The sequence below is a fragment of the Carcharodon carcharias genome, chromosome 5, assembly GCF_017639515.1.
Source record: "Carcharodon carcharias isolate sCarCar2 chromosome 5, sCarCar2.pri, whole genome shotgun sequence".
Taxonomy (NCBI): Eukaryota; Metazoa; Chordata; class Chondrichthyes; order Lamniformes; family Lamnidae; genus Carcharodon; species Carcharodon carcharias.
Genome location: NC_054471.1, coordinates 65,540,993 through 65,613,081, shown reverse-complemented (window position 1 = coordinate 65,613,081; position 72,089 = coordinate 65,540,993). Strand labels below are relative to the sequence as shown.

Sequence of the window (72,089 nt, the reverse complement as noted above, 5' to 3'; positions counted from 1 at the left end):
GTTTCCCAATGAGGCAGGAATCCCACCAGGAGTCACCATCCAAATTATTGAAATCACATTAACCCAGAAAACTGGCCTAGAGATTGGAGTGAACAGAACACCTGTATCATCTACATATTGGAAATATGCAGATGTTTGTTATATTTGAATCTGCAGCTGTAGAATCCTGACAAATCCCGCAAATTCACCTTTGCAATGGAACAGTCTAACAAACTCCCTTTCCGCAACATGCTAGTTGAGAAATCTGCTAACGGGTTCTCCATTACTGTCTATCTCAAGCCTACCTTCACGGGTCAATATACACCTTAGGATTCTTACAGCTACACACGCTATAAGATTGCCAGTAAGGCCAAACTCATAAATGGGGCCCAAGCCATTTGCTCACAGTGCAAGCTTGATGCCAAAATAGGGTACATCAAAGCTATCTTGCAGGACAATGGTTCCCCCAATCAGATCATTGCTTGCTGTGTATCATGCATATCATGAATGGGCCAAATGCCACCACTTTTGGACCTAAAAAGTGCTCAATCTACCTCAAATTACCCTGGAAGGGTATGGTCTCAAAAATTTGAGCAACAGATGAAGCTAGCCATTTCACATTGCTACGAGTGGTGCTTTCCACTAACTGGATGCTGCTGTCAAGCCAAAAAGATGTTCTGCCTACATTACAAATATGTAATGTGGTATATGAAATTCAGTGCTGTTGCAATGCCAGATATGTAGGCTGTATAAGAACATAAGAACTAGGAGCAGGAGCAGGCAATTCAGCCCTTTGAACCTGCCCTGCCATTCATTACAATCATGGCTGATCTCATTTTGGCCTCAACTCCAATTTCCTGCCCTCTCCCCATAACCTTTCAACCCGTTACTAATTAAAAATCCATCTATCTCCTCAAGTTTTTTCAGTGTCCCGGCATCCACTGCACTCTGAGGTAGTGAATTCCACAGATTCATGACCCTTTGAGAAAAGTAATTCCTCCTTATCTCTGATTTAAATCTACCACCCCTTAGCCTAAAACTATGGCCTCTCGTTCTAGAATGCCCCACAAGGGGAAACATTTACTCCACGTCTACTTTGTCTATCCCCTTTAGCACCTTATATACCTCAATTAGATCTCCTCTCATCCTTCTAAACTCTATAGGCTTAAACTGTTCAATCTCTCCTCATAAGACAAACCCCACATCTCTGGAGTCAGTCTAGTGAACCTCCTCTGAACCGCCTCCAATGCAACTACATCCTTCCTCAACTAAGGGGTCCAAAGTTGTGCACAGTACTCCAGATGTGGTCTCACCAATGCCTTGTACAGTTGCAACAACACTTCCCTGTTTTTATACTCTATTCCTTTAGCAATAAATGCCAAAATTCCATTTGCATGTTCCAATAACTGATGGATCAAACAGCACGTCCCTTCGGCTGTTCACAACAGGCAGAGTACTGAATGCACTCAACCAACCTGTGCTTGCAAAACTCAGGGCATAATAGCCAACATTAGGTGTGATTCCACAAATAGACAGCACTTGCTGAACAATCCCAAGTGTGCCAAGAATTGCACTAACAGCCAATTTAAGATCATCAGTTGGGCTTGCAATGTAGCTCACTTATACTTGCTAGAAGCTGCATATATTCATATGCAGGGACCTGTCCTCTGCAGGACAAAGGAATATGTACAGACATTGCACCATTTTTGAATAAACAACAGCATGGGGGACAATAGCTCCCTTGGGCATTTGCCATGGCAATGCTTCGACCAATTAAAGCCAACTTGTCAACCAATCAGCACCCTTTTCTCATGCAATATAAATCATTGTTCCCTTTGAAATTTGGCATTCTTGCATCTGACCTAGAAGTGCAAGACAAAAAGCTTTGACAGCATATCTTTTATTCCAGCAATGTTAGAATTCCATGTACAAGGCCATTCATTGTTTGTTTATAGCCTTATTTATTTGCAGTGCCATCTTTAAAGAATTGTGTCTGTGCACCATCTATTCCATTGCGCTATTTAAAACCTTTCCATTTAAGGCTGTTTTCTTTTCCTCTATGTAATTTTTATATTTTTCGACACTGAATTACATCTATACCTAGCCTACAGTCTTGCACATTTAATGCTTTGCTCTTCCAAAATGGTCATTGGGTATCTCTCTGCAGAGTTACACCTTGGCATTAATCGTCATAAGGTCCCGCAGCTATAGCTAAAAATTTTTCTTCCTGGTCTATCAGCTTTCTTTGTGTCCTGGTGTGGGATATTAAAAAAGGCAAGGAAGAGTGACAGGCAAAAGTTGCCTTTCCAAAAAGATACAAAATCCTGAAAGCAAAAAACATCTTAGGCCATTTAAATCACTGAAACTTATTCTATGAATGCAATGGTTTTCCATTTATTCAGCACACCGAGACCATTTAATGTCTATAGTTCTCAGGTTCCTGATTTTATCATTTGTATTAAAACAATTAGACATATATGCCCACTGTATTATGAATATGATGGTACTCACATACAACAAACCAGACCCAGTGGGTATATCCAAAGAAAAAGCCCTTCTCCATCACTTGGACACCGTCACTCACATAAACTCCAATTGCAGTTACCACAATGCCAGAGATATACATCTGTATGTTCCGCACCCACAGAGAGGTGTCAGAACTTTTCAAAACCTTCTCAAAGTAAACGCCTACAATTGAGAAAAATGAAACAGATTGTACTTTTTTTCCATATTGTTCAGTCAATGTTAGACTCTCACTGAGATAATAATACACCAGATCAGTTAGCAGCTAAAATTCTAACCACTCTTAACTCAGGATTACACTTTTGCACTTATATTATAGAGTGACATGGAACTCATCTTGAGCTCCAGCCTAAGATCAGCAGTTCTGCCATATCCTGGAAGGTAATAGGCTTAGAGCTGCAACCTGCTCTCTGTGCACTTTATGCCCTGTTGTCAAACCAATTGAATGTCGTTCAGAACTTTTAGCAGTTCCTCATAATGATAAATCACTAACTCTTTTGAAACATTTTCGGGTCCTGTGCCAGAGCCATTTTCAATTTCCATTGTTATAACGTCTTTTAAAAGACTATTGTGCTTTGCACTGCCTAAATGCACAAGTCTCCAGATGAAGATTGATCCATTTAGTCTCAACTAGTTATTAATATTCAATCTACACAGCTCTCTGATGGAAGGTCATCAACCTGAATCTCTATCTTTGGAGAGAGAAACAGAGGTGCTGCTTGACCTACTGAGCATTTCCAGCATTTGCAGTATTTTGCTATTGTACATAGCCGCTCTTGCTCTTTTGTTTGTACTTATGAGAAATTTCATGCAAGGAGCCCTCCACTCTTTCACGTGTTTGCAAAACATTCCCCAGAAACATTTACCACTATTTTATTATGCTTCTTGTTTGTATTGTGAAAGTCATTGTTGACAATTAATTTCTGTCAAAGTTAGTTGCGTTGAGGCTACCTTGGCCAGGTTTGGGGTCAACTAAAAAATAGCCCTTGGTGAACATTTGAATTGTTATGCAATAACACAGTCCATTTAAATATTTTCATAACTATGAGCACACACTCAGCTATCCAATCTGCAACATTTTGGCATTATTTCAGCCAAGGTAATCTTCCAGTATTCTCATAGTGAGGATCCAATTTACATTTGGAGAAGGAACTAATAAAATTGAGTGCAAAGTACTGGCCTGGTTAGGAGATTGGTTGAGTAACAGTACGGATTGGGGGCAGGTACACTAATTAGCAGATGTGACTACTGACATCGCACAAATCTGTGGTGCAGCCTTGACTTTTCACTGTATTTAATAATGATTTGGATGACAGGATAGAGAACTACATGCCAAAGTTGTCCCATGATGCAAAGATGGGCAATGTAGATGAAAACAAAATTACATAAATAGACAAAACTCTGGAAAATGTGTTTCAATATAGGCAAGGATGAGGACCTAAAAAAGGAGCAAGTCAAGTACTTTCTAAATGGCAAAAATCTAGAAAGTGGTGGTCAGATGAGACTTAGGAGCTCATGTACATAGATCATTAAAATGTCATGGCCAAGTACAGAAAATAATTGAAAACACTAATGTATTGCTGGCTTTTATATCTACAGGGTTAGAAGTCTTGCTACAAGTATATAAAGCCCTAGTTCGATCGCATCTGGAATACTATGTTCAGTTCTAAGCACCACGCCTTAAGGAGGGTTTACTGGTGTTTCAGGGCGTGCAGTGTAGATTTACTAGAATGATACCTGGACTCAGTTAAATTAAAAGGAACAATTACCTTAAATGAGATTGTATTCTTGGGAATTTAGAAGATTAGGAAGTGACCTGATCTCTAATCAAGAGTTAACAATGCAAAATACACAATCGAGGAACTTCTATTTTTGGTATGGGATTATCTTACTCAAATGGGAAGGAGATGGTGTTGTGTTAAATATCAGGTTATATCTACTTACCTGCAAATCCAGAACATAATACTGCAATGGCAATGGCAACAAATCCCAAAAGTGGATTCTGTTCAACCTGCAACATGAGCAAGTATGCAACATGAGCAAGATTGACCTCCTTATTGTACATGAATAATACGCTGCTTTATGAATCAGATCAGCTGAGTACATTTGCAAAATTAGTTTGACTTTTGCAGCAAAAAACAAACATCCAAAAGAAACTTCACAATTATCTTTGGTCCCTTTCTTTTGCTTATTTGTTCATAACTTGTCTTCCATCAATGAAGGTGAAAGTGCAGAACAACAGTTTACAATTGGACTCACTCAATTCAAATCAATACAACTTAACCATTGCATAGTAATACAAAATAAATCCTTACTCTATCCTTGCCCACATCAGAGAGTTAACTTACTTGACTTAAACATAATTACTTCTAACTGCTCTTCAGCATTTCTAATTTCTGCAGTTTCGACAACAGATTGCCTTGCAGCATTTCCTTTCAAAATCCCGATTAACTGCCTTTGTCTGGATTTTATGTCTCTCTCTTCCCAGTTGGAAGGGAAGGTTTTCAGGAATACATTGCTGAGCACCTGACACCAACAACTTCCAAAATAGTGGGCACGAGGAGTTTATTGATTACTGAGACAAAAGAACACCAAAATTAGTTCAGTTAACATCTAAATTATCTATCAGCCCTTTTGGAGCATTTTTCTTTCTTTTCCACGAATACACTATGCTTTAAAACACAACATCCCAAAATGTCTCGGTGGAAAAAATGGGTGCTAGAGAGTGTCAAAATGCAGCACCATTCCTTTCCTGAGAGCAGTGACTTGTACTAAAGTAGGTTCCCAAAAGTATTAGCATGTTTTTCAGTATCTTGCCCAATTGGTTATTTATCATGTGAACTACAAGCACACTCAAGTTTTGCCCTTACCCAATATCCATGTACTTGCAGCAATGGTCATTGGATATTAGTCCACTCATGATGACGAAAGCAGATCTTAAGCATCATAAGTACATAAAGTGAACCAATGCTGTTGTGGCACAGTTGGCTGGCTTGTAATAAACAAGTGGAGCTCTTATATTTGCAAAACAAGTGCCTTTTGTGAAAATGTCACATTTCTTCTAATGGAGCTGAAAACTTTAATTCTGCCAAGAGGCTAAATAACAGAAAAGAGCAAGAAGCAGGCCATTCTGGCAAGCAGTCCATTTCGACATTTATGCTCCACACAAGCCATCTCCAAAACTTAATTAATTACTTACTTGCACCTTTGTAGTTTCTACAGGCTTCCATTGAACTAACATTACCCCGGCACACAGCATAAACACCGAGGCCCACTGCAGCTTGCTGAGTGAACGGTTTAGCATAAGGACTGTGCACAGTGCTGTGCTGGGGATCTTTAGTTGGTACGTCACCTTAAAAGAAAATACAAATATAATTAAAAACAGAGGCTGTACACTTTTCTTACTAATTAGTCCAGCTGAAAAGCCTATGGTGTGCTAGGTTATTTTGGCGATTAACTTGGCTAACTTTTTTTTAAAGAGACATTCATGGTTGCTTTAACAAGGATTCTTATAAGTTGGCAATATAAGCTCCGTATTATTAGTCGTGAAGGACTCTGATCCAAGATGTACCTGATGGGTTCAATGCATCTTTCATGTAGGCGGCTGGCGGGCACACAGTGGAATTAGAAGCCTGCCCATAAACTGTGCACAAGGCACATTAAGACCATAAAAATAATGAAATTAGGGGCTCTCCACTATTTGATAGAGGGCACCTGAATCCATTCCTAAACTGGCGGTGAAGATGAGGACTAGCAAAGCATGTTTTTGCCCAAGTGGCCCTTATCTTTCCATGGGCTTAGACCTTCTCCTGCACTCTGACCTCATGATGTCAAAGCGTACCACTGCCATCGTCCTGCCCTCCTCGCCAGAAATCAAATGCTGTCATTCCACAAGCAGTGCCCAAAACTTTGGCCCCAACACCAACCCGCATCCCACCCCGGCTCTTCCAGTGTGGTATTTACTATTCACCAGGAAAAATACTTCGACAAGACGACTTCACTATATCGTCCAAGGACTTGACACCTCACTCGTGCATGATTACAGAGGCACCAGTCAACGCTCTGGGCAGGCAGCATAATAGCCAAGCCAAGGTATGGTCCTTAACTCACATCCCCACACGTTATATTTCAAGCAGGGTTGCCAGACAGGAAACAGGTGCAACTGCCCAAGCTGATTTTTCCCGGGAGCCGAAGCCAACTGCAGCACCCTTGCTGAGGTCAGCTTGCAGCTGTTCCATTAAAGTCCCCTTTATCAGAGGTTCTGGTGCTGTCAGCGCACTGTCCCTTTAATTCAACCAAGTCTCAGGTCTCTGCTGTTCCCTTGCACAGGACTGTGCACAGACACTTCTCTGCAGGGTGGAACAAAAGACGGAGAGATCAAGCCATTTCTCAGGCTATTATGCATCTCTGAATAGCCACCTCAAGATTCAAATTCAGACCACCTACTCAACCAGTGACAATGATCATGGACGCTTTTGACACAAAATGAGGCCATAGGGTCCAATGCACCTATGTCATCACTCTGTAAGAGCTATCCACTCAGCCCCATTTTTCTGTCCGTTCCCTGTAACCGTTTGTTTTTCATCGAAAACTAAAAAGTGCTGGAAAAACTCAGCCAGTCTAACAGCATTTGTGGAGAGAGAAACAGAGTTAACGTTTTGGGTCCGTATGACTCTTCTTCGGACTCTTCAGTTCTGAAGAGTCATATTGAACTCAAAAAGTTAACTCGGTTTCTCTCGCTGCAGATGCTGCCCAACCGGCTGAGTTTTTCCAGCACTTTGTTTTTATTTCAGATCTCCAGCGTCTGCAGTATTTTGCTTTTATTAAATAGGAAGTTGTTCAAAAAACATAATACACACATCACAGGGATAAGAAAAATTGTCTGATAAAGACTTCATGATCAGTGTATCCAGATATTCCTTACCTGATACACCGCTGCATCCAAATTGCTAAGTGCCACAAAAGCCATATTGTTCTGCACAGCGTACACTATAGACGGGACACTGAGCTTCAGCAATTCTTTGGGACTCCTTATTACATGCTCATGCAATGTTGACAGCAGTCTACTCAAACTCCCCGTGTCCCTTAGGAAGAAAAAAATGGAAGTAACGCAGCATGTTAAATCATCACAAATAACGATAAAGATACTGGCCTCTTCTCTGACCCTACCCCTCACATCTGGGGAAAATGGGACAAAAAATTGACTTGATAAGTTCTCTGCTAAACCCCATCTCCCTTTTTCGGAGGTCAGTCCCAAAGCCATGAAATGCACACACCCTTATATGAGTGAACACCTGCATGTCACAGGACACTGAAAGAAACGCTCCATATTTGCTCAGTTTGAATGGCAAATACTAGGGGCCCATTGTTTGGGGCCCCAGGGCCCATCATTTAAAAGTTTGCAGAGAAGGTTACAACGAAATGGAGAAGGCTCAGAGAGCGGTCACCCACAGGCCCCATCAGTAAAAGTAGACATTTGCCAACAAAGACATTTTCCTTCAAGCAGCCCAGCGACAGCCTCTTCTTCCTACTGCACAAACAACCCTCCAGACCTCCTCCCCATTCTGGTGCAACTTCCAGTGGAAGCCAATTCCAACTTACATTCAGGGAGGATGGAAATCCCAGGCTGCTAGAGTTACCCACCCAAATTTAAAGTGCTGGCCACTGTGTTTCATGTATATGTTGGCCAAGCAGATTATAAATAAAGCCAGGAAGTGACACAGATTGCACCTGCCTGATGCTCCGCTTGCTGCAATCACCAATACTTTCAGCATTTTGTCCCATGACTGGAAACAACAATAAAATCAGCCAAAAACCTCAAGAACTTCTAAGAATTAGTAGCTAGAATTTCACCTGGTCAACAATTAATCCCCACATTACCTTGATTCTTTAAATCAGTTCTTGTGGTCTTGAATTACAGATTCGCAAATGCAATGTTGAGATATGGACTGCAGCAAAATGTATGCTGAAAATAAAAGGCCTTCAAATCAATAGGCCTCCAGCCACCTAGCGCACCACAGACCATGCTCTGCAGAAAAAAGTAGTGACCACATGGCACACGATGTTAATACAGCAGTCGGCACAGCTCGTTTCACCCTGGCCAAGTCCTAAAGGTTTTAGAGTTCAAATCCCACTCTGGGTCTTCAATGTATAAACTAGGCTGACCTTCCAGTGCAATAAAGGAGGAATGTTGCATTGTGTACAGTGTTAAATATGCTTGCCAGCTCGAATGGCTCATGAGGATGTGAAAGATCCCATGGCACTACTCAAACAGCAAGGTTCTCCGAATATCCTGGCCAACATTCTTCCCTTAACCACGTCCAAAAAACAGATCAACAAATCAATTCAGTATGTAAAATCTTCCTGTAAGTAATAACCTGCAATATTTGCTTACATCACAGCATGTCAAAGTAATTTATTGAATATGAAGTGTTGAGATTCTTTCTAGAGTGATGAGTACATCATGAATGGGAGTCTGTTTCTTATCATTGCACAACCACCACCTTCTCAAGGAAATTTAGGAATGGGCAACAAGTGCTGCCAGTAATGCCCAGAAAAGAATTTTTAAAAAATTACAACACACAGCACTTAATCTAGTATAATGACTGAAAAATATTCTACACAAGTGATATGCAAAAGCAATACTGATTTGCCTACTCAATAGATCAGTATTAAACTACAACACATGCTTTTCAAATCTGAGCTAATATGTTAGATTTCACACATACCTTGTTAACATACCTAAACTCAGAATTAGTTTGATGACTTCAGTGATGCAAACAGCAGTGGTTGCAAAATACATCTCCGTTAAGACTGTCCTCGTGTACCGCAATGCCACAGTATAAGTGGCAGCCACTAGCGTCATTACTGTCAAGCAGTATAGTTTAAATAGTAGGCTGACATTCTCTGAAAGATAAAGGAAAACATATCTCAAAAGGAACAGAAAAAACCTGCAGGACTACAAAAGTAGATATGACGCAGGAAACCATTCAACCAAAACCAGCTCATTCATTGTAACACCTACAGCATCCCCATGTTTCCAAATAATTGGTTTTACTTCCTCTTCTGCCCTACCCATTCCACGCAGTAATCATTCTTTTCCCAAGTTCACTTTTTTCATTTGTATCTCCAGGAGATCCCATCTGGAACACACACTTTTGAGGCTGAATCGCCCAAGTTTTTTTTTGCCTATAGTCCTTTCTCAAAATTCACTGCCTTAACGTACGAAATCAGTTCTTCTCCACATTGCCTACAAGGCATGAATGTTTCAATAGCTAAAAGTCATCTTAGCACTTGAGATGTGGTCTGGCCTAAACACTCAACAGTTTTCACCAACTTGCACTTTTGGCTACATAGTTTCCATTTCAGTTGCTTTATTCCAAGTGCCTTGAGATGTTTCACCTTGTTAAAGGCACCAGATAAATGAAAGTTCTGGCTGTTGTTGCTGCTCCGCAGAGACTGAACATATTGAGCATTAATGAAGGGTAGCATCATTGTTGTTGCTGGACGTAGTAATCCAGAAATGCAGGCTCAAATCCCACCACAGCAGTTTGAGAATGTGATTTTGAAAAACAAAACATGGAAATAAAGAAATTATTAAAGCATTATTGAAAGTGAGCATGAAACTGCTGGATGGTTGTAAAAACCCAACTAAGGAAATCTGCCATCCTTACCCAGTCTGGTCTATATGTGACTTCAGACCCATTAAGGGACTGCTATATAAATATTTCTTGTCCCACACCAACGTGCAGCTGGACGAACAATAAGTACAAACCTTGCCAATATCCCAAGAATAAATCTTTAAAATCTCAGCTCCTTTGGCAATATTTAAACCTCTGCCGCTTAGCCATTGATCAATGCATAGGAACACCCTAATCATGCCTATTTAGCTCTCCCAAGAGAGGATATTTCTCCTCATCCGTATTCAGCTCCTTCCCCAAAGCAGCCTGAATATCAATTTGGGAAATCGGGTGGGGAAATTTGAGCCAGCTTTCCGACAATAAGTGGCATCATACATCGGCATTGAGGCATACGGTGCCTCAATCGTCAGTCTTTCGGTAATAATCTGTACAAAAATAAACATATCTACATGTAACATTGCTACATGGCACAAGAATAACCGTAAACTGGTATCAACAAGATCACACTGGTTTTGTTTTAGGATGTGGTTTGAAGGTGTCGCATCAAAATACCTCAATTAACACGAATGTCATTACACCTAAAAGCAAAAATGCACGAAGGCTGACATGTCCGCTTACCGGTAGCCATCTTTCTAACAAGAATCGTGTGTGTGTTGAGCAGATTCAGCGCCGGATTTGTGGACCCTCGCCTCCGCTCCTCGCAGCTCACCAAAAGCCCCGCTGCTGCGCTGCGATCAAACGAGGCCCACACCGAAAGACAATTTAAAAGAACCCACACGCTCCAGGCCACATTCCAAAGAAGAACGCACACCAAAACTCCGCCCCCAACCCGCTGGTCACAGGGTGGAGGCGGGACCGGGAGGCAACTCCGAAAGATCAGCTAACATATTTGTTATTAGTGGCCAGTTTGGGGGATACGGCACAAAACAAAAACAAAAATACCTGGAAAAACTCAGCAGGTCTGGCAGCATCAGCGGAGAGGAACACAGTTAACGTTTCGAGTCCGCATGACTCTTCAACAGAACTAAGTAAAAATAGAAGAGAGGTGAAATATAAGCTGGTTTAAGGGGGGTGGGACAAGAAGTGCTGGATAGCGGGCCAGTGATAGGTGGAGACAACCAAAAGATGTCATAGACAAAAGGACAAAGAGGTGTTGAAGGTGGTGATATTATCTAAAGGAATGTGATAATTAAGGGTAGAAAGCAGGACGAGCAAGGTACAGATAGCCCTAGTGTGGGTGGGGTGGGGTGAAGGAATCGAAAAAGGCTAAAAGTTAGGGATAAAACAATGGATGGAAATACATTTAAAAATAATGGAAATAGGTGGGAAAAGAAAAATCTATATAAATTATTGGAAAAACAAAAAGGAGGGGGAAAATCAGAAAGGGGGTGGGAATGGAGGAGAGAGTTCATGATCTAAAATTGTTGAACTCAATATTCAGTCTGGAAGGCTGTAAAGTGCCTAGTTGGAAGATGAGGTGCTGTTCCTCCTGTTTGCATTGAGCTTCACTGGAACAATGCAGCAAGCCAAGGACGGACATATGGGCATGAGAGCAAGGTGGAGTGTTGAAATGGCACGCGACAGGGAGGTCTGGGTAATGCTTGCGGACAGACTGAAGACGTTCTGCAAAGCGGTCACCCAGTCTGCGTTTGGTCTCTCCAATGTAGAGGAAACTGCATTGGGAGCAACAAATGCAGTAGACTAAGTTGAGGGAAGTGCAAGTGAAATGCTGCTTCACTTGAAATGAGTGTTTGGGCCCTTGGACAGTGAGGAGAGGGGAAGTGAAGGGGCAGGTGTTGCATCTTCTGCGGTTGCATGGGAAGGTGCCATGGGAGGGGGTTGAGGTGTAGGAGGTGATGGAGGAGTGGATCAGGGTGTCCCTGAGGGAACGATCCCTGCGGAATGCTGGCAGGGAGGGTGAAGGGAAGATGTGTCCAAGCAAGTGGCACAGGACAGGGATCAAAAAGCCCAAGTCTTACTGATTTGAACCCCTGAAAGGAGTTGATCCCAAGTTCCTGAGGAACATGCGGTTTGCCAAGAAACACAACAAAAAAAGCGCAGGTAAGGTTGAAAGCAAAAAATAAAATGGCAATCACTAAGAAAAGGACCGAAAGTCTTAACGATTTAACATCTACTGTCCTTGAGGCTGGCAGTCATGTGATATATTACATTCCAAATTGTTTATTTTGAATAGAACCCAAACTTCAATTTCAAAAAAAAAATTCTGGTCTCAGAGCTTGTTTTTTTTTCAGTCCAGAGAAATTAAGTCTTGAGGTTTCTGGGAATGGGTGTGGTTCAGGAATTTCACGGAGCTGGAACGACTCCAGAGCCGTTTAAAAATGGCGGGGGGGGGGCCCGATTGTGGGATTCCTGCCCTCATTCCTGGCATCCCAATTTATGCTGACACAGCGTGGGCTGCACACTGTGCTCCTGGCCTGGCCAGCTCCATTGCAAGGGTAGGTATCTCCCAGCCCCCCACAGTTTTCATAGATTCAGACCAATTACAAGATGACTTGTGGCTTAAGGCCCCCCCAGAGGAGTTGTGAGCCATAGTCTGGATTTGGGAACCTTTTGAAAGGTAAGTTCAACAGGTCCTACTCATGTCCCCATGCTCCTCCATACCAACACATGCCTCCATCAAACCCCATGCCAACCAACTCATATCAGCTTATGCTCCCTACCCACCACCCCCTCATGGTCCCTCATACTGTCCATGCCAACTCATGGTCCTTCCTTGCCCATTCATTCAGTATACCCTATGTACAGAATCAATGAACCATATAGAAATAATGCCATGTGTGGAACTGCTCAGGAAAAAACCTATTCACAAAGCTTTTGGAAGATATTTCCAAGTCAGGATGGTGTGTGACTTGGAGGATGTTATGGCATGGCTGATGGTAAATGTCAAGCTGCCCAAATCCCATAGGGAATCTTGAAATAGCTGCAGTAACAGTTTTTACAATTTGTATAGTATGAGAAGAGGTTCTGAACTTAGGAAATGATGTCCCAAACTACTTGCGATGATTTTATAGTAGAATAAACATTTATTAAAAGAAAATAGAGAAAAAAACGCAATTACACTTAAACACAGGAATGGCTTCATACAGTAAACAGTACTTTAAAACAGTTCCGCAAGATCTTAACTTAACTACCCTCAGAGTTAACCTTCCCCTTTTCTGTTCAGCAATTATCCTTACAGATTTTCAAAATCTATAGAATTCCAATAATCCTTACCACACAATGTCTTTTTCACTTGGGTGTCCTCCGAGGCTGACAGCAACTGGGTCATCAGGCCTAACCTTGTTCACTCTGTCTTCTGGGAGATCTGCCCAGCTACCCTGCTGCCTTCTGGGAGATCTGAGCAGCTAGCCCCACCTAGGTATCAGTTTTTCCTTAAATACATTCCTTCCCTTTGATCTCTCTATTGTCTCAACCAGTCTCTTCAGAAATGCTTTCTTCCCAGAATTGATTAAACTTGTTTTGTTACCCTCACTCTTAGACTTGTAAAAACAAACTTACCCTATCTTTACCTATCTTTTACAATCTGCATATATCCCCCTCTCAACTAAACAACTCAATTCAAAACAATCCTGTTATTGCTTTATGTAAAACTTTGATTGAAGATCCTTTTGGTTCATTAACATATCAAAAGCACTTCTTACTGTTGGTTTTAGACTCGTGCAGTCCCTCTGGCTCTTACTCCAGTTACCCCAACTGCCTGTCTCTAATACATGAGAAAAATGGCAGTGATATTAGCAGATGAAAAATATTACAATTTCTTGTTTTCTTGACAACACCCCCTCCCCTTTTTAGAAAATGAACCACTGCAATTCAAAAAGACAGTTTCATTTTCTCAACCTTGTCGTATTAATTACTACTTATCTCTATACACTATACTATTACATTAAAAGATGCATGCATTAACATGATAATATTCCAAAGGTTTCAGTGAAAATAGAGTCCATTTCAGTCCTTTTTTCCACGTTTCACATGTCCAATCTTCCTTACACCTTAAACCCTTAATAGTGCATCTGCAATTAGGTTTTCCCGACATGCATAATTTTCAAGTTAAATGGTTGTAACTATAGACTCCATTTAAACAGACGAGCATTCTGGTTTGAAAATTTTTTCAAAAATCTTGGTAGGTTATGGTCGGTGTAAACAACTGTTTCTGATGAGTTGTTGGCAACATAAATTTCAAAATTTTGCAATACCAGTACCAAACACAATGGGCAGAATTTTGCCCTTGATGGGCAGGCGGATCCCACCAGCTCAGCGGTGGGCAGGCAACCAATCGCCACCGCCGAAACAGTCCCCATGGCCATTTTGAGTGGGCAAGCCAATTAAGGCCCACCCAGCGGGCCGCCCGATGGAAACCGCTATGCGCTCCCTGTGCGGGGGGGGGTGGGGGAGGGATTCCCCAACTGTCAAAGTGAGCTTTTCGGCGCATGTGCGCGAAAGAGCGCACATCTCCCTGAGACTAAGTGCTGCCTCAGGGAGAGCGCTGACAGCTTTATAAACTTCAAAAATGGAATAATTAAAAAATTATTAACATGTCCCCCTCATGTGACAATGTCACACGTGATGGGACATGTTAATAAATATGACATAAAGTTTATTAAAGTTTTTTAAAACAGACATGAAACCTCATCCCGCCGGTGGATGAGGTTTCATGTTTTATCAGAAGCCCGCTGGGGCTCCTGGCCTGCCCACCAACCTTAAGGTTGGATAGGCAGGGCCTTTAATTGGCTTAATTATCCTGTCAATGGCTTCAATTGGCCATTGACAGGTCGGCGTGTGGACAGCTGATTATTGCTGGACTGAATGCTGATTTCGCTGTCCCCCCACCTTCCTGAATATTTAAATGGGGCGGGATGACATCGGGGGTTCCTCCCAATGTCATCCCACGTCACTTTCATGTTGGCGAGCTGGCCCCACCCCCGGCTCACCGATGGAAAAATTCTGGCCAGTGTTTCCTTCTCAACAGTGGAGTATTTTTGTTGATGAATATTTAACTTATTTGAAAAATATCCCACAGGCTGTTCAATACTTGAGTCGTCTTCCTGCAAAAATACAGCACCAATACCCACATCACTTGCATCAATAGCCAAGTTAAATTGCTTGGTATAATTCAGTGTCACCAAAACTGGTGCTATTGTCAACACAGTTTTCATTTATTTTGATGCATTTTGGCACTGTGATGTCCAGCTGAACTTCTTGTTCTTTTCTAAGAGTTCAGTCAATGGAGCAACCGTGCTGCTTAAATTTGGCATGAACCTCCTGTAAAAATCACTCATGCCCAGAAATCATAAAACTTCCCTGTTCATTGAAGGCACTGGGAACTCGTCAATTGTCTTTATTCTTACATCTCGTTGGGCCATCTTGCCATGTCCAACAGTATGGCCTAAATATGTGACCTGTGATTTTACAAATTCACTCTTAGCCAAGTTCACCACCAAATTAGCTTCTTGTAGACAATCAAGTAGTTCTCTCAGATGCTATAAGTGCTACTCCCATGTTTGACTGGATACTACCAAATCATCAATGAACACAGCACAGTTACTCAGTCCAGCAATAGCCTTATTCGTTAGTCCCTGGAAGGTTGCTGGTGCATTTTTCATACCAAACAGCAAGACTTTGAACTAATAGAGCCCATCTTGAGTTACGAAAGCCGAAACCTCTTTCTCCCTTTCCGATAGAGGTACTGGCCAATATCCTTTCAGCAAGTCAATCTTTGTAATGCACTTTGGTTGTCACACTTTCTCAAAAGAGCCTTCCAAACATGGAATAGGGTATGAATCCGCTTTCGTCACTGCATTCACTTTTTGATAAACCACACACAGTCTATATGTTCCATCCAGCTTTGGTACCATCACAATAGGTGAACTCCAGTTGCTGCAACTCAACTCAATAATGTCATTCTTGAGCATAAATTCAATTTCTTTCTGCACTTCTGATAATTTTACTGGATTCAACCTATAAGGATGTTGCTTGATTGGAATAGAACTTCCCACATCTACATCATGTACAGCTACCTTTGTTTTTCCTAATTTATCCCCACAGATATTTCTATGTGATTGCAATAGCTCTCTCAAGTCACCTTAATTCTTATCTGAAAGGTAACTCAGTATTTTGTTCAAATTCTTAAGCACTTCCTCATTGTCCAATTGAATTTGAGGAAAGTCAATTTCAGAATCTTCAATCCCTACTTCATTTTCCTGATTCATCATGACTAATACTTCTTCTTTTTCACTATCCTCCCTACTGAAGTACATTTGGAGCATATTTGTATGACATAGCCTCTGGATTTTTCTTCTATCTGGAGTCTTACCAAATAACTCACTTCACTTACTTTGTTTTAATCTGGTAAGGCCCACTAAGCCTGACTTTTAATGGTTCATCTGATACTGGCAACAAAACTAACACCTTTTCCCCAGCTACAAAGCTACAAGTTTTTGCCTTCCTATCTGTCTTCATCACCTGCTGTGATATTTTAAAATGCTCTTTAGCTAATTCACATGCTCTGTTCAGTCTTTCCCTGAACTTTGATACATAATCCAAGAGTGTAGTTTCTGAATTCCTACTTACTATCTTCTCTTGAATTAGTTTGAGTGGTCCTCTCACTTCATGACCATATGCTAATTCAAAAGGACTAAATTTTGTTGAGTCATTAGGTGCATCTTCAATAGCGAATAGTAAGGACAGAATTCCTCTAAGTCAGTCTTGTGGATAATCCTGACTATATGTCCTGTCTTTAGAGTTTGATGCCATCTCTTTAATGCCCCTTGTGACTCAGGGTGATAAGCTAATGATTTAAACTGCTTTATTCGTAGGCTGTTCATGACTTCCCTAAACAACTGTGACATGAAATTTGAACCCTGGTCTGACTGTATTTCTTTTGGCAAACCATATCTGGTAACGAATTTGGTCAATTCTTCTACAATCCTTTTTGCTGTCATACTTCTTAATGGTATCGCTTCCAGAATCTAGTGGCTACATCCATGATTGTCAGCAGATATTGATTTCCACTTTTTGTCTTGGAAGGGGGACCCTACACAATCAATTAGGACCCTAGTAAAAGGTTTCTCAAATGTTGGAATAGGAATTAAAGGTGCAGGTTTTACTACTGCTTGAGATTTTCCTACCACCTGACCTGTGTGACATGTTCAACAGAACCTGATACATCTTTATGCAGTCCAGGCCAATAAAACTGTTTCTGTATTTTAGCCTGGGTCTTCTTTACTACTGGAACTTCATGAGCTACTCTCAGAATTTCCTCCCTGTATCTAGACGGTATTATTACCTGGTGTATTTGTGCCCACTTCTCATCCACCGGAACATGAGAAGGCCTCCGCTTCCTCATTAATGTATTATACTTAAGATAATAACTTTCTGGAATACACTTTGCCTCTGTTTCTGAGTAAGCTGTTTGGTAAAACTGCTTTATTTTTGGATCTTTTCGCTGTAACTCTATCAATTTCCTTGAGCTAAACACTTCAGCTTCATTCTCCTCCATTCTCTCTTCCAAAACAATCTTATCAAAGATAGTGTCAGCTAATTGCATTTCAGTCTCTTTGCCCTGTCTTCTAGACTCGTCCTCCTGTCTCAACTAATGAATCTGTGATCGTGTTACCACACAGTTTGGAAACAAACCAGGATGTTCTTCCGGCAACACTTCTGTAGATTGCTTTTCCACAGGCTGTTCAACTACTGTAGGCATCACAAACACCTGTGACCCAGCTACATAATTTCCTAAGATAAATTGAACCCCTGAAATAAGCAATTTCTCCATTACTGCTACAATTGTTTCACCTGTTTTCAAGCTACTTTTCATATTCATCTTACGCAATAGAACACTTTTTGTTTCTCCATGAATTCCCTTTATTAATACCTATTCCTGCAAAATTCTCTCTGGACAACAAATATCACTATCTCATATCATTAAGGATTGACTGGCTCCTGTATCCCTTAAAATTTGTATATCTTTGCCAACTCCATCTTGTACACATAAAAAGACTTTTCCCTCTCAGATGAAATCTTTAAACAGGTGTGCAACTCCCCTTTCAACAATCCTTTGAATAGGTTGTGACCCCATTTGCACACCTTCAGCTGATATTTGTTCTTGCTTTTCTACTTGAACAAATCCTACCGGCTTGTTCTGTTCTAAAGCCAATGCCTTTACAGACCTTTCATAGTTCCTACTAATCCACAAGGTCTCCCATGTAACCCCCAGCATATTGACTTTGTATGGCCAGTTTTATTATGATGAAAACATTTAAACTTTCTTACATCCCTTCTATTCTCAGCACCCTCCTTCCTAGCCTGAGGTGAAATCTCCTTAGAATCTCCAGCTGTTCCTTCTCTTCCTTGTCTACCTATCTTCCTCTCACCTTCCCGTTTTCTATCCCCAGATGTAAAAGGGTGTTGAGAAAAAGGTTTTGATTTATGGACTAGCTCATAATCATCTGCTACCTCTGCTGCCTGCCTAGCAGTTTTAACCCTTTGTTCCTCCACATGGGTTCTTACTACTAAAGGAAATGAATATGAAGGAAATTAGTCAAAATTACTTTGTTTGACTCTTTCAAACTCAATATAAGTCTGTTCAGACTGTTTTCTCACATTTTGAAATTGCTGTCTATATGCCTGTGGAACCAACTCATGGGCCAGAATCTTTGGGTTGGTGTGCGGGGATGGGCTATGTACACCGACACGTAAAATGACCCATGGTGATGTCGGGCATGCGTCCCGATGTCACTGCGCGTCATTCAGATCTTCAGTTCGGTGGGCGCGGACCGGAGTCAGCTGCCGCCTGCCAAACAGTCAAAGGTCTATTAAGGCCACTTAAGTATCAATTAAAAGAATTAACAGAGCTGCCCGTCCAACCTTAAGGTTGGCGGGCAGGCGAAGAGCCCAGATGGCCTTCGCATTTATCATGCAACCTCATCACAGGTGGGATGAGATTTCATGAAGGTTTTTAAACTTTAATAAAAATTTTTAATAAAATTCATAGACATGCCCCAGCTCATGTGACACTATCACATGAGGGGACATGTCCGAATAATTTTTAAAGATCTTTTATTGACTTTTTGACAATGAAATTAATCCCACTGAGGCAGCTCCGTACCTCAGGGAGGTTTCTGTGCTCATTTGTGCATGCACATGCGCGAAAGAGCACAGGCCTCAACTCAGCCTCCTCCCTCCCCCCACCCACACAGGGAGTGCTCAGCGCCTCCGAGTGCGCGTCACGCTGGGCGGGCCTTAATTGGCCTGCCCATGTAAAATGGTGGCAAGCAGCCGATTGCAGGTGGTGATTGGCTGCGTGCCTGCCTGCACCCGCTCCCACTCAGCCCCACCGACGGGAAGAAAATTCTCCCCAAAGGCACTCAGAATAGCCTTCTTCACTCTACCATGTTCCCCAGATATTTCTTCTGATAGCAATGCATATACCTCTACCCACCAACCTAGACTGTAATAGCAATGTCCAAATTTCTTCTGGCCATTTCATCTGTTCAGCTATCTTCTCAAATGAGATAAAGAATGCTTTGACATCGCTTCCTGCAAACTTTGGAAGAGCTTGTACAAATTTAAACATCTCCCCACTGAGTTCTGGTCCGGAAATAAATCTTTTCTCATCTTCTGGTGTCTCGTTTTTAACTGCCAGCTTTTTAAGCTGGAATTCTCTGCCCCTCTCCTTTTCATCTTTCCTCCTTTGCTAATTTCTTCAGTTCCAATTCCCTTTCCTGTTTTCTTTCTCCCTCCTGTCTTTCTGCCTGTTCCCTTTGAATTGTTTGTCCAATTTCCTTTTCCTCCAATTCAATCCTTTTCATTTGGAACTGGATTTGACAGGAGAACTCGGTCTCTTGGGTATCACTTCCAATTTCAAATGCTGTGCTATACCTTCAATTATGCCTGATTCCCTTACCCTTGCAGGTAATATTAATTGTAATTTATCTGCCAATTCCATTAACTTGGCTTTAGTTACCTTTTAGTAAACCAACCAAGGTTATAACCAACTCCCAGACAAGTCTTAGCAACCTAGCCTCAGAATTAAATAAACTCGTTTAGTTACCCTAGCTCTTAGATTTGTAAAAATAAATTTACCCTATCTTTACCTTACTTACACCTTTTACAACCTGCGTATATCCCGCTTTCAACTAAAACAACTCAATTCAAAAACAGACCTGTTATTATGCTTTATGTAAAAGTCTGACTGAAGTTCCTCTTGGTTCATTAACATATCAAAACCACTTCTTACTGTTGGTTTTAGACTCGTGCAGTCACTCTGGCTCTTAATCCAATTACCCCAACCAATTGTCTTCCTGTGCATAAGAAAAATGAGAGTGAAATTAGCAGATGAAAAGTATTACAATTTCTTGTTTTCCTGACAAGGGAAAGTTCCAGGTGGCAGTGTTCCCATGCACCTGTTGCCCTTGTCCTTCTAGATGGTAGTGGTCGTGAGTTTGGAAGGTGCTGTCTAAGGATCCTTGGTGAGTTCCTGCAATGCATCTTGTAGATGGTACACACTGCTGCTACTGTGCATCGGTGGTGGAGGGAGTGAATGTTTGTGGATGGGGTGCCAATCAAGCAGGCTACTTTGTCCTGGATGGTGTCGAGCTTAAAGCTACTTAAAACATAATTTATAGTTTATATTAAATATAATTTCCCTGTTAATCCATGCTAAATTTATTTTGGTTTGATTATTAGAGTAAAAGTTATAAAAAGTGAAATCATGTCCATCGGTTTCTTTCACTGGGGCCGTTTGGTAAGATTGGTTTTTCTAGTTTATTGGTTGCTCTCCATGGGTATGGACGGAGGGGGTCATAACAATGGAGGGTGCTAAATAAATTTGGTGAGCTACAGATGCAGGTGGGCACAGGGGACTATGATGTTGTGGCCCATATGGAGATCTGGCTCAAAGATGAGCAGGGCTGGGGCCTAAATATTCCCTGATACAAGGCAGATTTTCATCATGAAGGTGGGAATCAGGAGTTGGGAATTTTCCTGACATCACAATCTTGCCATTGTCCTGGCAGTACTTTTGTCTGGTAGAGGCATGGACAGACTTGTGATGTACCTGCAACCTTCCACACCAGCATGGAGCCTTGAAACGGATACAGGGCAATCCCGGCACAGGCCTGATAAAAAGCCTTCTTCTGCCACCATCTTCGTGCTGCAGGAGACCAATGGTTCATAGTGCAACTGATAGGCATCCTTGGAAATGCTGGCTGAACTTTGTACTGTGAGTATTAACTTTCATTATTGATGTCATTGCTGGCCATAGCTTGATGTCCTTGTCCTTGTTGGCTCAATTTTCAGGAACCCCCCAGTGAACTCCCAGCCCATTGCAGGCTCCCCTGAGTTCTTGCTCTGCTGCCTCTGACACCGAGTTCTGAAGGATGGTGTCCTAACCTGTCTCTGCTCTTCCCTGCAAGTGGCTGCACACTGTCATGTGCAGCTGCAGCAGGTCCCAGCACAGTGCTGCAATGTAGCACAGCAGCCCAGCTCAGGGGCTGCCACCCACAGTCAGCCCACAATTTTATTGCCCCTCACAGTACCTCATCCTTAAAATCTCAGTAGAGTAGGGGAACCACTGACCAATCCCCTGGCTACTCCTAGCCTCCATCATCCCAATGCAAGTGTGCCCCTCAAGGGGCTCCTGCCTCCCAGAACATTGCCATACAGTATCAACCCATGTCACGCTGGTATTCACACACCAGTGGTGAGGCCGCCAAACCTACACATGGTGAACCCATCGCTAGTATTCATCTCACAAGTCACCAATCCCTCATTATAATGCCTAGCTCATGGTGCATTTCAGAAAAGGCAAGCACACATTCTAACCCATGTACTTCATCTACTCTAATGTCAGGATGTTGCAGTAATCCAGTAGTCAGGACAACCCTGTCTTGTCAGCTCCATGATTCAGTGGCCATCTGCTTGTGTAGGCAGTCAATGACAGGACGGACGATCCTGTACCTGGAGGGCCACAAGCTGTCGCCAACCCTAAACAAGAGGGCATAGGTGCAAATTGCAGAAGTGGGGAATGCCTTGGGGGAGGACCGCCAAATATGGGTGCAGTGCTGGGAGAGGTTTCATGTCCTGTTGCATTCTGGAAAGCTGAATGTGGCCTCCAGCTATTCAATGCTTCCCTTTGACTCACAGCCTGTAACACGCACAGCAGCAGCGGGGATACAGGGCGCATGCTGCCCATCAATCTGGCAGGAGGGTGTGCTTAGGATACTGACACAACGCTCTGTGCTTATGGGTTCGGCTGCTGGTGAATAAATGCTGTCTCAATCCACGTGGAGGAGCTGCCCTTCTCCATACAGCATACAGCCTTATCTCCCTCTCGTCCTTATCCTTGCAGAAGAAACCAGTTGCACAACACCCAAGAGATGGCATAGATTGGGGGTGGGATGCCACTGCTGAGTGCAGCATGGGCTATGGAGGAGATGGCTTTGGGCTTTGCCATGTCCACTTACAAGAGCGTGTTGTTGGTAGTGAATTTGAGGTGCACATGACCATGAACAGGCTTACATCAGCATGGTGTGGTTGCAGGGGTTTTAGTGGTAGTGTTTGGGGGAATGTCTTGGTAGCAGTGGCGGGGTGGGGTGAGTAGAGAAATTGGGTGGGTGGCACTGGCTGTGTGCTGCACCTAGTCTGACAATATGCTGAGGATTGGGTAGTGTGGGGAACTCCATCTTTCAGGATCTCCCTGTTTACCTCTCATGAGCTTCTCCTGTGTTTCACACAGGTCCCAGGAGTGTGTGCCCACGTCCGCAACCCAAGGAATCCTTTGGACATCAGGAGTTCGCAGGATGCAGGGTCACGTAAGACTGGAGCACCAGGCACCAGCGCAGAGAAGTGCACCTCACTGAGTCTATGCACACTTCTAATCACTGGTGCTGGGTGAGGAACACAGCACTAGGGTGCAGGAGGAAGTGGCAGAGGCATCTGTGGACAGCCCTCCTCAGAGATGAGGGGGGGCGACAATTAGTGATGCTCCATCTACCAATGTGGAAAAGCCTCTGGAGTCATGTTGGGGCTCAGTACTTGCAGCGGCAGCAGATATGAGGCCATCTGTTGAAGCTCCTTGAGGCTGTGCAGGCTCCTGGACTGCAAATGGGGAAGTCCATGCAGCAGATGAACTCGACCATGTCTCGGGGCCTCTCATGGAGAGCCACATTCGGCAGTACCTTAGTGCCTTAGCGCAGGCAAAAGCAGCATGATGTCCGAATTTGCACCCTGGCCGCCAGTTTTTTTCTCCACCTGCCTCAATTTAGTCCCATACAGGATGATGAAAATCCAACCCAAGGTGTTCAGGAAAGATAGGGAAGGAAAGAAAAGAAGGAGCGGTGGCAATATTGAGGAGAATATTACAGTGCTAGAGCGAGAGATTCTCCTAGAAAAGTCAAGTACAGAATCTAGTTGGTTAGAGTAAGAAACAATAGAGGTACCTTTACACTACTAGCTGTATCCTATAGGCTGCAAGCTATTTGGAAAGACATAGAATGAATTTACACAGAAATTACAGAAAGGTGCAAAAACTATAGGGTGTCATGCGATATTGGGCATTGTGATTATCCTAATATAGGGCTGAATTTTCACTGAGTTGGGAGGATCCAGGAGCCCTTTAAAAATGGCAGGTAGATCTCGATTCCAGTGTTCCTTACCCCATTCCTGGGCTGTCTGATTTTCCGCAGTGCCTTTAAAGAGTGTGAGCTGGTTCCCATCAAAAGCCCACACCTGGCACTCCAAACCTGGCTGATTCTATTGCAGAGAAAGGTGTGTTGTACTCCTCCACAACTTTCATGGTGTTGGGTCAGGTTTCTAAAAACTCATGGTTCATGGCCCCTCTGAGGAGTTGTGAACCCTAGTCTGCATAAGGAGACCTTTTAAACAGTAAGTTCAAAAGGTCCTCCTCATGCCCCCATGCCAAGGTATGCCTCCCAACAACACCCAATGGCCCTCATACCAAGCTATGCCTACCACCCACCCCATGGCCTCTCACACCTCCTAAGCCAAGCTATGGCACTTCCATGCCCATTGACCTTTGAAACCTCTTAACCTTACATAAACAAACATTGTGAAATTGGCCAGAGCTGTCAATAAAGCAATATTTTCTCTGAGGCCCAGCTGTTTCAACAAGAGTAATGGTTTTTTGGGCTATCAGCCAAACCTCTCATGTATGGCTTGGCCGAAAGCCAGACAACCATTACTCCTGTTGGAATGCCTCCATCTTGGAGAAAACATTGGTTGAATGACAGCTCAGGCTCTTTGATTTCTGCCATCAATTTCAGAATGTTTAATTACACAAGGTTAAGTGGTTTTAAGGGCTTGTGGTTTTTGTGATTGATCCTTTAAGGGGGCTGAAAGATTGACACTTTTATTGCCTTCTAGTGAAGTAACTTTTTTAACACTGGAAAGTTATGAATGAATTGTTTCTAAAAGCATTTTTTAATGCACGTCCTACCATTACTATAGGGTTCATTGGTTCTATACAGTGTATAGTGGGCCAATGGGCATGGAAGCGACATAGTTTGGCATTGAATTATAAGGGGCCATGGGGGGGGGGGGTGGAAGGGCATAGCTTGGCATAGGGGGCATGAGGAGCCATCAGGGATGGGTGGAAGCCATAAAGGATATGAGGGACCATATGACTAGGTGGAGGGGTATAGCTTGGCATAGGAGGCATGAGGTGCCATAAGAGCTGGGCAGGGTCATAAGGTGGCATTGATGGAGCAAGGGGAGTGTGGGGGGTGGGGGGGGGGTGGTGGTGGGAGCTGGAGGGCCTCTGTGTTTTATTTTAGTTGGTACAAGGTCACATAACATCAAGGCAGGCCTTTTAAACAGCCAACCTCGGCACACAGCAGCCCCTGTGGCTGCCTCCAAACTTTTCCCAAGGTCAGCTGGCTCGACTCCAGCTTGCACCCACCCCACCCCTTGCAATGAAGACCTCGCTTTTGCGGGCAATTATTCCCAAGATGGGCGGGCTGAGTGGGAATTTTTCCGACTCCCACTACTCACCTCAAGGATGAAAATTCAGGCCATAGACTGGGATAGTAATAGGAGAAAGGGCAGAGAAAAGGATGAGTTTCTTAAGTATGTTCAGGAGAATTTTCAGGGGTGTGATGGAATACTCTCCAACATGCCTGAATGGGCGCAAATGCAATAACACTCATGAAGTTTGACACCGTCCAGATAAAACCAGTGGTCTTGATCAGCACCCCATTCACCACCAATGCACTGTGGCTACAGTGTATTCTAACTGCAAGATGCACTGCAGTAACTCATTAAGGCTTCTTCGACAACTCCTTCCAAGCTCACGGCCTCCATCACCTAGAAGGACAAGGGCAGCAGGTGCAAGAGATCACCATTACCTCAAAGTTCCCCTCCAAGTCAAAGACCATCCCAATTTGGGCATATATTTTCCTTCCTTCATTATCACTAGGTCAAAATCCTGCAGCACCCAGGCCTTGAAAGCACCTTCACCATATCATGACCATGGATCATAGCCCTGAATTACTTAAGGCGTATTGAACTTTTAAATAAGACGTGTTTTCTTAATATTAGGACATACAAGCAAAAGTCGGCTGAGACTGTAAAGTAACCGCTTGCTGGAAAATTTCTACATGGATTACACTTGACCAACTAGTCCAGAGAATGGAATGTGGCACCTAAAATGGTGTCAAGGCCTACTTCAGACTGAGACACTTCAAAGGAAAAGATGCAATGCAAAAACTGAACTGTAATCTCCTGTGGTTGCGGAGATATTGAAGGCTGATTCCCATCTCAACAGAAATCATCTCCTGTGAGTTACATCCCATACTATGGACATGATGTGAGTAGAAAGAAAGCAGTTTCTGGGCAAAAGACAGGTTTGATTTTCCCCCTCCAGGAATACACAAGAAGAGGAGCTGAAAGACAACTGCAAACTTGCTCAGTGTGTGCTAGTTTTGGCGTTCTAGGCTGGTGTGTGAGGGTGTACTGTGAAGGTTGCAGCTGAAGAACATCAACTAGGCATCCCTGCACTGTAGGTAAAAGAAAGTCCTCTCTCTCTGATTGCTGGAAGCAATTCATAAGTCAGCAAAGCCACAGTTGATATGGAAACAGATCAACTCCTTTCAGCTAACCTGCAGAACCAAGAATCTCCAAACCAACTGCTCAACTGCCAAATTCAGTTCTATTGGAATCACCCAACTTAACGACTGCAACTTTTCGCCATCTACTATTCATGGGCAAGCCAAAGACTGATTCATATATCTTTTAAAACTGTGTGTACGTGTGTTGCATTTTTATTATTTTTTCTCATGTTTTAGTAACTCATAAATTCACTCCTTCTTTGACTCAAGAAAGCCTGGTTAAATTGGCTCCTTTTGAAACATAAATACATTTGGACTGGGAAAAGGTACCTAAGGGGAAAGGGATCCTTTTTAAATTAACCTTGTTGTGACCAACTGAGGGGGTTAAATAAAGAAGGGGAGCCAATTCATCCCTCCTCACCTGGAAGCATAACAATTTGGGCTACCACGTCTGGCATAACAAATCGGGGGAACCTTGTGCGAGGACTGGTCGTAACAACCACATGGTCCAAAAAGATAGGTCCAACATAGAATTCAGAAGAGTGGTGAGCATGTGGAACTCCATAGCACAGAGAGTGGTTAAAGGGAATAGTGTAGAGGCAATTAAGGGTAAACTAGACAAGCATATGAGGGAGAAGGGAATAGAGGATTACGTTGGTAGACATAGATGAGAAAAATGGGGAGAGGTTCAAGTGGAGCATAAACACTAGCGTGGACTGGTTGGGCTGAATGGCCTGTTTCTGTACCGTATATCCTATTGTAAGATGGTCCAAGGTCAGGAAAGGAAAGCTAAACCTCCCAGCCTCCCGTGATATCATCCAAGCACCAGATACATTATTTGTCTAAGCCACTAAATTTATCAGCAATATAAATCACCCTATAAGGGACCTCACGATGGAACAGGCAGATGACATCCTGGACCAAGAACCATAGACATACCTGTACAACAGTAAGGGTCTTTAGGCAAGCTCAGCTGGAAGAAGCCATGAAGGCAGTTTTGATTTTGAGTGATAATGTAAAACAGACCATCCCGATTGAATCGCTTGTTATACATCTCTTCAGATTTTCAATTCTTTTCACTTCAGGACTGAAAGGAGGGTCCTGCACTCATTTCAGAACCCATTTTCTACATTTGTAGAAACTAGTCAAGAGTTTGTGCCTCACAAGTTCTACCTGTATTTTCGAGTTCTGCGGCGGGTTAATGAGATGGCCAATCTTCAAATTGGCAGGCAAGTTTTTTGTAAAAGAAATTACTTTATGGTGGAAACAGAAGGAGAAAGAGCACTCCTCCTGCCTTCACATTAATACTGCACTCACAGTCCTCCTGTTCGCCGTTCCCCTCCCACATTTTCTTTGGGACTGATGAGTTATATTGGAGCACCTATAGCATTTATTCCAATGAGGCCAAGGGCCAATTTAAAATGGTGCCTGGACCTCTTCCTTTTGGCTTGCAAGTCCAGCGGTGTCAATCATTGTGTTATAAGGCATTATAGAATTACTGGAGCCTTCATTCAGAAGTTCCTCCAGCGGTTTTGCTTGAATTCCTCCACCCAGGCTGTGGCTAACATCTTCAACATCAACTAGTTTAAACAATTTTATTGAGAGCCTCATAAATTTGTGTTTGCTTGTCAGGGTAACAACATGCTGCTAAAATGTCTGCAATACAATAACAAGAATTAACTTAGCATTATAGCTGCTAAATGTATCATCTCCAACCATTTAATACTAAATTTGATAGTTGAAGCCAAAATAAAAATGTAGTTAGATTGATTAATTAAGCCTTTTTTTCAAAAAGGGAGGTTCGGTTTTATGTTTCATCTATTGCTCTTGTTAAGTTGTATTTGATCATATGCGTAGGTTCTGTAGTCTTCCCTCCACGCAAGCCAGCATAGAAGACCTGTGGTTTGGGCACATTGCTGGAATTGTCTCGTTTTGTTTGTGTTGCCTTGTCCTTTGGCAGGTAGACTTGGGAAGTGTTGTCTCTTCTCATGTGGCTGAGGTTTGTCTGTATGTAGCGTGTGACCTTCTGCTGTAGATTTGCCTGGAGAAATTGAAGAATTTAAAATGCCATTATTCTGTGGCCTAAATAAATTTAGTGCCAATCACAATTTTGTTCACAGTATTTTATGTGGAGACAACATTTGGCGATTTCAATTCTTCCTGATTTCAATGATCCTTATCTGTTGAGGTCTGGTAAACATTGGCTCAAATTTTATATTATTTAATCAGCTGTAAGTAATTTAACTATGTCTGGGTGTATTAATCTTCTGCGGTACTGCTCCTGGTAAGCCAGAAGGTAAGTTATGAACATATGAAATAGGAGCAGAAGTAGGCCATTCGGCCCCTTCAGGCCTGCTCTGCTGTTCAATATGATCATGGCTGATCTGTTTATGTTTCAAGTTCCACGTTCCACATTTCTAACAGTTGTGTGGTTACAAAATATGACAGGAAAAGTGTTGTAGGTAGTAAGACGGACATTTACACTAAGGTGCATACTATAGGCAAGACTTTAATATATTGGATATATTTATGGTTGTCCCATGGTGTTGCATGATATGCTATTTTATAAAGACAGGAGTGTTACAGCATATAATGTATAATATATATTCTGGTAAGGTCACAAAATCACATTGTTAGTAGACAAAATAGAGCTAAATCCATCATGAGTTTAACTGTTGTTTGATCAGGGAACTGGCAATGGAAATATGCTTGTCAGTTTATTACATTGCACCTGCAATCAAGTGACATGAGTGCAATGTAGCTAGTCACTTATGCACTGTATGCTTGATAAAGCCTTTTATAAATAAAAGGTATGGATATTGCCAGCTGATAGTAGCTTTGGTTGGTGGGTTATAAGGAAAAGAATTTTGGCAAATTAAATTTAAGAAAAAGCATGCCTACCAATTTAATTGCTTTTCTTCTCAACTCCCACTCATTCCATTCATATGATTTGACAATGTTCGGCTCCAGGATATGAGTGTCAGTTTGCATGCAGCTGTCATATTTTATGATGGGTTTCATGCAGCTGGCTGCCTAGAATTTAGAAAGTAAAGAAAATAAAGGAGTAAAAGACAAGAATCGGACTGCAAAATAATGACAAACTAGAAAAATGATTTATTCTGCAATGCCTGAATTATAAAAAATAGTTTACTTGTCTTAGTCCTCAACAACCCCCGCGCCTCCTACAAAAAGATTAATTTTAAAGAAAATATTATATAAAATCAAGTATATTGAAATTTTCCTCCTGGTCTGAAGAATGATGCCAGCAGCTCTTCACTATCTTGCTTAAATGGCCATGTGGGATCCTGGTTAATGAGTTTCAATAAACTGTTAATCACAACTAAGTCCAATTCTGTCCACACATGCATACCTTCCATCATGGGCTACTAGATAGGAATAAGCAGTGGTAACAAGAGGCGTTTTCTTTTTTCTTTCCTGGTCTGGGGCAATGAGGTCAACTATAGCTTTTGTTAATGTAAAACTTTTTGTTTAAATTTACATTCATTATTTTAGAAGCATAACATTTATATTATTGTAACGATGAGTTTGCTTTGGTGTCGTAGTCCAGTTACTGAAATTTCCTGGACCCACTGGTCTAAAGGTTACAAATATTACATTGGAAATTTATGAAATAGGTGTCTGTTTGTGCTCTGGATTTTGTACCCCATTTCTTCTGGAAGAGAAAGAGCTCCACAAAGTCTTAATTGACTGCAAGAAAGAATTTATTCATGTTTACCACCAAAGATTGTTTATAGTATTAGCAAAGTATAGAACTGACATTTAAAGAAAGTTGTACAGACGTATGTAGACTGCATTGTCAATGATAGTTTCTCTGAATCAGGAGTTAAGAAAGGTTGCCCACTGTCCATGCCTGTAGCCAGCTTTGAGAGAATACCATGTCCCGGCCAGAAGACAGGAAGGAAAATATATATCTATGTCAATCTGGCTACTCTGTAAAATTATTATTTTTTAAAAGGACCAAGGCTTTACCCTGAATAGCCATGATTCATACCAGAGGAATTTCTATCCTTCAGAAACCAGCAGGGACCTTGTTACCTTTAAAGAGGTACTAATGCCCCATGACTGCAGAAAATCAAATTCCAAAGAAATGCACCCTCCCCCTTTACGTTTCTAAGGTAGAGTTGGCCAACGGAGATGGTATGTCTGCAAGGAGAAAAGAAACCCTGACTCCTCTATTTAACACCTCAAGATTCCAGACCTGGGAAAATACATCCTTTGTCCAACACCCAGGAGAAGAAGTGGGAGGTATGTCACATGACCTCACCCAAGCTGCTAGAACCTGTAATATTGCCATGTGGAATTGAAACCAGCCAGTCTACCACTTTACCACCTAATAGCAGCAGAAAAAGCTCTGTCCAGGTAAAGTGATTGGCCCTCATCTATACTGTGGACTACTGGAATATTGGAACTTCTGTATCTGTGCCTTCAAGATTAATTAATCTCTACGTGTCTTCTCCTGTCATGGAAGCCCTTACTTCTGGAAAGATGGATTACCATGCAACAGTTTCAGCCTGCTAACTTCTGGACATTTTGATTCTGGACTCTGGACTCAAGTGAAACCATAACTCGTATTTTTATCATGGTCTTGCCCGGTAACCACTTTCTTTCCCTTACCCCTCTTTTATTGTATGAGTGCAAACAGGGGCGAACATTGCAAAACCCCTTTCCCGCATTTTGTATATGTGTAAAATAAACCAGCCCTCTTATTTTACCTTATCTCGAGTTTCCTGTGGGGTTATTATTGGAGGATTGGATAAATACAAACTGAAGGGTTGGGGAAAACATGACACCACTTATAAAGGGGAAATCAGAAATCAAAAACACCTGTTTATGGACGGGTAGTGAGAGGAGAAATCAAGGCTGCTTAAATTAACCCCCCTCCTGTCTGTAACAACAGGCAGCAACCTCAGTAACTTTATTTTGTCCTGAAATGTACATACAAGTGGAATTAAGTATTTAGTTTGTCTTCGTAATTTAAAAAAGTCTTCGCACTGTTCCGTTTCCTACATTAAACTATGACTACACTGCAGAAATACTTCATTAACTATAAAGAGCTTTGGGACGTAATGAGCCCTTTAAGGCTCTGTATGAATGCAAGTCTTTCTGTAATAATGGAATGTTACAGAGTAAGGACATTTTTAGGTTCCGGGTGAGAAAAATATTCTAATTTATTTCAATTGTTTTAAGACCCTGAATGACATAATTGTTGTTTAAATTTCATGGAATTCCAAATCCAAGGTCACATGACTAGCAAGGGGAGAAAATTGAAGTAACAGAATAATTGTAGTCTTCTCTCTATATTTTACTGTCTCTAGCACATCTCATTTCTTATTCTTGCCTTTTCTTTGCCATCTATACTTCTCTCTATTGCTGTCACTTATTCCTTCTTTTCTGCCTGTAGTACAGCTCAATTATTCCACTTAGCTACTTTGTGCATATGATCATCATCAGTACCTTGTCCCAAAACACTGGATATTCGAAATATTGTTAATAAAGATGCAGAAAAACGTCTGGCCAGAAAACAAAAGTGTTTTAAGGGAAAATTCCCTCTTATCTGAAGATTTTGAAGTGGGAATGGAGTCAAAATATACATTTAACTCCCTCAAAAATCTGCTTATTTTACTGGAATCTCAGTATTTTTGGTGTTTTCATCATTATTCTTGGGCTCAATGCTGCAAATTATGGGTATTTTCTGTTTATTGGACTGAATATTGGAGGTTGGAATCGCAATCCCACTGGAACTGCGTGGAGAAGTGCAAACAACATGGTTTGTAGCCACTTTTCTTTGAGAAGTTTTATCTAAAGTCACTATACCTGTGTATAGGTAGTGATTGTGGAAAACTGCTGATGGAGCTCCAGGAGCTGAATGAGTTCTGCAGAGTGCTTAGCTTGGTCTGCTGCCATAGAAATGTAACAATCAGGCTTTTGAGCGAAAGCACTAGCAGCCTCTTTTGAGGAGAATATGTAATACTTTTCCTGATATTTAAGAATTCCAATATTTGGGTTTCCTGAAAAAAATAGAGAACAGATTATTTTATGACACTCTTGTAAAATATTTTATACCCAATTATTCTGCTACTTATATAACATGACAATATCAGTTTAGATGTGATACTTTCTTTTTAGTCTACAACGACCCTTTGTGTGTTTACCTCTGAAATGACTAAAAGTCCACATTATTTCCTTGAGTGAGTCATGGCAAAAGAGAGTAAATAAAGAGAAACTGTTTCCAACGGTTGACGGGTCGATAAGCACAGGGCACAACTTTAAAGCGATTGACAAAAGAACTAGAAGCAACATGAGGGAAAACTTCATTTTATGCAACAAGTGGTTAGGATTTGGAATATGCTGCCTCATAGGTTGGTGGAAACAACTTCAATAGTAGCTTTAAAATAGGAATTGAATAAATACTTGAAAGAGAAAAAAATAGCAGGTATATGGGGAAAGACTAACTGGATTCTATGGAAATGCTAAATCAAATTAACCACAGTTAATTCAAAAAGGAAAGTATTGAAAGTAGAAGGAAATGGGGATCTCATCCCACAGCTGGTCATTTGGCGTGTTACTTTTTGTTTGTAATCAGCCTAAGACAAGGAATAATGGATATGAAGTACAGATATTTTTCCTTTTTTAACAAATAAGACGGGGAAAATTCTAAACTAAATTTTAATGTTATTCCTGACTAAAGATACAAAATTTATGATGAAGGGTCAAGTTGTTGGTCATATACTATGGCGCAGATTTTCATGAAGGAGACGGGAGGCGTGAATCAGGAAAGTTTTGTTCTGGGGCGGTGGGGACAGCAGGAAGGAGTTGGGTCAGCTGCCACTGGAGGCAGGCCTGAGGCTGGCGGATGTTGAGGCTGGGACCCTTGAAGTCCCGCCTCCATTTACTGAGACTTTGACCCAGTTCTAATCAAGACTGTCAGGCTCTCAAGCCCGTACTCCTCACCCACACCTCATGCCCCATCCATGCCCCCATGCCTTCTCCATGCACCCCCCCATATCTCCCATGTCCATTCACATGCCCCAGGCCCCTTCCATGCCCCCATGCATTCTCTATACTGCTCACCTATAACACTATGCACAGAACCAGTGAGCCATTGGCAAGTCTTTGCTAGACTTGCCAAGTCTTTGAAATAGTCAGAAACAAAGAGGTTTTGATAAACCATTCATAGTAGCAATAACAAAAAGTTTTTATCCACTTAACATCTCTTAATCATGTCTGTTGGTGCCCATCAGTTGTGGCCCTTTAAGAGCTTGCAGATCGAGTGGAAGGACAGAACAACCAAGAAAATTCCAATTCTCCCATGAGGACTGTATGTCTGATAGATAAAAAAAAGAAAATGTTGGCTCTGTAAAGGTAGTCAGCCAATTGCTACCAACACCCAGGATGGCCCAGAGTCCATGTGGACAGCACACACTAGGACCAACTGAAAAATATTGAAATGAAAGGGCACTGCGTTTAGTTTACTGGGATACCAATGCCTGCACCAGGAACATTTTTTTTGTCTAATAGTGCTCTCCCATCACAGAACATGTAACAATAATGACTTAGTTCAAACTACCCTATGTATTGCATTCAACATGTTGCAAGTGCAGAAACCCCGAAACAGGGAGCTGAACCTTTTTCGGATGGTGAGGGGGGAGGAATAGAGATGTACTGCTCATTGCCAAATGTCCCCCCCACCCCCCCACCCCACCACCAACCAGGAAGAAAATTCAGTCACAAACTGACCGACTTTTAAAAAGGCCACCCCACAGCCATAATACATTGCGTGTGGTCTTAACAAGCTGAGGGTCAGACTTCCGCCCCTCAGTTGGAAGAGGAGAGCGCCGGAGGAGGGTCGTGGCTGCTGCTGGGCCTGCAAAGAGGCCCATGAAGAAGTGTCATGGACACTGGACAATGTGACTCCCTTGTTTCTTGGGCAGGGAGGGAACGGGCACCCTAGAAATGGAGGGGTGGGGGGGGGGGGGTGAGTGGGGTAGGTTTTGGAGGCCAGGCGGAGAGGCACAAAATGGGGGGGTACGATCTTGGGGTGAGGGATGTCCCTGATGTGCCTAGGGCACCCCATGCAGGAGGCACCCCCTTCCTTCCTGCCCTTTTGCCAAATTTGGTGAAAAAAACAGCCTTCCCACTCTTGCCCACCTTCCACTGACCAGCAGTGGCAGTGGCTTCCTCTGCAGAGGCAAACTGAGGCTTTTAATTGGGCGGATAAGGCACTCAATAGGTCTAAGGATGGGAGGCTAATGGTTCCCCCTAACCCACCATATTTTGGAGACTGGGTCGGGGTGGGCAGATAGCGGTGGGCTACCCACCCAACCTATTTTACGTGACCCCCCAACACCGAAAATGCGCTTGCTGCAGGAGCTATAATATTCCCCCCGAGGGGTTACCGATAGGTGCATGCTTTCATCTTCCTGATCATTTGGCAAAGTGGAAAGTACTCCCCCTTTTTAAGCTAAATAGATGATTTAATTGTTATTGCTTAGAACAAGCTAATGGGAAAGAGCTATATACTCAGCCAAGTCTTTTGGTTCCTAAGGCCTAGCCATAAAGATCAGTGAAGTTAAAATAAGCTAAAATGGTGACATCTGGTAGCATAGTGATACAATGTACTATAGCACCATGGAGTGGTGGGACCTAAATTTGCATCCAACATTGCAGAGTTCTAATCTCAGGCACCTCATATGGGACAGTACCATATAAAGTTCACGTTTTCCTCAAGAGACTGGCAACCTGGAGAGTTATTTCCCTTTACCCCATCATTGGCAGTTGTGTTTTCAGCACCAAGCCCTTAAACTGTGGACTTCCCTCATCTCTCTCATTTCTCCTATAAGATACACTTTGAAGCTACCTTTTAATCAAGCTTTTGGTCACCTGCCCTAATATCTCATTGATGTCAAATCTTGTCTGATAATACTCCTGTGAAGTGCCCCGGGACGTTTTACTGTGTTAAAGATGCTGTATAAATGTCAGTTGTTGGGGTTACTATTACCGTAGGAGAGCTATTAATAACCAGTTAATGTGCATGACCTAGCAGTCACTTCATAGAACTTGGCAGGGACGAACCACTTGTTGCCTAGTTTCCTTGTCAGAACACGATAGTGTGCAGATCAAGCAAAGGCTTTTCACGAATTAAGAAAATTATTTCAACTAAAAAGTACATGTTGTATACCTCTCAGAAGGAGACCATATCTTGCACCAAATGCATAGGCACAAAATCCTCGATACTGTATAGTCGGTTGACGATACGTTAGAATGTCTTCTGGAAAGATCCACTCCCGATTCTTGAAGTCTGATGGAATAATTCTTTGCTCTGAGCAGAGAAACAATACAAGGTGTTTTTCAGACTAATCCCACATCACTGCTTGTTACGTAATTGCCTTATTTACATTAAGATAACGGGACTGATTTCCCTATTGAGTTCGCATGACTCTTCTTCAGAGCTCTGAATGCGCCTGAAACATACAACATAAGCAAAGAGGCTTTGACAAGCCTACTGTGAAAAAATCTGCTCAGAAAAACTTCATAAAAATGTCAATCAACCACAGCCAATCATAGTAGCAAAACAAAAAGTTTTTATCCACTTAACATCTCTTAATCATGTGTACATCTTGTGACCATGTCCATTGGTGCCCATCGGTGCTGGCCCTTTAAGAGCTTGCAGATTGAGTGGAATGGCAGAACAACCAAGAAAATTCCCATTCTCCCATTTACCCGAAACATTAACTCTGTTTCTCTCTCCACAGATGCTGCCAGACTTGCTGAGTTTTTCCAGCATTTTCTGATTTTAGTCTAGATTTCCAGCAGCTGCTTTTATTTTACTGATTTTTATATTCTTCCTCCTGGACATAGAGGGTTACCTGAGCAAAAAGCATAAAGGAAAATCAGATAGAAAGGATTGTATGCCTTTAAAGGAACCTGCTCAATTTTCCATTCACTAATAGACAGAAAATCAGGAAGATTGGCTTATGGGCATATGATTCTCTCCATATAATTTTCTTTTATGCAAAGTGCCTAGGCAATCTAATGCTCTCAGATGCAGGAACAATAAAACCTAACCTCAATATTTTGGTTATCTACCAAATGACTTCCCCCCATGTTGCTTTTGGATCATCTGGGACATGGACTTAGGAGTGGAGCAGCTGGGCAGGGAATACAACAGTTGAGCATAGTTCTTCTGCTTTAGTTGCGTTGGCATCACAGACTAATATCTATATTCTGCCAACATTTGTATGGGTACTGCCAGCTAAACCAAGCATGACCTGCTGAGACTAGGGGTGGAATTTTCCACGCCCATTGGCGTCGGGCATCATGGCGGGCTTGAGCGGACAATATGGCAGGAAGGCCAAAAATTGGTTTCATGCGGTCGTGTAACCAGTTTGCAATCCTCCGCTCTACCCGTCAATGGTGGGCCGCACTTCCCATCGCCGGACATCAGGAACTTCTTTGTCATTTATCTGCATATCATTATAAGTCCTGTCTGCTGGAATCATCACCTCATGCTGGATCACCCGGGCACATTGGCATGAGGATGTGCACCTGGCGGCTACATTTTGCTCGGGGCTTTGAGGTTTGTTTGCCTACCTTGCTTCGGGCAGCACTCGCAGTCATCAGTGCCTGGCTTCACAGGCAGCACCACATCACTTTTACGGGGGCTCACGGGCAGGTCTCTACCTACCAGACCAGCCTTAAGACGGGGGTAGCTTTTCAACATCTGCAGTGCTGGGCTTATTTGGGGAAGGGGGAGAAGAGGCCTCAGGCAAGGGAAGATGCTGCAGGCTGAGGGCTGTACTGGGGAAGGGTGGTAACCCAGGGTGTGTGTGGGGGCACATGTTGATCTGTGCAAGTGGCCTCAAGACGATGAGGGCTGAGGAAACAGTCTGCAGAGGAGATGAGGCCAGGTGGAGATATGAGGGTGTGTGTGTGAGAGTGAGTGGTGATGTCCCTTGAGCTGGCAGTGAGTGAGATGTCAGTGAATGTGTGATGGCCTTGTGAGTGTGAGAGTTTAGAGTGATGAGATGGTTGCCTTACCCTGGCTGCACAGGTAAGATCATTCATCTTCTTTTTGCACTGGGTGACCATTGGAAGGCCAACCTCTTCTGTGCAGTATTGGCACTGACCACCACTGCAATCGCATCCCAAGCTGGAGTGGTGAGATTGCTGGACCTCTCCGGCCAGATTGGAAGTGGAGGACATCACAGCGGGCCTCCGAAAGGCATTCCAGTGACGGGTCACTGAACTCTTCCTGACTTTCAGGGCCATGTCTTCACTGGAGCAGTCCTAGGCTGAAAGCATTGAGAACTGTGTGCGCGACTACAATTTAGATATGGCGCCCAGAGTGAGGTGACGGCGTGGCAGGCGATTCAGAGGCCGCTCACCAGCGAGACGGTGTGTTTCCTTTGGCTGCATAATTACTGAGGCGGGAAGCAAATGAGATGGCTTGAAAAGCCACCAATTGCTGCCAATGGGTAAAACGTCCTTTTTCCCGCCTACTACTGCAATTAGATCAAATCTGGGACGATTCTGCTGAGAGGATTACAAGCTTCAAATTGAAGTGTGAGTGACATTGAGTTAGTTTCTCAGCTTCTGAGAACATTGAGTGACAAAATCTGGAGCATAAGAAGGCAGAAATCTCCTCAGGCCTGAGAGAGGAAATACAAGCATTTATGTGGTGTAAACATACATAGGTCATTGAAGGTGGTGGGGCATGTTGAGAGAGAAGTTAATAAAGCACATAGTGTCCTAGGTTTTATTAAAAGGGGCCTTGTGTACAAGAGTTAGGAGGTCATGTTAAACTCATGCAGGATAATAGTTAGGCCTCATCTGGAGTACTGTGTCCAATTCTGGGCTCCATACATGAGGAAGGATGTGAAGACATTGGAGAGAGTACAGAGGAGATTCACAAGAATGATTCCAGGGTTGAAGAACTGTAGCTATGAGGATAGATTGGAGAGGTTGGGACTGTTTTTCTTGGAGAAAAAACGGCTGAGATAAGACTTGATGGGGGCATTCAAGATCCTGAGGGTTATAGACAGGGTAAATAATGAGAAACTGTTCCTACTCAAAAGAACATCAAGAACTAGAGGGCACAGATTCAAAATAATGGGCAAAAGGATTAGAAGTGATGTGAGGAAAAATGTTTTCATCCAGATGGTGGTTGGAGTCTGGAACGAACTCCTGAAAGGGTGGTGGAGGCAGGTTTGATCGAGGTATTCAAAAGGGAATTGGATTGCTATTTGAAAACAAAGAATATGCAAGGTTACGGAGATAAGGCAAGGGAATGGGATTAGGTAGAATGTTCCTTCAGAGAGCCAGTGCAGACTCGATGGCCCAAATGGCCTTCCTCTGCATTGTAAAGATTCTGTGATTCTGTGACTGGAGGCACAGCTATTCCCAAGCTTGGGGGTGAGATGGAGAAGTGAAGGAAGCTAAGCTTATAGTGGCTTTTGATTTGCAAACCAATTCTCCACACTAATCAATGAGATATGATTCTAATGATACCTGGTGTTTTCTGATATGTCAGTAGCTTTTCTTCATTTGTGAAGCCAGAGAGTGAGATTTGGCAGCCTAATTGATTGTGGTGGGATTTTCACAACAAACCCTGAACTTATCCTCACCAATATTGACATGCAAACGTTATCCAGAAAATGCTAATGGTCAACAATCAGAAATGGGAAGGATCAAGCTCAATAGCAGCAACCATCTTGCAGTGCCCTGGCTTAGATCAACTAACTCAGCACAGACTGGAACTTAACGCTTGAGAGGAAAGAATAATTTCTATACCAATGCTGATGATGCCTTACATCATCAGGTAAATTTTAAATGATGGTTTGGTCAATTATGGAAGATGACCACAAATTCTGTATTTAATGCCACCTCAACATAATCCTATACATTAACTTCTCAGGAACAATTTGCAAAATTACAAACCCAGTGGGCAGCTTTGCTGAAAATTGTGGCCATGCTCCCCAAGATTTATCCATCCATGACATCCTGATTAAATGTAGTTGCTAACGAGCTCCCTACTGGTAGTGAGCACTTGTACAATATTTACACTAATAATAACTTTATAGGGTGCTTAAAAACATAGCCTCAAACGTCACTCTGACCAAACCTCTGATCATCTTCACTCTGCTCACTGTCCAAGCCCCAACCCCTATCCTCAGCCTTTCAGACTGGTTTAGGATATCTTCCTGTCAGGTATAAGTTGGAAAATTACATGAAAGCAAGGAGTAGAAATACAGTTATGGGTTCTGTCATTTCAGCATTTGAGATAGCACTTTGCTGCCACTGGAAAAGGGAACACAATTGCTTTTTGTGGCATCCACTAAGTCATTGATGAAGGTGGAGTATACAATGTGACCAAGGGCAAATTTTGCTTTTAGTCCCAAAGCAAAATGAATAACATCAATATATTTAACCTTAGATGTATTCCCTTCAGGATACCACAGTCACAGAGTACAATAAGAGAACCATTTAACCGAACCTGCCCAGTGGGAAACCAAAAGGATTGGGTCAGCTGGCTGTGTAACACTCTAGCCAATTGTACTTCTCATCAAAGTCAACAGAGAGAGGAAGGGGATTGAGTGTAAAACAGGCCGCCAATCTGATCCTGTCAGTTGTCCACCAGAAAATAACCTCGAGGGAGTCAATTTTATTTTGTGGGCATGTGGCTAATTTATTATTTTCTTGATGTTGAATGTTGACAAGTGCAGGCTATTGTAATTGAGATGTTGCAATAGGTTCTCATTAGCAATTCCCTGGCAAATCAGCCAGGAAAGGAAAGTTCACTGTCCCACAACCATGAATGAGGAATCCAGCTGTGGGCTTACTGACCCCTGTGCCCAAATTTCAACTATGCCTTCCCGAAAAGCAAAGTACTGTGCTGGGAGGCTCAAATTTAAAACTCACTGGAGTGACGACATTTCTATCCCTGTCTGGCATACCTGATACTTCACTTAACCTCTGCTCATCTGTTTGCACAACCACTCCCTCCAGTAAGGGTCCAATGACACCATCTGGAAATAGTTGTGAGTGAGTTCCCAAATATGGATCTAGGTTGGTTACTAAGTTGCTGAAGACACTGAGCAGCACCATCTCATCCTGGAAAGAGGTCCATAGGTTGGATAGAGCAATAAAATGAGGCTGTATAATAGGTAAACAGAAATCTACATTAGGTTCAATATAAAGTTGAAGAATTCATTATATAATATATAAGACGGTTTGAGAAAGTTACAGCCATTATTAATAACCTAAAAGCATGAAATTGTCTTTGTATGTAAAAACAGTTAAACACCCCCACCATCACTTTCCCAACTGTTGAATGGGTAAATTCACTCCTCATACAAATTTGGAAGCTTCCAGTACCTAGCTGTCAATATTATGAAGAAAAGCATCACCTGCTATCTGATAAACCCCTCTTCTGCTATTTTAGTAGGGGTATTACCCTATTTGTTTTAAGAAGATTTTTAAAGTAGAATGCCACTGGGTTACATAGAGCCAAAAAAAATCAACTGAGACTCTTGGCCCTAATGCCAAAGTGGGTGATCTTTGCAGGAGAGTGTGCTTATGTAAAACATTTCTAACGAAAGTCTTTTTGGTGGGAACTACCCAGATTCCCTCTTCTCTACACTTTTCTTTTGCATGCAATTCATCTTGATATTTCCTAATTTGGCAGAATTGTGAATACTTGACTTTTAAAATTATGAGCGAGGTAATTGTCCTGCTTTTGCCCAGGTTTACCATTTTGCACCTACTGGGCATTCATGTTCTCCTATACCTGTCACCAAACCACATGACCAAGAGTGAGAAATGAGAGCGGTTAATCAAACAATTAAAAAAAAATTCATAGTGATTCTTATTCCTTTGATTAAAATAGAAACACAGCATAATGCAAAACAAGGTGCATTTGTACCAGAGTTCTACAAGTCTTAAAGTGGCAGGAACAAACCTTAAAAAAAGCCAAACTTACATAGACTTGTGCAGTGGGCACTGCTGACTTTGACTTGACTACAGCATTCAGATCCAACATCCGTTTATTTAATTGATTTTGCAACATTTCTATCTGTTTAGCACATGTGACAATTTCAGTCTGTGAAGGAAACAAACACTGCATACAATTAATAAAGGCCTGTCACTAGCCCTAACCAATTGTACTTCTAAATGTACACTGAACCAGCAGCAGGCTAGAATATAGGTGAGTGGGGTTGGGGGGGAGGAGGAAAGTGGTGGGGGAGGATATACTGGGTGCGGGTGGTTAAAATCTTTGTATTTGGCAGAATATCAGGCAGAGGGGCAGAGCCCGACAAGCACCGGAAAGGCTCGGTATGGTGCTCAGGCCATGTTCATAACCCAGCATTAGTTATGTTGATTTAGAAAGCTGATGATAATGCAAAATGTGGGCCCTGTAGACAGTTTGCTAATCCAGAGGGTGGAAAATCCAGTAGGGCAGTTGGTATTGAAGGGCAGGTCACAGGGCTCTAAAAAGGGAGAGGTGGAAGTGTTTCAAGTGAAAGGAAGCATTGGTTTTGAGCAACAAGCAAAATTTTTGCCATATTCGCAGAAGATCAGACATACATAAAATAGCTGACCAATCCTAAACAGCTTTCCACAAGTGTAGCAGAGAATCTCTTTAAAAGATGCTCAAAATGGTAGCCCAATGTGGCTGCTTTGTGAGGGATGGAACTAGATTAGAAGCCTGAAAGAGGGGAAAGCACAGTGTAATTTGGTAATGAGGGCCACAACATAATTACAATGATTTGGACACAGAAAATGGTGGAAAATGTAATCAGGTGGGGTGCTTCAGTAAGAGGCAAGGTGTCACTCACTACTTATGAGCCAGGTTTTGGTCAAAGTCATAATGGCAATGGAATTATACAGAAGAAGACTGAGGATGACAAGAGCCTTGGGCACAAGTGATGGACATTTTGGAAGAAAATGCAGAAATTTTAATCACCTGCTAGCCCGGAGTGGGTGGGGACTTTTGTTAAAAAGAACAAAAGTAAAAGATTCGAGGTTTAAGAATAGTTGTAGGAGAAAGAAAAGAATAAACCTTTCCCTATCCTCGTAATTCTACAGGAAAGAAATGGCCCTTAACAAGAGAATAAGCAAAATCTGCCATTTCTGTTTCTCAGAAGAGAATGGGAAAAATGAAGAAAAGGTAGTGGAAGGCACAACAGAGCAAGGACATAATAGGGCTTGAACTTCCTCAGTGCGGCCATCAGTGTTAGATTGCCACTGCGTTCCCAATTTCTTCCCTTGACATTTTTTGATCCTATCTGGCCCAACCTTCCAAATCAGGCTAGGCGAGATCCAAGCAGTGCAGTGTGTCCCTGGGGTCTAGCTGAAGTGCAGTTCTGTCGAAGAGAAGGAGTCTGCAACTCCTTTTTTATGGTACTAGCTGCCGTAAACCAGGTAAGTTAACAATCCATTGAAGTTTTAAGGTAAGTGTCTCTGGTAAGTAGATAGGATTTGGGTGGTGGTGGTGGTGTTAGGGGGACATCAGAGTGTGGGAAGGGAAATTGGAATTGGCGGGAGGGTTGGAGGTTGGGGGGGTTGGTGGGCGCCAGAGGTCAGGGAGTTGGAAGTGGGGGCTGGAGGGGTCAAAGGTGAGGGGGTCAGAGATCAGGGTGTGGTTGGAGGTCAGGGGGTTGGAGGTTTGGGGGGGGTGGAGTTGGAGGTGGTTGGAGGTTGGGGGGAATCAGAGGGCAGTGGTGGTTGGAGATCAGCGGGGATAGGGCGGTCAAAGGCGGTGGGGGGGGGCGAGGTTGAGCATTGGAGGTCTGGTCGGGCCTCAGTGGTGGGGGTGGGGGGGATGGGTGCGGGTGGGGGTGGGGGTGAGAGTGAGAATCAGGCCTGATGGATGGGGAGGGGTGGGGGATTCCTTGTGGGGGTGGAGGATTCCCATGGGTTGGGAAGTTCCTGTCAGGGGTTGTAATCCCTTGGGGGTGTGGGTAGTCCTGTGGGGGGGAGGGGCATTGATTGTGGGGTAAGGGGAGACTCCTGGGGGGGGGGTGGATGTCAGGAGCTGGGGGGTATCCCGTGAGGGACATTAGCCAGGGGTGAGGGATGAGGGGGGAGTGCCCTGGCTCTATACAATAGTTACCTAGAAGTTAGAAGTGCTTTTAATCTTTCTAACATTTTCTGGGTAACTAACGGTGTAACCCAGTCGGGACCATCCAAAGTTTGCCACTTAAATCACATTTGCTGATAGTTCCGGGCAATTGCCGTGCAAACATTACCTGGAACCTGGGAACTTGTGAAGGGGATTCCCCAGCGCATCTTTGGGGTAACTCCCCCTTCCCCCCTTCCTCGCCCCACTCCTCCGTCTTCCCCCGTCCTCCCTCTTCTCCCCTTCCTCTTTCCCCTCCTCCCTCTTCTCCCCTCCCTCTTCCCCCTCCCCCTTCCTCCCTCTTCCCCATCCCTCTCCCACCTCCCTCTCCCCTTCCCCCTCTTCCACCCCTCTCCACCCTCCCTCTCCCCCTCCGCCTGTCCCCACTTCTCCCTCCCCCTCCCCCCTCCTTCCTCCCTCTCCCCCCACCTCCCTCTCCCACCTCCCTCTCCTCCCACCCTTTCCCCCCACACCCTCCCTCTCCGCCCCTTCCACCTCCCCCCTCCCCCTCCCTCTCCCCACTCCTGAATACAACTCTGGGAAGCTTGGGAGTTATGACCCATAATGTTTCACAATTTATTTTGTTTTTGACTTGAATTTTAGATTATGGATTTCATTTCCTTTAGTCCATCTCAACAGCAGGAATCCCACGGTACTCTGCCCTGACACCAGGCTGTCTTCATGGGTCAAATGTAATTATGCATTCACAACAGTTCTCAGCTGGGAAGGAGAGTCTGCCACAAAAGGTTAAACAGGTTGGGAATATACCCATTGGAGTTTAGAAGAATGAGAGGTGATCTTTTTGAAACGTATTAGATCCAGGCGGGATTTCATAGAGTGGATACCCAGAGGATGTTTCCTCTTGTGGGGGAGATTAAAACTAGAGGATATAGTTTAAAAGTAAGAGGTCTCCCTTTTAAGACAGAGATGAGGAGAATTTTTTTCTTCCTAAGGGTCACCGGTGTGTGGAATTCTCTTCCTCAGAAAATAGGAGAGGCTGGGTCTTTGAATTTATTCAAGGCTGAGTTAGATAGATTTTTGTTAGGCAAGGGAGTCAAGGGTTATGGGGGGCACACAGGAAAGTAGAGCTGAGACCACAATCAGATCAACCATGGCCTTATTTAATGGTGGAGCAGGCTTGAAGGGCCCACTCCCGTTCCTATGTACCCCAGGCCTTTACCAGCCCACACCTCTCTCAGGAGGATCCTGGAAACTTCCCATCACCCCCCAAACCCCAACGAGGCCTTTTCCAGGTTCAAGAAAAGACTTTGCAGCAAGATCTTCAGCTCTAACTGGAACTGAAGGAATGGGGCTTTTCTGGCAAGAAAACTGTTGAAGCCTTTTAAGCATGGAATGAACACAATTCCTGTGGTAGCCAGGAGCACATCTCACATGAACTCAGTCCCTTGAGATGGGGAGGTGGGAGAAGAAATTGTCCTCCCCACTCCCACTGTTAAATGGCAACCAAGAGATGGAGTGGAACAGCAGGCAGATAACAGACTACCAGGCTGTGGCTCAGACCAGAATTTCCAGCCCAGGAGTTTTTCCAAAAGACAAAGCAAAGAAAGGGAGACAGAGAGAAAGACAAAGAGAGAGAGAGGGAGAGAGAAAGAAAAAAAATTGTCCTGCTTTTCACTTAAAACTGAGAAAAGAAAGTATATTTCTTCAATTACAATTGCAATAATGTATAATAATACTAAAGATATGTTCCTACCACAATAATGCGTAGGAAGACCTCATGCTGCCTCACATTGTATAAAGCTTCCTTCAGTTTATCATGCAACCCATCTTCCTCATAGCATTGTTTCCGACTTTTCTCCAGCCTCTCAATAATTGCTGTGTAGTGGTAGATTAGCCGCTGAGTGGCTTGTAGCTCAGACTCAACATTTTGTTTGGTTGCTGGCACAGCTTCATTTAGAATGGCAGGCACTGTGTTTGCAAATATATTCCAATTACATAGAAGCAACGTCAGATAACCGTAGGAAACGTTTAAAATACAGTAACCACTTGGAAGTAAGTTGCAGGCTATCCAAAGTAAACAAGGATGAAGTTAAAACAAATGCAACAGTCTTCATGACTTGCCACTCAACACGTTGAACCATTGCACTTGTAGGCAACCAACAGGTTAGATCAAAGCTTTTCAGTCTGGCCACATCCGGTCGTGAGTGGCACTGGACAATTAAACAACTAACCGGAGGAGGAGGCTCCACAAACATCCCATCCTCAATGATGGGGGAGCCCAGCACGTCTGACTTGTGCCTTGTAAGATGGTGGACAGGTTTTGGGGAGTTGCTTGCTGCAAGATTCCCAGGATCTGACCAATCTTGTAGCCACAGTATTTATGTGAGTGGTCCAGTTCAGTTTCTGGTCAATGGCAAACTACCCCAGGATGTTGATGGGGGGTGATTCAGTGATGATAATGCCATTGAAATGTCAAGGGGAGGTGGCTTGATTCTGTCTTGTTGGAGATGGTTATTGCCTGACACTTGTGTGGCACGAATGTTGTTTGCCAATTATCAGTCCAAGCCTGAATATTGTCAAGTCTCGCTGCATATGGACACAGACAGTTGCAGTTTCTGAATATTGCTGAAAAGAGAGACGTGTTGCTGAAGATTTTCATCTTGGACATCAGGACAAATGCAAGAATGCCAATTTTTAAATGGTCACAACAATTTATTCTACAAGAGAACAGGGCACTGATTGGTTGGCAGGTCAACTCTGATTGACTGAGGCATTAGCATGGGGAAAGCAAATGGGGAACAATAGACTCCCCAAGGTCCTGGACCGATCAGCACCCTTTTCTCTTGTATAAATTGTTGTGATCAGTTGAAATTTGGTTTTCTTTCATTTGTCCTGATAAGTTCATGACAAAAAGCTTTGGCAACATATCTCTCTTTTTAGCAACGTTCAAGTTCTGTACTGCCAAGCAACTGTTAGTATCTGAAGAGTTGCGAATGGTGTTGAACACTGTGTAAACATCAGCGATCATCCCCACTTCTGACGTTATGATGGAGGGAAGGTCATGATGAAGCAGCTGAAGATCGTTGGGCCTAGGACAGTCTCCTGAGTAACTCCTGCAGTGGTGTCCTGGGATTAAGATAATTGGCCTCCAATATCTGCAGCCATCTTCCTTTGTGCTACGTTACAGTAACACACAAATGAATTTCACACAGAAATTGTATGAAGCTTTTATCCATTAATATTCAAAATGTGTAATTTAAAGGATTTTTTTCACTTAAGTCACTAAATAAGGTGCGCAAGGTGTTTTGAAATCTTTTCTGCAATACTTACAGTCATCCACGCCATCACCACCCTTCTTACAGTTCTTGTTGAATAGTCGAATGCCAGTGACAATCATGCTTAATTCATTCAACTGTCGCTCCTTGTCCTTTTTCGTGAGGGCAAGAAAGGTACCCAGTTCTGACTGTGGAAAGACGCTTTGCAGAGCAGCTAAAGGAAAGAGAACAAACAGGGAAAGGCAAAAGGAAAATGCACCATGTCATAGTTAAAAACGTATATGTGATATCTTGCAAATAAGCAGTACCTCTGCCCAGGTAATCTGCAATCTCTTAAATTTAAATATTTATAATTTCACAGCGGAATTTTTTCTCAGGAAAAGAGAAGATATTGTCCAGATATAATATACAGTCAATTATTGAAAAATTCTATTTTTATAATTCTGGAAGAACAAAGCCCAGTAATAGTCCATTTCGTGGGATTTGGACTCGGGTCCTCAGAGCATTACAATTGGTCTCTGGAATTCTAGCCCAGTGACAATACCACTATTCCACCACCTCCCTTAGGCGGAACCCAAACTGGGTGTCAGTGAGCAGGTTATTGCTAAGCAAGTGCCGCTTGATAGCACTGTCGATGATCCCTTCCATTACATTACTGATGATTGAGAGTAGACTGATGGGGTAATTGGCCAGGTTGGATTTGTCCTGCTTTTTGTGTGCAGGACATACCTAGGCAATTTTCCACATAGCTGGGAAGATGCCAGTGTTGTAGCCATACTGGAACAGCTCGGCTAGGGGTGTGGCAAGTTCTGGAGCACAAGTCTTCAGTACTATTGCTGGAATATTGTCAGGGCACATAGCCTTTTCACTGTCCAGTGCCTTCAGCCGTTTCAGCTGTGGAGTGAATTAAATTAGTTGAAGGCTGGTACCTGTGATGCTGGGGACCTCCGGAGGAGGCCAAGATGGATCATCCACTCGGCACTTCTGGCTGAAGATTGTAGCAAATGCTTCAGCCTTATCTTTTGCTCTGCTGTGCTGGGCTCCCCCATCACTGAGGATGGGGATATTTGTGGAACCTTCCACTCCAGTGAGTTGTTTAATTGTCCACCACCATCCATGACTGGGTGTGGCAGGACTGCAGAGCATAGATCTGATCTGTTGGTTGTGGGATCGCTTAGCTTTGTCTATCACTTGCTGCTTATGCTGTTCGGCATGCAAGTATACCTGTGTTGTAGCTTCGCCAAGTTGACACCTCATTTTTAGGTATGCCTAGTGCTCCTTCTGGCATGCCCTCCTGCACTCTTCATTGAACCTTCAAAGCTAATCCCAGCCATCTCCAGGATCACAGGGTCCTACCTATGTAAAGTTGTTCACATCCAATGTTGAATGATCCCAAACCCCAACTCACCCACACTGATGCTGAAATCCCTCCACTGTTATTTCATCGCCTCCAGGTTTGACTACTCTAATATCTTCCTCATCATTCAGCCAAATTTCACAACTGTATGAATAATCAATTTAAAGTTCTTCCTAGCCCACACTAAGTATGAGCATTTTATCATCTGCATCCATTGGCACCCCATCCCTCAGTGCATAAATATCAAATCCTTAGCTTCATCCAAAATGTTGCAAAGGCCTCATCTTCCCTCTCCCGCTGCAACCTCCTCCAGCCCTCTACATCGTGCACAGAATCCATTCTTTTGACCATGGCTTCCCTTCTACCGATCTGTCCTCTGCATTTATCTGTCTTGATCCAGACTTTGCAAAGCTCTCCCTAAACCTTTATGCCTGGCTAATTTTCTCATTTCTTCAAAACGTACTACTTTGATCGTGCTTCCAGTCACTTCTCTCAACACGTGGTTCAGCGTTGGTTTTCACTTCTATGGAATAGGTATATTTTATTACATTAAGGGGTTATTGGAGTGTAAACTTTTAATTTGGATGTTACATGCTAAAGTGTGAAGAGAAACCATACCACCTACCAGTTGCCTCCCTCACTACACTTATTTCAGTGGGGGATCCAAGGCCTGAGTGGAGCAGCATGTAGCTGACGATTTTACGGTAAAGACATTCCAATTCATCTCGTGTCCTCGCACGGCTATCTGTGATTTCTCTGCATGCAGGGGCCAACCTAGATTCCAAGACAGAGCGATGTTCAGTGAGGAATTCCGCTGTATAGTGAGGTAATGGAACCAGCTCAGTGTTAATTCATAATTCCATAAAACATAGAAATTACACATACAATGAGATTTGCAATTTTATTTTATCATTTTCCCAATTCCATTAATTAATGTAAGGAGAAAGTGCAGTCATTAACCCAAAACGCTTGACCGATCATGACAACTTAAGCTGTTTTATGCCCTCAACTGAGGCTTTCCCTCCATCGGGGCAGACAGGGCCCTCGACTGTGTCCATTCTACTTTCCACATTTCTGGTCCCCCCCCCTCCCACCCCACCCACCCACACCCCCCCCAGCTCAGAACCATGACAGGGTTACCTTTGTCCCCACCTTCCATTCAACCAGAATCACAGAATGGTACAGTGCAGTAGGAAGCCATTTGCCCATTGTGTCTGCACCGGCTCTCTGAATGAGCAAATCGCCTGGTGCCATTTCCCCACCTTCTTCCCTTAACCTTGCACATTCTTCCTTTTCAGATAACTATTCCCTTTTGAATGCCTCGATTGAACCTGCCTCCACCACACTCTCAGGCAGTACATTCCAGACCTTAATCACTCTCAGTGAAAGTTTTTCCTCATGTCGCTTTTGCTTTTTTTGCCAATTACTTTAAAGCTGTGCCCTCTCATTCTCAATCCTTTCATGAGTGGGAACAGTTTTTCCCTATCTACGCTGTCCAGACTCCTCATGATTTTGAATACCACTATCAAACCTCCTCTCAGCCATCTCTTCTTCAAGGTGTTAGGGGGGAATAAAGGGGTACAGTAAAAATTTATTGTAAGGGAATGATGCTGTTGGAATCTCCAAGCAGTCAATGCCTGCAAGTACATAAACAGTGAAAAAGCACCAGATGAATCTTATACACTCTCAAACTTTGTACACCCTCAGGGTTTGCAATCGCCAGTAAGGCCCTGGGAGTCAGACTGGAGACTTAGGTTGTAAAAAACAACTAAGATTGAACATGTTTACAGCCGATAGGGAAAGAACAGATGGTCCTAGTTTAGGTAAGAGGGAAGGTCTCTGCCCGGGTGAAAATAGGGACACACGACGCATGTACCTGTTACCAGAGATGTCCGTTTAATGTAAACCTATACGTTGACGAGATCTGAATCTGGAAACTTTTCTTGTATGTGACCAATAATGTCTAAATATGTTGAACACTTGTAATTTAGCAGAGTGCTATCTCAAGCTACAATTGGGATGGTCCTCTCCTTGCAATTGCTCGAATAAACGATCGTGACCTGTACCTGAGACTCCTGTGGTCCGTTTGTCAAAGTGACAAAGGAAAACAGTCCTAACTTCACCAATCTATCTGCATAATTGAAGTTCCTCATCCCTGGGGCCATTCTCATTAACCTTTTCTGCACTCTCTCTAATGCCTTCACATCTTTCTTAAAGTGTGGTGCCCACAACTGATTGTAATACTCTAGTTGAGGCTGAACTAGTGCCTTATACAATTCAACATAACCTCCTTGCTCCTGTACTCCATGTCCCTATTAATAAAGCCTAGGAAACTGTATGTTTTATTAACCACTCTCTCAACCTACCTTGCCACCTTCAGACATACACATAGACACCTAGGTGTCAATGCTCCTGCACCCCCTTTAGTATTGTACCAGTTATTTTATATTGTCTCTCCATGTTCTTCCTACCAAAATGAATCACTTCACATTTCACATTGAACTTCATCTGCCACCTGTCCACCCAATCGACCAACTATCTATATATCCTTTTTGAAGTTCTATACTATTGCTTCAATGTTTTGTATTAACTGCAAATTTTCAAATTGTTCCTTGTACATCAGGGTATAGGTCATTAATATATATCAGGAAGAGTAAGGATTCCAATACTGACCCCTGGGGAACTCCACTACAAATCTTCTTCCAGCCCGAAAAACATCCATCAATCACTACACTCTGCTTCCTGTCACTCAGCCAATTTTGTATCCATGTTGCTACTGTCCCTTTTATTCCATGAGCTATAACTTTGCTCACAAGTCTGTTGTGCGGCACAGTATCAAATGCTTTTTGGAAGTCCAGTACCCCACGTCAATAGCACTGCCCTCATAAAACCTCTCAGTTAGCTCTATAAAAAAACTCCAGCAAGTTAGTTAAGTATAATTTTCCCTTAACAAATACATGCTGGTTTTCCTTAATTGACCTGCATTTGTCCATGTGACTATTAATTTTGTCCTGAATTATTGTTTCTTGAGGTTTTCCTACTATCAAAGTTAAACTGACTGGCCTGTAATTGCTGGCTTATCTTTACACCTTTTTCTGAACAAGGGTTTAACATTTGCAATTCTCCAGTTCTCTGACACGAACCCCTGAGTCTAAGGAAAATTATGGCCTGTGCCTCCTCAATTTCCACTCTCACTTCCCTCAATATCCTTGGATGCATCTCATCCAGTACTGATACCTTGTCAATTTTAAGCATAAACAGCATATCCAATATCTCCTTTCTTATCAATTTTAAATCCTTCTAGTGTATTAACTGCCTCCTCCCACACCAGGGCCCGGATAGCAACTGCATCTGTCTTTACCAAGGAAGAAAAGTATTCATTTAATCCCTCAGCAATTCCCCCTGCCTCCATGTGCAAATTCCCTTTCTGGTCCCTAATCAGACCCACTCCTCCTTTTACACCCTTTTATTGTTCACAGTAATATCTTTGTTATCCAACATACACATGGAATGGGTAGTGCCGGTTAATCAAAAATGCCAGTTAACAGAGAGTACAATTTACCAATGGAATACAGCGCAATACTCAGACTTTATGCTTATGTTCTGCTGACACAGGAAAATTTAGTGTAATTTTAATTTTTTCAGATCACTCCTGCGTCATTTTTAAAACAAGTGATATGGGCAGGTCAGCATGTACACTCGTTACGGATGAGAGAACCCAAGCACACCAACATATAGAAAAAAAGCGCTACAGTCCAAGAGAAAATGGTTCCTATGCTTGTTGATACCCATCGATCATAACAATTTAATACAGATTACCTGAGAAAGGTAATTATGGAAACTGACCTCGACTTGTGTAATTCATGTCAAAGTAAACTTGCATCTTGATTGTGTCAAGAGACGGTCGTTGTGGTTCAAGCAATCTGTCCACACAAATCTAGAAAATAAATGGTGGTGGTCTTGTTAAAAAAAGAACTACAATAAAAATGATACTGAAATAGTGATTTGGGTCAGAAAGTCACAACTGCACTTCTAACTTTTTGTTGCTCCATGTGAACAAGATGCCAGGAACATACAGTGGAAAATTGACGCTTTGAACTGAAAGTTAGTGACACTTATTCCTCCCAATATGACAGAAACTGAGCATTTCTTGACCAGCTAACATATTTAGGCTTGTGAGTTCAGATTTACTGATTAGGTAATGATCTTGATGGGTCGAATGGCAACTTTCTATGCCATCATGATTCTATGTGCATACCAAAAACAAAAAGTTGCATTTTCACAGAATCAGAATCACAAAATCACACAATGCAGATGAGGCCCTTCGGCCCATTGAGTCTGCGTCGACACGTGAGAAACACCTGACCTACCTACCTAATTCCATTTACCAGCACTTGGCCCATAACCTTGAATGTTATGACGTGCCAAGTGCTCATCCAGGTACTTGTTATGTGGGTGAGGCAACCCGCCTCTACCACCCTCCCAGGCAACGCACTCCAGACCGTCACCACCCTCTGAGTAAAAACATTTTTCCTCACATCCACCCTAAACTTCCTGCCCCTCACCTTGAACTTATTTCCCCTCATGACTGATCCTTCAACTAAAGGGAACAGCTGCTCCCTATCTACTCTGTCCATGCCCCTCATAATCTTGTACACCCCGATCAGGTCGCCCCTTAGTCTTCTCTGCTCCAGCGAAAACAACCCAAGTCTATCCAACCTCTCTTCATAACTTAAATGTTTCATCCCAGGCAACAGCCTGGTGAATCTCCTCTGCACCCCCTCCAGTGCAATCACATCCTTCCTATAATGTGGCAACCAGAACTGCACACAGTACTCCAGCTGTGGCCTCACCAAGGTTTCATACAACTACAACATGATCTCCCTACTTTTGTAATCTATGCCCCTCGATTGATACAGGCAAGTGTCCTAAATGCCCTTTTCACCACCCCACTAACATGCCCCTCCACTTTCAGAGATTTATGGACACACACGCCAAGGCTCCTTTGTTCCTGAGAACTTCCTAGTGTATTGCCGTTCATTGAATACTTCCTTGTCAAATTACTCCTTCCAAAGTGTATCACCTCACACTTTTCAGGGTTAAGTTCCATCTGCCACTTATCTGCCCATTTGACCATCCCATCTATGTCTTCCTGTAGCCCAAGCCACTCAACCTCACTGTTAACCACCTGGCCAATCTCTGTGTCGTCCGCAAACTTACTAATCCTCCCCCCACGTAGTCATCTATGTCGTTTATATAAATGATGAATAATAGGGGACCCAGCACAGGTCCCTGTGGTACGCCACTGAACACTGGCTTCCAGTCACTAAAGCATGCTCCTGTCACCACCCTCTGTCTCCCACAACTAAGCCAATTTTGAATCCACCTTATCAAATTACCCTGCATCCCATGTGCATTTGCCTTCTTTATAAGTCTCCCATGTGGGACCTTGTCAAAGGCTTTGTTGAAATCCATATAAACTACATCAACTACACCACCCTCATCTACACATCTGGTCACCTCCTCAAAAAATTCAATCAAATTTGTTAGGCATGACCTCCCTCTGACAAAGCCATGCTGACTATCCCTGATCAAACCTTGCCTCTCCAAGTGGAGATAGATTCTCTCCTTCAGAATTTTTTCCGATAGTTTCCTTACCACTGAATTGAGACTCACTGGCCTGTAGTTCCCTGGCTTATTTCTACAACCCTTCTTAAATAGCAGAACCACATTAGTGGCAACAAAAAGGTGCATTATTATAGCACCTTTAACTTAATTAAAAGTCACAAGACACTTGACAGGAGTGATTAAATTTGACAAGCTCTATTGTGCTGACTCTATCTGAATTTCGAGTTTGGGAAGGGTTTTTCAGATGGTGGGGTTTACCCTAAGAGTTGATGGGCAACATATGTTCGCTAATATCGGCTACCCTGCAGCCAATTAATGCTCAGCAGATTGTTAGTTGGCTCAGGCATGATTTCTGTCCCCAGCTGGGGAGGAAGTTTCACCTTAAGAGAGCTGCCGACCAATCGATTTGCCAGTAACTCGGTAGGCCCAGCAGTGCCAGGTTAGACCGGTGGCCACTGCTGGGACTACAGGCAATCCCCAAAGAAGAGGAGATAACGGAGGCCAGCAGGCCCCAGCGAGGAGGGGTAAGAGGACACCTGTCAAGTGTCTTGTGACTTTTAAATAAGTTAAAGGTACTATAAAAATGCAACTTTTTGTTGCCACTAATGTGGTTCCGCTATTTAAGAGGGTTGTAGAAATAAGCCAGGGAACTACAGGTCAGTGAGTCTCATTTGCTATTCTCCAGTCTTCTGGGACCACCCTGAATCAGAAGAGGATTGGAAGATTATGGCCAGTACCTCCACAATTTCCACCCTTTCTTCCCTTGGTATCCTCAAATCCATCCCATCCAGTTCTGGCGCTTTATCAACTTTAAGTACAGCCAATCTTTCTAATATCACCTCTTTAATAATTTTTTTTAGCACATCCAGTATATCAACTACCTCCTCTTTCATTCTGAGCTTGACAGCATCTTCTTCCTTGGTAAAGACTGTTGCAAAGTACTCATGTAGTACCTTAGCCATGACTATCTCCATGCATAGATCCCCTTTTTGTCCCTAATGGGCACAGACCTCCTCTTACTGCCTTTTACCATTTAGATGCCTATATAAGACTTTTGGGTTTCCTGTTATGTTGGCTATGAGTCTCTTGTCATTCTCTCTCTTTGCCCCTCAATTCTTTTTAACTTGCCATTTGTAATTTCTATATTCATCCTGGTTCCCACTTGTATTATCAACTTGATATCTGTCATAAACAACTTTTATCTGCATCAGTTTTCTCTCCTTCTGTTTTGTTATCTGGCTTTGGTTGCCCTACCTTTCCCTCTCATAGGAATGCACTTCGTACCCGAACCACCTCCTCTTTAAATGCAACCCATTTACTCATTACAGTTTTGCCTGACAATCTTTGAGTACAATTTACCTGGGCCAGATCCACTCTGAGCCCACTGAAATTCACCCTCCTCCAAGTCATTATTTTTATGCTAGATTGCTCCTTGTCTTTTTCCACAGCTAACCTAAACTTTATGAAACTATGAAACTTGACCTATCAACTCACAATGACTTAGTTATTTTCAATGTTTACCATGAATACCCATTGCACAGCGGAACACTGTGTACGAACAACTTTGAAAATTCCTTTAATGACATTCTTAAATTAATCCTTCCATATAATGCAGCTAACTGATGGATATACTTGTAATCACACCCGCATTGGGCTGCTCAATGACATACTGTAATCAGGTGTCATCCTCATAATCTGAATTTCTCACCTCTTGTACTCTGCAAGAGGAGATTTAGGAGGGTCATATGGATCTGGAGGATTAGAAAAGGCTGCTTCCTGACTGGTTCAAAAATACTGTCTTTTTCATTGGTCTAAACAGACAATCAGAGAGCAGTCTGCAGAAACAGGCAGTTTAAACAGCTGAAACAGAAAATCTAGATGGATAATTATAACCTAACCTGCATTATACCCTGCCAGATTTTACTTTCATTGACTTCATTGCAGTTGACCTGCCTGATAGGTTAAGTTAAAATTATCCCCAAGAGGTCAGAAACTGCAAGGGGTTTCACCTTCCAAAGACCTATACATGGCGTGGCACTTGTGCATTTATGACCCCTGGTGTAATAATTAACTTGGACCTCATGGGACTCCTTTATATTTTTCACAATTTCTAAAAAAGGTTGCAGCAATTACATTTCTCAAACACAATCCCACCTATTTAAAGATTCATGTGTTTAAAATATTTTCAACTCTCCCACTGGCTTGGTTGGTGTAATCATGGTGTATACACCAGGCCAGTTCAATTCCAAGTATGCGTTCAGTTAGCTGAACTCAATAAAGGCAATGGTTGAGATGCTAAAATTGGCCTTACTGTAGTCCCAGTTATTGTGACTATCTAGTGACTCTGCTGAATCTGGAACGCATGTCAACAATGGGAAAGCACATATTTGGGATCAGCTGCAATATCTCCTTAGGTTGAACTGACCACCTGCGGTCACTGCTTAAGCTCACATGCAAAATGATCACTTGACTGATTTATGAAGGAGGTGGGAATGTAATACAGCACAAGTTACTACCTTTTGTGGGAGGACAAGAAAAGGAAGAAAACTGAAGTAGGCAAAATAGTGATCCCAGTTTTGTCTTCAGAGAAGCAACGTTAGCAAATGTCAATAGTTACCGTGATGAGCTTGCGAACATCAGTCTTTGTGAGGGTTCTGTCCACATTGAACTCATATCTTGGATCCAGAACAACAGCTTTAACCTGTTTGAAAAAAAACACATGGTATAACTTTAAGGTAGAACCATAGAAAATTTATGGTGCTGAAAGAGACCATTCATCCCATTGTGTCTTTGTTGGCCAAAAAGAGAGAAAAGGAACTAGCCGCTTATTTCAATTCCACTTTCCAGCTCCTGGTCCATAGCCTTGCAGGTTACAGCACTTCAGATGCAGATCCAGGTACCTTTTAAATGAGTTGAATGTTTCAGCCTCAGCCACCAACTTAGTCAGTGAATTCCAGATGCCCACCCGCCTCTGGGTGAAAAGGTTTTTCCTTATGTCCTTTCTAATCCTTCTACCACTCACCTTAAATCTATGCTCCTTAGTAATTGACCCCTCAGCTAGGGGAAACTAGTCTTTTCTGTCTACCCTATCTAGGCCCCTCATAATTTTGTATCCCTCAGTAGACCACCCCTTAGCCTCTTCTGTTCTAAGGAAAACAATCCCAGCCTATCCAATCTTTCTTCATAGCTGCAATTTTCAAGCCCTGGCAACATTCTTGTAAATCTCCTCTGCACTCTCTCCACAGTACTTCCTGTAATGTGGTGACCAGAACTGTACACAAACTTTCAGCTGTGGCCTAACCAGCGCTTTATACAGTTCCAGCATTCCATCCCTGCTTTTGTATTCAAGACCTCGCCCAATAAAGTAAAGCATTCCATATGCTTTCTTGACCACCTTGTCCACCTGCCCTGCCACCTTCAAGGACCTGTGGACATGCACTCCAAGGTCCCTCACTTCCTCAACCTCTTCAATAACTTCCTGTTTATTGAGTATTCCCTTGCTTTATTTGCTCACCCCAAATGCATTACCTCACACTTTTCCAGATTGAATTCCATTTGCCACTTCTTTGCCTACACAACCAAACCATTGACATCATTCTGGAGTGGACAACTATCCCCTTCACTATCAACTGCATGGACAATTTTTGGGTTATCTGCAAATTTCCAAATCATGCCTCCCACATTTAAGTCTAAATCATTAATATATACAGCACACAGCAAGGGCCCCAACACTGAGGCAGGTGGAACACCACTGGAAACCGTTTTCCATTTGCAAAAATATCTATCGACCATTCCCCTTTGTTTCATGTCACTGAAATATTTTGGATCCAACCTGTCTCCTTCCCCCTGTATCCCATGAAATCTCACTTTCCTGACCAGTCTGCCATGTGGGACCTTGTCAAATGCCTTACTGAAGTCCATGTAGGCAACATCCACTGCACTACCCTCATCGATCCTTCTTCTTACTTCCTCAAAAAATTCTGTTAAGTTAGTAAGACATGAACTTCCCCTAACAAAACCATGCTGACTATCCCTGATCAATCCATGCCTTTCTAAGTGACAGTTTATCCTGTCTCAGAATTGTTTCCAATAAATTGCCTACAACTGAAGTCAGACTGACTGGCCTATAATTTTCTGGCCCATCTCTTGCACCCTTTTTTAAATAGTGGCACAACATTGCAGACCTTCAATCCTCTGGGACCTTGCCTGTATCTAGTGAGGATTGGAAAATGATCCACAGAGCATCTGCTATTTCCTCCCTGGTTTCCTTCAACAGCCTGAGATACCATCTGGCCCTGGTGATTTATCCACCTTCAAGGATGCCAGTCCCTCCAGTACATCCTTTCTCACTATGCTTATTGTATCTAATATTTCACAATCTTCCTCTTTAACTAGAACGTCTGCATCTTCCCTCTCCTCAGTGAAGACAGAGACAAAGAACCCTGCCCACATCTTTTGCATCAATCCACAAGTTACCATGTACATCTCTGATAGAAACATAGAAACAGAGAAAATAGGAGCAGGAGAAGGTCATTCGGCATTTCGAGCCTGCTCTGCCATTCAATATGATCATGGCTGATCTTCTATCTCAATGCTGTACCCCTGCGCTCTCCCCATGCTCCTTGACATCTTTAGAGTCCAGAAATCTATCAATTTCTTTCTTAAATTTTAAAAAATTCATTCACGGGATGTAGGCTTCACTGGCTGGGCCAGCATTTATTGCCCATCCCTAATTGCCCTTGGGAAGATGGTGGTGAGCTGCCTTCCTGAACCGCTGCAGTCCATGTGGTGTAGGTACACCCCTCAGTGCTGTTAGGAAGGGAATTCCAGTATTTTGACCCAGTGACAGTGAAGGAACGGCAATATATTTCCAAGTCAGGATGGTGAGTGACTTGGAGGTGAACTTCTAGGTGGTGGTGTTCCCATCTATCTGCTGCCTTTGTCCTTTTAGGTGGTGGTGGTCATGGGTTTGGAAGGTGCTGTCTAACGAGCCTTGGTGAATTACTGCAGTGCATTTTGTAGATGGTACACACTGCTGCTAATGTGCGTCAGTGGTGGAGGGAGTGAATACTTGTGGATGTGGTGCCAATCAAGCGGACTGCTTTGTCCTGGATGGTGTCCAGCTTCTTCAGTGTTGTAGGAGCTGTACTCATCCAGGCAAGTGGGGAGTATTCCATCACACTCCTGACTCGTGCCTTGTAGATGGTGGACAGGCTTTGGGTGTCAGGAGGCGAGTTATTCCTTGCAGGATTCCTAGCTCTGACCTGCTCTTGTAGCCACAGTATTTATATGGCTAGTCCAGTTCAGTTTCTGGTCAATGGTAACCCCCCAGGATATTGATAGTGGGGGATTCAGTGACGGTAATGCCATTGAAAATCAAGGGGCGATGGTTGGATTCTCTCTTGTTGGAGATGGTCATTACCTGACACTTGTGTAGCACGAATATTACTTGCTACTTGTCAGCCCAAGCCTGGATATTGTCCAGGTCTTGTTGCATTTGGACATGGACTGTTTCAGTGTCTGAAGAATTGTGAATGGTGCTGAACATTGTGCAATCATCAGCGAACATCCCCACTTCTGACCTTATGATGGAAGGAAGGTCATTAATGAAGCAGCTGAAGATGGTTGGGCCTAAGGCGCTACCCTGAGGAACTCCTGCAGTGATGTCCTAGACCCGAGATGACTGGCCTCCAACAACCACAACCATCTTCCTTTGTGCTAGGTATGACTCCAACCAGCAGAAAGTTTTCCCCCGAGTCCCATTGACTCCAGTTTTGCTAGGGCTCCTTCATGGCACACTCATCAAATGCTGCCTTGATGTCAAGGGCAGTCACTCTCAACTCAGGAGTTCAGCTCTTTTGTCCATGTTTGAACCAAGGCTGTGATGAGGTCAGGAGCTGAGTGGCCCTGACAGAACCCAAACTGGGCATCAGTGAGCAGGTTATTGCCAAGCAAGTGCCACTTGATAGCACTGTTGATGACCCCTTCCATTACTTTACTGATGATCAAGAGTAGACTGATGAGGTGGTAATTGGCTGGGTTGGATTTGTCCTGCTTTCTGTGCACAGAACATACCTGGGCAATTTTCCACATAGCCGGGTAGATGTCAGTGTTGTAGCTGTACTGGAACAGCTTGGCCAGGGGCATGGCAAGTTCTGGAGCACAAGTCTTCAGTACTATTGCCGGAATGTTGTCAGGGTCCAGAGTCTTTCCCTTCAGTATCCAGTGCCTTCAACTGTTTCTTGATATCACGTGGACTGAATAGAATTGGCTGAAGACTAGCATCTGTGATGCTGGGGACCTTCGGAGGAGGCCGATTTGGATCATCCACTTTGATTGTTGTGAATGCTTCAGCCTGATCTTTTGCTGTGCTGTGCTGGGCTCCTGCATCACTGAGGATGGGGATATTTGTGGAGCCTCCTCCTCCAGTGAGTTGTTTAATTGTCCACCACCATTCACGACTGGATGTGGCAGAACTGCAGAGCTTAGATCTGATTCGTTGGTTGTGGGATCGCTTAGCTCTGTCTATCACTTGCTCACTTGCTGCTTATGCTGTTTGGCACGCAAGTAGTCCTGTGTTGTAGCTTCACCAGGTTGACACCTCATTTTTAGCTATGCCTGGTGCTGCTCCTTGCATGCCCTCCTGCACTCTTCATTGAACCAGGGTTGATACCCTGGCTTGATGGTAATGGTAGAATGGGGGATATGCCGGGCCATGAGGTTACAGATTGTGTTCGAGTATAATTCTGCTGCTGCTGCTGCTGCTGGCCCACAGCGCCTCATGGATACCCAGTCTTGAGTTGCTAGACCTGTTCGAAATCTATCCCTTTTAGCGCAGTGGTAGTGCCACACAACATGATGGGGGGTATCGTCAATGTGAAGGCAGGACTTTGTCTCCACAATGAACGTGCTTTGGTCACTCCTACCGATACTGTTATGGACAGATGTATCTGCGGCAGGCAGGCGGGTGAGGATGAGGTCAAGTATGTATTTCCCTTTTGTTGGTTCCCTCACCACCTGCCACAGACCCATATATTCAGTGACTTGGCCTCCACAGCCCTCTGTAGTAGAGAATTACATAGGTTCACCACCCTCTGAGTGAAGAAGTTTCTCCTCAGCTCAGTCCTAAATGGTCTACCCCATATCCTGAGACTGTGACCCTTTGTTCTAGACCCTCCAGCCAGAGGAAACATTATCCCTGCATCCAGTCTGTCCATCCCTGTCAGAATTTTATAGGTTTCAATGAGATAGGCCCTATCTTTTCTTTTGTTATTCTCTTGCTCTTGAAGCGCTGGTAAAACATCTTAGGATTTTCTTTGATTTTACCTGCCAATATTTTTTGTATCCTCTCTTTGCTTTCCTAATTTCCATTTTTACTTCACCCCTGTACTTTCTATACTCCTCTAGGCTTTCTATAGTATTAAATCTTTTGTGACTGTCATAAGCTTTCTTTTTCTGCTTTATCTTGGTCTGTATATTTCTGGATAACCAGGAGGCCTAGATGTGGCAGTTCCACCCTTTTACTTCATGGGGACATGTCTACACTGTGCCCGTAGAACCTCACCTTTGAATACTTCCCACTGATTTGACACAGTTTTTCCTTCTAATAGCTGTATCCAGTCCCCTCTCGCCAGCTTACCTCTCAGCTTTGTAAAATTTGTCTTCCCCCAATTTAGAACTTTTACTCCTGTGCTATCTTTGTCCTTTTCCATAATGATAATAAATATTATGGTCACTATCTCCAAAATGGTCCCTCACTGCTATTCATCCAGTTGCCCAGCTTCATCTTCTAAGACTAAATCTAGAATTGCTTCCCCTCTCATTGGGCTTGTTGTTGGCTATAAAAGTTCTCTTGTTCAAGAGTTCAAGAAGTTTGCACCCTCTGTGCCCTTCACACTGTTTGTATCCCATTAGGGTAGTTGAAGTCCCCAACGATTATTGCCCTATTGTTTTTGCACTCAGAAATCTGTCTACATATTTGCTCTTCTAACTCCCTTCCACTATAGTGCACTCCTAGCAGTGTGACTGCCCCTTTTTTTATTTCTAAGCTCAACCCATATGGCCTCATTTGATGCTTCATTTAGTATAAGGTGGTTAATAGTAATGCCACCGGACTAGTAATCCAGAGAGCCAGGATAATGCTCTGGGAACATGGGTTTCAATCCCACCATGGCAGCGGGTGGAATTTAAATTCAGTTAATAAATCTGGAAAATGAAGTTAGCCTCAGTGATAGTGACCGTGAAACTATCATCGATTGTCCCAAAAACCCATCTGGCTCACTAATGTTCTGGTCTGGCCTATCTGTGACTCTAGACCCACAGCAATGTAGTTGACTTTTAATTGCCCTCTGAAATGACCTAGCCAGGTCAGTTCAAGGGCAATTAGGGATGGGTAACAAATGTTGGCCTTGCCAGTGACACCCACGTCCCACGAAAGAAAAAAAATCATCCCTCCTCACAGCTGTAATTGATTCATTAACCAATAATGCTACACCCCCACCTTTTATATCCTCCTCCCTATCCTGCCTGAAAACTCATATCCAGGGATGTTGAGCTGCCATTTTTGCCCCTCCTTAAGCTAAGTTTCTAGTATAGTGATGATATCATGCTGTCATGTAACAATTTGTGCCCTCAGCTCATCCGCTTTATTTACTATGCTCCTTGCATTTATATGTATACCTTATAACACTGCCAAATTCCTGCGTTGTACATATTTTAACCTGTGCTGCTTCTGTCTCTCAGAGTCACTCACTACTCTCCATCTCCCGTTCCCTGCTCTGAATTTACCCTCAGGTTCCCATCCCCCTACCAATCTAGTTAAACCCTCCCCAACAAAGCTAGCAAATCTCCCTGCGAGGATATTCATCCCAGTCCTGTTCAGTAGACCGTCAGACTTGTACGGGTCCCACCTTCCCCCCAACCAGTCCCAATGCCTCAGAAATCTGATGCCCTCCCTCCTACACTAGCTTTCCAGCCACGTGTTTATTCACTCAATTCTCCTAGTTCTGTACTCACTTGCACATGGGACCAGGAATAATCCTGAGATTACTGCTTTAGATGTCCTGCTTTTCAATCTCCTTCCTAGCTCCCTAAAGTCTGCTTTCAGGACCTCATCCCCTTTCCTACCTAAGTAATTGGTATGAGCATGGACCATGAACTCCAGCTGATCACCCTCCCCCAAAGAATGTCCTGCAGCTGCTCCGTGACATCCTTGACCATGGCACCAGGGAGGCAACGTACCATCCTGGAATCGCGTTTATGGCCACAGAAATGCCTGTCTGTTCCTCTATTACTACTGCTCTTTCCATCTGCTTTCTCCCCTCCTGTACAGCAGAGCTGTCTGCGGTGCCACAAACTTGTCTCTGACTGCACTCCTTCGACGAGCCAATGCCCTCACCGTTATCCAAAATGAAAAACCGATTGGTGAGCTGGACACCAGGGGACTCCTGCACCACCTGCCTAATTTTCTTGGACTGCCTGGTGGTCACCCATTTCCGTTCTGCCTTGAGGCTCCTAAGCTGCGGTGTGACCACCTCTCTAAACGTGCTGTAAACGTAGCTCTCAGCCTCGCGGATGCGCCACAGGGACTCCAGCCATCACTCGAGCTCTGAAACCTGAAGCTCAAGGTTCTGCAGCTGGTGACACTTCCTGCACATGTGGTCACCTAGGACACTGGTAGCGTCCAAACTTCCCAGATATTACAAGACACGCATTCCACACTGCTGAGCTGTCCTACAATGGCTTCAAATGACTTCCCTTGTGTTAACTTTATTGTACTTTGGTTTACTTATGCAACTTTATTTTACCTGGCCTCGCCTTGACTTTATTTCCCTAATGCTTGTGTTTCTTACTTAAATGTAAGTAGCCCCTTCTTTCGAAAATAATGTGCTTTTCTAATTCTCAGCTATTCGATGACACTCCCTAACACCAGTTTCCTCACCAACCAGTGACCTTACGTTTCTTATGTGATGTTAGATGCTGACTGCCTGTCCCAGGGCCCTCCTCTCACACTTGCTACTTTTCCATTCTGCATCTTATTTACATTATACAAGGTTTTCCTGTGTATTAGTTTTTAAAGAACAGCAGGCTGAGCTTGAGCGTTGGGTAAAATCTTTGATTTATTTTGCGTTTTCAATGATACTTTGTTGAATATTGTACCATGCATTAGTAGTTTTACCCTATGATTTGCCAGTTAGGCATATTTGCTCCCTTTCCTGTCATCAATTTCCTTCATTACTCTTGATTGCTGTTGTCATTTAAAAATCACTCCATGCAGACTGTTTAGCATGATTGCTTTGGGAGTTTTAAACATGCTGCATGATTTCGATGAGAAAGGGGAGAAAATAAAGCACCTATAAATGTAACTACGAAGGGAGCTGAAGCAAGTTGCAAACCTCGGGTGTGTGTGAGGCTTGGGTTAATAGAACCCACTCTGAGGGCGGACCAGTCTCCTCAACCCCACCTCCTCCTCCTCCTCACCACCACCTCCTCCTCACCATCACCTCCTCCTCCTCCTCCTCATCCCATAAGACCATAAGACATAGAAGCAGAAATTAGGCCATTTGGCCCATCAAGTCTGCTCTGCCATTCAATCATGGCTGATAAGTTTCTCAACCCCATTCTCCCGCCTTCTCCCGGTAACCTTTGATCCCCTTACCAATCAAGAACCTATCTATCTCGGTCTTAAATACACTCAATGACCTGGCCTCCACAGCCTTCTGTGGCAATGAATTCCATAGATTCACCACTCTCTGGCTAAAGAAGTTTCTTCTCATCTCTGTTCTAAAAGGTCTTCCCTTTACTCTGAGGCTGTGCCCTCGGGTCCTAGTCTCTCCTACTAATGGAAACATCTTCCCCATGTCCACTCTATCCAGGCCTTTCACTATTCTGTAAGTTTCAAGCAGATCCCCCCCTCATCCTTCTAAACTCCATCGAGTATAGACCCAGAGTCCTCAAACGTTCCTCATATGATAAGCCTTTCATTCCTGGGATCATTCTCGTGAACCTCCTCTGGACCCTCTCCAGGGCCAGAACATCCTTCCTGAGATACGGGGCCCAAAATTGCTCACAATATTCTAAATGTGGTCTGACCAGAGCCTCAGCAGCACATCCCTGCTTTTATATTCTAGTCCTCTCGAAATAAATGCCAACATTGCATTTGCCTTCCTAACTATCACGTCAACCTGCAAGTTAACCTTAAGAGAGTCCTGGACTAGGACTTCCAAGTCTCTTTGCACTCCAGATTTCCGAATTCTCTCCCCATTTAGAAAATAGTCTATGCCTCTATTCTTCCTACCAAAGTACATGACCTCACACTTCCCCAAGTTGTATTCCATCTGCCACTTCTTTGCCCATTCTCCTAACCTGTCCAAATCCTTCTGCAGCCTCCCCACCTCCTCAATACTACCTGTCCCTCCACCTATCTTTGTATCATCTGCAAACTTAGCCAGGATCCCCTTCCTCTCCTCCTCCTCCTGACCGCTCCCTCCTCTTCCTCACCCCCATCTCCTCCTCCTCACATCCACCTCCTCCTCCTCCTCAACCCCACCTCCTCCTCCTCACCCCCACCTCCTCCTCCTCACCCCCACCTCCTCCTCCTCACCCCCACCTCCTCCTCCTCCTCACCCCCACCTCCTCCTCCTCCTCACTCCCACCTCCTCCTCCTCCTCACTCCCACCTCCTCCTCCTCACCCCAACCCCTCACCCTTAGTGTCCTCTTCACTCTTCCTCGTCCTCCTCACCCCCACCTCCTCTTTTGAAAATAATGTGTTTTTCTAATTCTCAGCTATTCGATGACACTCCCTAACACCAGTTTCCTCACCAACCAATGAACTTATGTTTCTTATGTGATGTTAGATGCTGACTGCCTGTCCCAGGGCCCTCCTCTCGCACTTGCTACTTTTCCATTCTGCATCTTATTTACATCATACAAGGTTTTCTTGTGCATTAGTTTTTAAAGAACAGCAGGCTGAGCTTGAGCGTTGGGTAAAATCTTTGATTTATTTTGCATTTTCAATGATACTTTGTTGAATATTGTACCATGGATTAGTAGTTTTACCCGATGATTTGCCAGTTAGGCATATTTGCTCCCTTTCCTGTCATCAATTTCCTTCATTACTCTTGATTGCTGTTGTCATTTAAAAATCACTCCATGCAGACTGTTTAGCATGATTGCTTTGGGAGTTTTAAACATGCTGCATGATTTCGATGAGAAAGGGGAGAAAATAAAGCACCTATAAATGTAACTACGAAGGGAGCTGAAGCAAGCTGCAAACCTCTGGTGTGTGTGAGGCATGGGTTAATAGAACCCTCTCTGAGAGCGGACCAATCTTCACCATATGCAAGCTGACAAGAGTTGTGCCATCTGCTGCAGGATGACTGGCATTCATCCAGAACAGGGCCAGCCATCGCTGTTGAAATAAAGCTTAAAATAACACAAAGTTTCCAAAGAATTGAAGTGTTCCAATTCACTCTGGAGAACATCTGCCACGTCAGGTAGACTCAGTAATGCAAACACGCATCAAACAAGTGACAACCACTCGGAAACAAAAACAGAATTACCTGGAAAAACTCAGCAGGTCTGGCAGCATCGGCGGAGAAGAAAAGAGTTGACGTTTCGAGTCCTCATGACCCTTCAACAGAACTGGGTGAATATTAGGAGAGGGATGAAATCTAAGCTGGTTTAAGGTGTGGGGGGTGGGGGGGGTTTGGGTGGGGGGAGAGAAGTGGAGGGGGGTGGTGTGGTTGTAGGGACAAACAAGCAGTGATAGAAGCAGATCATCAAAAGATGTCACAGACAAAGGAACAAAAGAACACATAGGTGTTAAAGTTGGTGATATTATCTAAACAAATGTGCTAATTAAGAATGGATGGTAGGGCACTCAAGGTATAGCTCTAGTGGGGATGGGGGGAGCATAAAAGATTTAAAAATATTTAAAAATAATGAAAATAGGTGGGAAAAGAGAAATCTCCTCCTGCTCCTCTACCCCGTCTTACATAAGAACTAGGAACAGGAGGAGCAATTCAGCCCCTCGAGCCTGCCCCGGTATTCAATACAATTATGGCTGATTTCATTTTGACCTCAACTCTAATTTCCCACCCTCTCCCCATAACCTTTCAGCCCGTTACTAATTAAAAATATGTTTATCTCCTCCTTAAATTTATTCAGTGTCCCGACATCCACTGCACTCTGAGGTAGTGAATTCCACAGATTCACGAACCTTTGAGAAAAGTAATTCCTCCTCATCTCTGATTTAAATCTACCACCCCTTAGCCTAAAACTATGGCCTCTCGTTCTAGAATGTCCCAGAAGGGGAAACATCCACTCCACGTCTACTTTGTCTATCCCCTTTAGCATCTTATATACCTCAATTAGATCTCCTCTCATCCTTCTAAACTCTAGCGAGTATTGGCCTAAACTGCTCAATCTCTCATAAGACAAGCCCCACATCTCTGGAATCTTCTCCTCCTCCTCACTCCCACCGGCTCCTCCTTCTCCTCATCCCCAACTGCTACTCCTCTGCCCCATCAAACCCCTCCCTCCTCATCACCACTGAGATAGTGTGTATGAATAGGATTAAGTCTGCGCTTGGATCTCATATCTTATCAGTCATTGGTAATGAGCGGGCAGAGAGAGCCACACCCCAACACAAACACGCACAGATGGAGGCAGCACTTTGGGAGCTGGATCTTAAGAGGGAAAGTGCAAGAACGCCACTGACTGCCGCATCTGGATTCAGCAGTAATCAAAAAATCAAATCCGCAATTTTCCATCTAGCTTGAACCTGAGGTAACAAAAACAGAATTACCTGGAAAAACTCAGCAGGTCTGGCAGCATCGGCGGAGAAGAAAAGAGTTGACGTTTCGAGTCCTCATGACCCTTCGACAGAACTTGAGTTCGAGTCCAGGAAAGAGCTGAAATATAAGCTGGTTTAAGGTGTGTGTGTGGGGGGCGGAGAGATAGAGAGACAGAGGGGTGGAGGGGCGGGGTGTGGTTGTAGGGACAAACAAGCAGTGATAGAAGCAGATCATCAAAAGATGTCAACGACAATAGTACAATAGAACACATAGGTGTTAAAGTTAAAGTTGGTGATATTATCTAAACGAATGTGCTAATTAAGAATGGATGGTAGGGCACTCAAGGTATAGCTCTAGTGGGGTTTTTTTAATTTTTTTAAAATGGAAATAGGTGGGAAAAGGAAAATCTTTATAATTTATTGGAAAAAAAAAGGAAGGGGGAAACAGAAAGGGGGTGGGGATGGGGGAGGGAGCTCACGACCTAAAGTTGTTGAATTCAATATTCAGTCCGGAAGGCTGTAAAGTCCCTAGTCGGAAGATGAGGTGTTGTTCCTCCAGTTTGCGTTGGGCTTCACTGGAACAATGCAGCAAGCCAAGGACAGACATGTGGGCAAGAGAGCAGGGTGAAGTGTTAAAATGGCAAGCGACAGGGAGGTTTGGGTCATTCTTGCGGACAGACCGCAGGTGTTCTGCAAAGTGGTCGCCCAGTTTACGTTTGGTCTCTCCAATGTAGAGGAGACCACATTGGGAGCAACGAATGCAGTAGACTAAGTTGGGGGAAATGCAAGTGAAATGCTGCTTCACTTGAAAGGAGTGTTTGGGTCCTTGGACGGTGAGGAGAGAGGAAGTGAAGGGGCAGGTGTTGCATCTTTTGCGTGGGCATGGGGTTGTGCCATAGGAGGGGGTTGAGGAGTAGGGGGTGATGGAGGAGTGGACCAGGGTGTCCCGGAGGGAGCGATCCCTACGGAATGCCGATAAGGGGGGTGAAGGGAAGATGTGTTTGGTGGTGGCATCATGCTGGAGATGGCAGAAACAGTGGAGGAGGATCCTTTGAATGCGGAGGCTGGTGGGGTGATAAGTGAGGACAAGGGGGACCCTATCATGTTTCTGGGAAGGAGGAGAAGGCGTGAGGGCGGATGCGCGGGAGATGGGCCGGACACGGTTGAGGGCCCTGTCAACGACCGTGGGTGGAAAACCTCGGTTAAGGAAGAAGGAGGACATGTCAGAGGAACTGTTTTTGAATGTAGCATCATCGGAACAGATGCGACGGAGGCGAAGGAACTGAGAGAATGGGATGGAGTCCTTACAGGAAGCGGGGTGTGAGGAACTGTAGTCGAGATAGCTGTGGGAGTCGGTGGGTTTGTAATGGATATTGGTGGACAGTCTATCACCAGAGATTGAGACAGAGAGGTCAAGGAAGGGAATGGAAGTGTCAGAGATGGACCACGTGAAAATGATGGAGGGGTGGAGATTGGAAGCAAAATTAATAAATTTTTCCAAGTCCTGACGAGAGCATGAAGCGGCACCAAAGTAATCATCGATGTACCGGAGAAAGAGTTGTGGAAGGGGGCCGGAGTAGGACTGCAACAAGGAATGTTCCACATACCCCATAAAGAGACAGGCATAGCTGGGGCCCATGCGGGTACCCATAGCCACACCTTTTATTTGGAGGAAGTGAGAGGAGTTGAAGGAGAAATTGTTCAGCGTGAGAACAAGTTCAGCCAGACGGAGGAGAGTAGTGGTGGATGGGGATTGTTCGGGCCTCTGTTCGAGGAAGAAGCTAAGGGCCCTCAGACCATCCTGGTGGGGGATGGAGGTGTAGAGGGATTGGACGTCCATGATGAAGAGGAAGCGGTAGGGGCCAGGGAACTGGAAATTGTTGATGTGACGTAAGGTGTCAGAGGAATCACGGATGTAGGTGGGAAGGGACTGGACAAGGGGAGAGAGAAGGGAGTCAAGATAACGAGAAATGAGTTCTGTGGGGCAGGAGCAAGCTGAGACGATCGGTCTACCGGGGCAGTTCTGTTTGTGGATTTTGGGTAGGAGATAGAAGCGGGCCGTCCGAGGTTGGGCGACTATCAGGTTGGAAGCTGTGGGAGGGAGATCCCCAGAGGAGATGAGGTCAGTGACAGTCCTGGAAACAGTGGCTTGATGTTCAGTGGTGGGGTCATGGTCCAGGGAGAGTTAGGAGGAAGTGTCTGCGAGTTGACGCTCAGCCTCCGCGAGGGAGAGGTCAGTGCGCCAGACAACAACAGCACCACCCTTGTCAGCGGGTTTGATGACAATGTCAGGGTTGGACCTGAGAGAATGGAGTGCAGTAAGTTCAGAGAGAGACAGGTTAGATCTGATTAGATTTAAAATGCATCAGTGCATGTAGTTTATAGTATCGAACATATATAATGTGTTTATGTTGTTGTATACATTGAATAAAGTAAATCCGTGTGAACTATAAATATATGGAACGATTGTGTGTACGGATTCTTATAGTTCTGATATATATTTGTGTTTGGTGTGGTTGCGGTGCCTGAGTAAAGAATTATTACTTTATTTATGTGACTATAACAAATTAAATTGACACGGACAAACAATGATGAACGGGAATGTTGTCTTTAAATATCAAGTGCAGATGTAGGGGTGAAAGTAACGGATGTGCCCAATAAACCATGGATTTCGGATCAAGGGGAGAAATCCCAGCTGCGATGATGAGCGGCACTATTTTTGGTCCTGGCGCCGCCGACTCTATCGCTCACTCTGACGCAAGGAAGCAGGAGAATGGACTGTATGCAAGGTGTTGGCAGCAAACACACAACCTTGGATAAATATTTTGGTTAACTGAGGCGAATTGTCATACTCATGTGACCTCTGATGTCATTATATGTAAATAAAAGTTGAGGGCAGTAGCCATTCTACACGCCACAGGGAACAATATACATAATTTAGTCAACTCTTGGTATTTCTCATGATGTAGCAGGAGAACTACATGGCAATCCAATGCCAGCTGTGCACCCCTCTGGTGGCGGCAGGGGGCAGGAGAGAGCTATCTGATCTTCGCAGATATTTTATCCACCCTTCAACGCTTGTTCTAAGTCAATGGAGCGTTTGTGAAGGCGCCAAATGAGTATCCAACCTGCACACAGGCTTTCTGCCTCCTTTGCCCTCAGCGGCCACACTGAGGCAGATTGTGAGCCCCAGTCTGCCCGCTTTGATGGGAATGGGAACCCCCAACCCATTGCAATGCCGGCTCCAAAATTCATGCGCTCTAGCAGCCGCCGATTTTGCGCTACTACAGCGTGACACTGCGTCGGGTATGCACGTGATAGGATTATATTTTCCTTGCATCAAGAAGTTTTTAATTGTTGTCGAAAACTAAGCCAGCTCCTGGCACAATTAAAGCTGTGTTGGAGCTCCAGGCTAATTTTTGAAATTAACTAATCCTGGAAAGCAGCAGACAGTTTAGAGCACTGTAGGCTAGTTTCATTTTTATTGTTAATGTCGCAAGCAATAAACAAACCTTGCTACAATGAAGACTAAATTAAAATGAGTATAAACACACACCCGAATATATTAACCAATCTCACTGCACTCACCATGAACGCTACAAGTGTCTCAGAGATGGAATGTCCCCTATCAGCGCACTCCTGGGCTATTTCCCGAATGATATTCTTAATCACACATTCAGCCTGGGTGTAAGCCATCCTGCAGCTTTCAAACAAAAAACACGAGAAGTTTCAGGTAAACATTAGGAGGGGGACACACATTTGATTGATTTGTTGATACCGGTCTACTTAGTCCAGCCTTTCATTACCTGCTTTATAACCAATTCATTCAATTCACAATGTTCCTGGCTCTTGGTCCTTTAACGCATGGTTTTATTCTCCGCTTCTCGCCTGATGTTGTTTAATGTAACGATTCCGTTACCATGGGGACAGACACCGACCGACCACCCTGATTGGACTGAGTCAATTCCCCCGACGCTCTTTACGCACAACGTCACTCATGAGCGAGAGATTCAATTTAAACGTGGCGCCTTTCCCTTTTATTGCACTCGTTTCTCTGCAATGGACGGTATACTAAGGGAGGGATAAACACGTACTAAATAGACCTTCGGTGAGAGCCAATGGCGAAGTGCCCACAATCGTTAGTTAGCTGGTGGCAAAAAAATGCAACCAGCATGCAGTACTCTAAACTGTCTGCCTGTAGCTTTTCAGGATTAGTTAATTCAAAAATGTTATAGCCTGGAGCTCACATCACAGCTTCGTGCCAAGAGCCAGCTTAATAGAGGATGTGGAAAACCTTGTTTGCAGCTTAAAGGGCTGTAGATGGGGCAGTCACCAGGACAGTTTTGCCTACTAGCTTGAGTAAAGCTGTCAATTTTTGGGTCATGTGGAGAGGCCAAGTGTCATGGTGGATGGTAGAACCTGGGCAACAGGTCCAAATTAGAGCAATGTGCACCCTGAAGGTAGGAACATAGGAACAGGAGAAGGCCATTCAGCCCCTCAAGCATTCAATTAGTCACATGGCTTAGTAACTTAATTCCCTCTACCACCATGGTTCTGTAAACCTAAATAAACTTCCCTAACATATCCATTGCAGTACACAAGAAAGATAGAATTTCAGCTTTTTAAAAACTTCAAAATGAATTTGATAAATGTCGGCTTTTTACCTGGATGGAGGGTGTGAGGACAAAGTAAGAAGAAACCTAATGTGGAG

At 43.6% G+C, this 72,089-nt stretch overlaps 2 protein-coding genes across 5 annotated transcripts in view; both read right to left on the bottom strand.

Annotated features, from left to right (window-relative positions):
- Nucleotides 1–11,016, bottom strand: part of slc35a1 (solute carrier family 35 member A1) — a 14,378-nt gene extending 3,362 nt beyond the window's left edge. Inside the window, exons 1-7 of one of the 3 annotated variants that reach the window (XM_041188587.1) lie at nucleotides 10,761–11,016; nucleotides 9,904–10,074; nucleotides 9,231–9,408; nucleotides 7,427–7,586; nucleotides 5,702–5,854; nucleotides 4,447–4,513; nucleotides 2,491–2,667 (exon numbers count right to left, since the gene is read on the bottom strand). In XM_041188587.1, the coding sequence (XP_041044521.1) occupies nucleotides 2,491–2,667; nucleotides 4,447–4,513; nucleotides 5,702–5,854; nucleotides 7,427–7,586; nucleotides 9,231–9,367 (694 nt within the window). In that variant the 5' untranslated portion in view covers nucleotides 9,368–9,408; nucleotides 9,904–10,074; nucleotides 10,761–11,016. The remainder of the gene's footprint in view (nucleotides 1–2,490; nucleotides 2,668–4,446; nucleotides 4,514–5,701; nucleotides 5,855–7,426; nucleotides 7,587–9,230; nucleotides 9,409–9,903; nucleotides 10,075–10,760) is intronic. The other 2 variants (XM_041188588.1, XM_041188586.1) reach the window with 2 other exon arrangements.
- A 16,788-nt stretch (nucleotides 11,017–27,804) lies between these two features.
- On the bottom strand, nucleotides 27,805–71,277 carry cfap206 (cilia and flagella associated protein 206). Of its 2 annotated transcripts, none has more exons than XM_041188444.1 (13): nucleotides 71,185–71,277; nucleotides 70,967–71,081; nucleotides 56,200–56,283; nucleotides 51,801–51,891; nucleotides 48,580–48,768; nucleotides 46,653–46,811; nucleotides 45,076–45,290; nucleotides 41,223–41,342; nucleotides 40,198–40,396; nucleotides 35,424–35,564; nucleotides 32,060–32,253; nucleotides 29,126–29,257; nucleotides 27,805–28,265 (listed from the first exon to the last, which is right to left on the bottom strand). In XM_041188444.1, exons 2-13 carry the CDS (start codon nucleotides 71,072–71,074, stop codon nucleotides 28,032–28,034), a joined length of 1,866 nt encoding a protein of 621 aa, XP_041044378.1. In that variant the 5' UTR covers nucleotides 71,075–71,081; nucleotides 71,185–71,277; the 3' UTR covers nucleotides 27,805–28,031. The 2 variants fall into 2 exon arrangements, with proteins under 2 accessions (XP_041044378.1, XP_041044379.1); XM_041188445.1 differs by having other exon boundaries at nucleotides 70,967–71,075.
- Between the last annotated feature and the right edge of the window lie 812 nt (nucleotides 71,278–72,089).

Bases quoted from the DNA above. Each gene is read 5' to 3' on its own strand.
- cfap206 (XM_041188444.1), bottom strand. From the start codon at position 71,074: ATGGCTTACACCCAGGCTGAATGTGTGATTAAGAATATCATTCGGGAA. The intron at 46,812-48,579 runs GTAGGTGGTATG...TCTTTCCTTTAG, and splicing joins TGTAGTGAGGGAGGCAACTG to CTGCTCTGCAAAGCGTCTTT. The intron at 45,291-46,652 runs GTAAGTATTGCA...TTGCAAACACAG, and splicing joins TGGTGATGGCGTGGATGACT to TGCCTGCCATTCTAAATGAA.